We start from the raw sequence: 72,089 nt of genomic DNA, 5'->3' as shown, positions 1-72,089 counted from the left end.
ACTGCAAAACCACAGTTCTAGCTATCTGGCCTACACCAGACTCTTTTAAACAGATATATTTGTGTTTGAACAGTCAGAGAGACACTATTACTGCTTTTTTTACGGAAAAAATGCCAAAAGCAGGATAATACAGAGATTTGTACCGTGGAACTTCAAAACCACAGTTCTAGTTATCTGGCCTACACCAGACTCTTTTAAACAGATATATTGGTGTCTGAGCAGTCACAGATACACTCAATTTTTTTTTTTTTGGGGGGTGGGGGAATACCAAAAGGTTAATAAGACGCGTATTTGTACAGTCTGACTGAGGAAAAATAAATAAATACAGGATTTAGATGAAAAAAAAAAAGATTTTTCCTGGCCCCTGAGACCAGGGGATAAGTCTAGCAATTTGACCAACAGGAGCACACAGGACTGTAATGCAGCGTTTGCTGGTATAACCACTGTGTCTCCTATACAGCCTGCCTGATATCTGGGATGGATATTAGTCCTGAGAAGGACTGTGTTAGTCGCTGGGCGCTTGCTGGATCAGAAATGGGTTCTGAGTCTTTGGTGGTCTCCCGTTCTGGTCCAGCTGGGGCTGATGCTGCACAGCATTGCCGTCGGTCCCAACACCTAGCCAATGCACGAGAGGTACAAGTGGTATCTTGTGTATTTGTGCCTAGCAACATGAAGCACAGGTTGCGGAGAGAGACTAGGCTACTGCAGCCTAAGTCCAAGATGCATCGCACTGAGCATGCCCGTGACATGGCGGACCGTGATTGGTCGTTCAGGAACCAGCTGATCCGGTGACCTGGCACCGCCTGATTGGTCACAGGTGACGTCACCAATGGTGCGGCAGTGGGGCAGGGCTTAGTTTTTAAAAGGCCCGCCTACAAACATGGTGGCGCGCTCAGATCATTTGAGCTGGTTGTTTGTGGTGTGCACGCTGTCCTCTTGAGCTCCTCTAAGAGCCATATTGAGCGGGTCGGCTCAGTCCGGTAGCACGCCGGCTGAGTGCACGAATACCCGGCGGGAATCACACCCGCACACTAGCGCCAACTCCTATAGCGTAGCGCCTGTATCGAAGACAGGGCTACTGCTTCTTCCCCGGTCACACGTCTCCCTGCGGTTCTTGGAGATTGTGTGAACCGTTATACCCGGTCCGTGTGCAGTAACACGAAGGGCTTAGGTAGTTTGTAGGTGCGTCGCCGGACGCTCATCTTCCGTGCTGTTAACGGAGATAGAGCATACCGCTATACCCGGTTCCGTGTGTAGTTAACACGGAAGGGTTATCATTTTAGTTGGTTACTTCCCTTTCCACCCGGGAGGTTTTCGGCAGCAGTCCACCAGGCTGCATCGCGGACCTCGGGGTCGGTTGCGTTCCTATTTGATAAAATTGTTTGCAACCGCCCCCTTAACAGTATCTGAGCGCCAGGGTCTTGCCGAACATGGCCGACAATTAGCAGCTGCAGCGCTATATACAGCAACTAGAGACCAGACTTAGATCTCTGGAACAAGCTGCCCCGGTTGCTGATACCACTGCAGTGGTTACCCAGGCGGCTTCTCTAGCAGCCAATATGATTAACTCGGCTGCGACCACTGCAAGTGCTCCATTACCCCGCTTTGCCCTTCTGGAAAAAATTTCTGGGGACAGTAAATCCTGCAGAGGTTTTATTAATTTATGCTCCATACACTAGGAGATGTTGGAGGCTCGGTTCCCCTCCGAAAGAGCCAAAGTGGGATATGTCATCTCATTACTCTCCCACCGGACTCTGGAGTGGGCTACTCCTCTGTGGGAGCGAAATGACCCGGTAGTGGCTAATGCGGGTCTTTTCCTTAAAACCCTAAAGGGTGTATTCCTTGGGCCTCAGGTTACGCATGATACGGCTCTCAAGCTTCTTGCGTTGAGCCAGGGTTCGGGCACCGCCAGTCACTATGCCATCCAGTTCAGAACCTTTGCGGCTGAGCTGGATTGGGCTGAGTGGGCGCTAATCCCGGTGTTTTGGAGGGGGTTGGCTGGGCATATTAAAGATGCCCTAGCTACCAGGGAGATTCCAACCTCTCTGGAAGAGTTAATTACACTTGCTAACCGAATAGATCTGCGTCATGCAGAGCGCAAGTTAGAGCTGGAGGTTTCCAGACCTCGGTTTCGGTTGGCACCCGCTTTCTCTAGGCCTATCTCCAAACCCGCGGTTCCCAACCCGGAGCCTGAGGCTATGGACATATCCCGGACTAAGTCTAAGCCCCCCCGTTCCCGACCTGCACATCCCTTGGAGTACCTCATTAATAAGGTTTCCAAGCAGTCGGGAAACGAGGGTGTCTAACCACCGTTGGAGGGGGTGTGTTAGATTCAGGGGTTTCGTCCTCCAAATTACTTTATGAGGTGACGTTGTCCTTCGGAACAACCATGGTTACTGCCAAGGCGTGGGTGGATTCTGGAGCTGATGGCAATTTTTTGTCTTCAACATTTGCCCAGAGGCACGCCATTCCTATGGAGTTACTGTCTAGGTCAATGAACATCAGGGTGGTCAATGGTTCTCTGCTGGATACACAAATCACTCACCAGTCTGTTCCCCTCACCATGTCGTTTCCTCAGGGTCACCGGGAGGTTATCTCCTTCCTTATTATCCCCGGGGGATTAGATGAGGTGTTATTGGGCCTTCCTTGGCTACACCGTCACTCTCCACACATTGACTGGAGTACAGGGAGAATTTCTTCCTGGGGTAAAGATTGCATGCTCCAGTGTATGGTTACAGCCGCCCGAGGGGCAGTCTCAGAGTCTTCCCCCGACTTGTCCGCTCTGCCTTTGCAATATCGGAGCTTTGCGGATGTCTTTTCTAAAAAGGCTGCTGAGACTTTACCTCCCCACCGACCGTATGGCTGCCCTATTGACCTGGTTCACGGTACTGAGCCCCCTCGCTGTAGGGTCTACCCGCTGTCTGTACCCGAAACCCAGGCCATGTCTGACTATATCAAGGAGAATCTGGCTCGGGGATTTATCAGAAAATCGGTCTCTCCTGCGGGAGCGGGGTTTTTCTTCGTCCAGAAGAAAGGGAGTGATTTGCGTCCCTGCATTGATTACAGAGGATTAAATGCCATCACCATCAAGAATAAATACCCTCTGCCCCTTATTTCTGAGCTATTCGACAGGTTGCGAGGGGCTCATATTTTCACTAAGCTGGACTTGCGAGGGGCATATAATCTAGTGCGATTCCGTGAGGGCGACGAGTGGAAAACAGCCTTTAACACTCGTGATGGCCATTACGAGTATCTCGTCATGCCTTTCGGATTATGCAATGCCCCTGCGGTTTTTCAAGATTTTGTCAACGATATCTTTCGGGATTTGCTGCTATCTTCCGTTGTAGTCTATCTTGATGATATTCTTAATTTTTCCCCTGAACTCTCCACACACCAAGAGGATGTTCGCAGGGTTTTCGAGCGATTGCGAGCAAATTCTTTGTACTGTAAACTGGAGAAGTGTCAATTTGAACGAGAGTCGTTACCGTTCCTGGGCTACATCATATCCAGTATGGGATTGGCTATGGATCCACAAAAGTTGGTGGCAGTACAGAACTGGCAGGAGCCCCATTCTCTTAAAGCGGTACAACGCTTCATGGGCTTTATTAACTACTACCGGCAGTTCATACCAAATTTTTCCACCCTGGTGGCTCCCTTGGCTGCTTTAACCCGGAAGGGTGCCAATCCCAAGGACTGGTCTCAGGAGACATCCGAGGTGTTCCGGGAGATTAAATCCTACTTTGCTAGAGCTCCCATTCTCCATCGCCCGGATATGGACAAGCCATTCTTCCTGGAGGTCGATGCCTCCTCTGTCGGAGCAGGAGCGGTTCTCTCCCAAAAGAATGAACAGGGTCGGACAAGACCATGTTTATTCTTCTCCAAGACCTTCTCTCCAGCAGAGAAGAATTATACGATTGGCGACAAAGAATTGCTGGCCATTAAGATGGCTTTTTCGGAATGGAGGTACCTCTTGGAGGGAGCTAAGCATCCTTTCGTGGTATATTCCGATCATAAAAACCTTTTATACCTACAGACGGCGCAGCGTCTTAACCCGAGGCAGGCCAGGTGGTCTCTTTTCTTTTCTCGATTCAGTTTTTCCATTCATTTTTTAAAAGGAGAAAAGAACCCTCGGGTGGACGCTTTGTCCCGGTCTATGGATACGGCTGAGGATGAGGACGAGCCAAGGCTCATTGTTCCGCCAGAGTGTATGCGGACGCAGGCTCCAGTGTCTCTAAACCAGGTTCCTCCCGGGAGGACGTTTGTTCCTTCAAATTTACAGAATGAGGTACTGTCCTGGGCACATGCCTCTAAGATCGGAGGTCATTTTGGGGTCAAGCGTACCACAGAGCTTCTCCAACGGTCGTATTGGTAGCCTCGGTTATCCCAGGACGTTAAGGAGTATGTCCAAGCATGTGTCTCATGTGCGAGAAATAAATCGTCCCGTCAGAGGCCAGCTGGTCTTCTTCACAATAAAATTGTTTGCAACCGCCCCCTTAACAGACTGTTTGTTTGATTTGGCAGGCTTTAGAGACCCTACACTAACTATTTTGCAGTATAAATCTCTCCCTAGCTCTGCAGCGCTGTCCCTACACTGGCTGATCCGGAGCGACTGTGTCCAAGATGGCGGCGCCTGGTTTTAAATACTCGAGGTGACGCTGTGCGGCCAGCCAATCACTGTAATGCCCACAAACAACATGGCTGCGGCATTACAGTGACTGGCTGGCAATCCCTGCATGTTCATTGGCTCTGTAAAGAGCGCCAAACATGCAGGGCGGAGACCCGAGCTCCCGCCTGAGTAACCCGGAAATGCTCGGTGCTCGCCGAACATCCCGAGTAGCGTGATGCTCGGGCGAGTACCGAGAAGTGTCGAGCATGCTCGCTCAACACTAGTCTGAACACATATAATCGGGGAGAACCTGACAACTCAGTGACTCAACTCGTGCCATTTGGCTTTTTAAGTGTTTTTATTTCTTCTTCTTACATGCGTTACTATAAAGAGTTGATTATTTTAAGATGATCCCTTTGTGCGGCATAGGCCTTTGTATTTAGTGGCACAGGATTCTCTGGGGGTCTGGATTTAAGCTGTTCTACATTACTACCCTGTGAGCACCGCCCCCCTGGTAATGACTATAAAAATTATTAGCAAATAAAAAGGTCCATATCTCTGGAAATTGAAATTTAAAATTATACAGGAATAAAATAAGTACATTAACCCCTTAACGACCTTGCGTTTTTCCCTTTTTGCATTTTAATTTTTTGCTCCCCTTCTTCCCAGAGCCATAGCCTTTTTATTTTTCTGTCCATATGGCCGTGTGAGGGCTTATTTTTTGCAGGACGAGTTGTACTTTTAAACGTCATCACTGGTTTTACCATATCTTGTACTGGAATACGGTAAAAAAAATCCAAGTGCGGTGAAATCGCCAAAAAAATGCAATTCCACAGTTATTTTTTTATTTATTTTTTTACCACGTTCACTGGATGCTATAACTGAGCTGCCATTATTATTTTTCAGGTCATTATGAGTTCGTAGACACCAAAAATGTAGAGGTTCTTTTTTATTTAAATGGTGAAAAAAAAATCCAAAGTTTGCTAAAAAAAAAAAAAAAAGCGCCATTTTCCGAGACCCGTAGCATCTCCATTTTTCGGGATCTTGGGCTGGGTGAGGGCTTAATTTTTGCACGTCGAGCTGATGTTTTTATTGATACTATTTTGGGCTTGATGTGATGTTTTGATCGCCCGTTATTGCATTTTATTTCAATGTTGCAGCGATGCCGTTTACTGATCGGATTAATTATTTTTATATATTGATAGATCGGGCGATTCTGAGCGCGGCGATACCAAATATGTGTATGTGTTTTTTTTTTTTATTATTTTATTTTGAATGGGGTGTAAGGAGGGTGATTTAAACTTCTATATTTTTTAATTTTTTTTATGTTTTTAAAAACATTTTTTTCCACTCTCTGCATGCTTCAATGGCCTAGGAGCTGCAGTTATCTGATCGGCTCTATTACACAGAGGCGATGAGCAGATCGCCTCTGTGTAGCAGAAATGCTCACTTGCTATGAGCGCCGCACTTCCGGTGCTAATGCCGCACTTCCGGTGCGGCGCTGTTAAATGCCGCTGTCAGAGATTGACAGCTGCATTTAACTGGTTAACAGCCACAGGTGGATCGCAATTCCACCTGCGACTGTTGCGGGCACATGTCAGCTGTAAGAATCAGCTGACGTGCCCGGTTCAGTGCGGGCTCATCGCCCGAGCCCCCGCTGAACCGGGGATGATGGCCTACTATTAATACGCCCTAGGCCATTAAGGGGTTAACTGATCATTTTTTGATCTTATGATATGTCCTTTTTGAGGACCATTATATATATATCTTGGATCAGCCTTATATATAAGAATAAATTAACGCCCTACTGATGTTGGAAATACTGGTACACAGCCGCAATTTCCCTGTTATAGAAACCACTAAAGAGAAGGTGGTCTCAATGCTGAGCTGTATGTGAGTATCCTACAAGATGAAATACTTTGTATACTCGAGTACCATGGGTATGAAAAGGACGACATGGTGTTCCAGCAGGACAACGACCCGAAGAATACGTCGAAATTGGCAAAGAAATGGTTCAATGACAATGAAGCAGAGGTGCTGGATCGGCCCTCACAGTCCCCAGACCTCAACCCAATCCAACACTTGTGGGTAGAGGTAAAGAAATAGCTGTATACAGACCCAAGTGAAGCGACCGGTATGGATCAAATATGGGAGAAGAGACCTGGGATCAGATGTCGGAGGAGACGTGCTTGAGTCTGATCAAAAGCAAGAAGTATTCAGGCAGTGATGAAAGCCAAACAAAATAATACAAATTACAATTTAGATTTTTAGGAGCAAAACCATAACAATGCAGCGACATGACGAGAATCTATATAACTAATCAGATGCTAAATAGCTGCAAGTCAAATTTATGTATCAGGTAGCCAAGATGATTGTCTATAAAGTGATGGGCGTCTCACATTCGTAGCAGTAGTGGATAGTGAGATATGGAGCCGGTAAGTCAAAAGCTCCAACCATTGTTACACTTTAGCTCGTCAGTCTACACCCGTCCATAGGTGAGTAATTCTACTAGTTTATAAAAAAATAGGGAGGTGAAAGTAGAATTGTTTGCAGTAAAAACTGTGATGTAACAAATGTAATGTGTACATTTATTAATTCATGTCCATGTCCAGGAGCTCTCCCCCACTACACTGCCACCAATAAGAGACTAAGCTACACCCCATAACAAAGCCGCACCCCATAACAAAGCCGCACCCCATAACAAAGCCGCACCCAATAACAAAGCCGCACCCCATAACAAAGCCGCACCCAATAACAAAGCCGCACCCCATAACAAAGCCACACCCCATAGCAAAGCCGCACCCAATAACAAAGCCGCACCCAATAACAAAGCCGCAACCCCATAACAAAGCCGCACACCATAACAAAGCCGCACCCAATAACAAAGCCGCACCCCATAACAAAGCCGCACCCCATAACAAAGCCGCACCCCATAACAAAGCCGCAGCCAATAACAAAGCCGCACCCCATAACAAAGCCGCACCCCATAACAAAGCCGCACCCAATAACAAAGCCGCAACCCCATAACAAAGCCGCACACCATAACAAAGCCGCACCCAATAACAAAGCCACACCCCATAACAAAGCTGCACCCCATAACAAAGCCGCACCCCATAACAAAGCCGCACCCAATAACAAAGCCGCACCCCATAACAAAGCCACACCGCATAACAAAGCCGCACACCATAACAAAGCCGCACCCAATAACAAAGCCGCACCGTATAACAAAGCCGCACCCCATAACAAAGCCGCAGCCAATAACAAAGCCGCACCCCATAACAAAGCTGCACCCCATAACAAAGCCGCACCCAATAACAAAGCCGCAACCCCATAACAAAGCCGCACCCAATAACAAAGCTACACCCCATAACAAAGACGCACCCAATAACAAAGCCGCACCCCATAACAAAGCCACACCCCATAACAAAGCCGCACCCAATAACAAAGCCGCACCCCATAACAAAGCTACACCCCATAACAAAGCCGCACCCCATAACAAAGCCGCACCCCATAACAAAGCCGCACCCAATAACAAAGCCGCACCCCATAACAAAGCCACACCCAATAACAAAGCCGCACCCCATAACAAAGCCGCACCCAATAACAAAGCCGCACCCCATAACAAAGCCACACCCCATAGCAAAGCCGCACACCATAACAAAGCCGCACCCAATAACAAAGCCGCACCCCATAACAAAGCCGCACCCCATAACAAAGCCGCACCCCATAACAAAGCCGCAGCCAATAACAAAGCCGCACCCCATAACAAAGCCGCACCCCATAACAAAGCCGCACCCAATAACAAAGCCGCAACCCCATAACAAAGCCGCACACCATAACAAAGCCGCACCCAATAACAAAGCCACACCCCATAACAAAGCTGCACCCCATAACAAAGCCGCAGCCCATAACAAAGCCGCACCCAATAACAAAGCCGCACCCCATAACAAAGCCACACCGCATAACAAAGCCGCACACCATAACAAAGCCGCACCCAATAACAAAGCCGCACCGTATAACAAAGCCGCACCCCATAACAAAGCCGCAGCCAATAACAAAGCCGCACCCCATAACAAAGCTGCACCCCATAACAAAGCCGCACCCAATAACAAAGCCGCAACCCCATAACAAAGCCGCACCCAATAACAAAGCTACACCCCATAACAAAGCCGCACCCAATAACAAAGCCGCACCCCATAACAAAGCCACACCCCATAACAAAGTCGCACCCCATAACAAAGCCGCAGCCAATAACAAAGCCGCACCCCATAACAAAGCTGCACCCCATAACAAAGCCGCACCCAATAACAAAGCCGCAACCCCATAACAAAGCCGCACCCAATAACAGAGCTACACCCCATAACAAAGCCGCACCCAATAACAAAGCTACACCCCATAACAAAGCCGCACCCAATAACAAAGCCGCGCCCCATAACAAAGCCGCACCCCATAGCAAAGTCGCACCCAATAACAAAGCCGCACCCCACAACAAAACCACACCCCTTAACCAAGCCACACCCCTTAACAAAGCCGCACCCCATACCTAAGCTCCCCTCATTCAACTGCTTGTTACATTGTAGGTATTATTATCTCCTGTTTACTTTCATCATTTATGTTAACATTTACTTCCTTAGTCAAATTTTACTATTGGCATAATGAAGACATATATATATATATATATATATATATATATATATATATATACACACACACGTGGTCAAAATTGTTGGTACCCCTCGTTTAACAAAAGAAAAACCCACAATGGTCACAGAAATAACTTGAATCTGACAAAAGAAATAATAAATTAAAAATCTATGGAAATGAAGAAATGAAGGTCAGACATTGCTTTTCTGCTTCCACGGAATTTTTAAAGAAATTAACCTCCTGAAATCGGCCCGGACAGAAATGATGGTTCTTCTTCTTCTTAACTTAATATTTTGTTAAACAACCTTTTGAGGCGATCACTGCAATCAAACGATTCCTGTAACTGTCAATGAGACTTCTGCGCCTCTCGACAGGGATTTTGGCTGATTCCTCATGAGCAAACTGCTCCAGTTGTCTCATGGTTGAAGGTTGCCTTTTCCAGACTGTTTCATCTCTTTCCAAAGATGCTCAATAGGATTTAGGTCAGGGCTCATAGAAGCCACTTCAGAATAGTCCAATGTTTTCCTCTTAGCCATTCTTGGGTGTTTTTAGCTGTGTGTTTTGGGTCATTATCCTGTTGCAAGACCCATGACCTGCGACTGAGACCAAGCTTTCTGACACTGGGCAGCACATTTCTCTCTAGAATCTCTTGATAGTCTTGAGATTTCATTGTACCCTGCACAAATTCAAGACACTCAGAACATAACAGAGCCACCTCCATGTTTCACAGTAGGGACAGTGTTCTTTTCTTGATATGCTTCATTTTTCCATCTGTGAACATACAGCTGATGTGCCTTGCCAAAAACTTCCATTTTGTCTCATCTGTCCATAGGACATTCTCTCAGAAGCTTTGTGGCTTGTCAACATGTAGTTTGGCAAATTCCAGTCTGGCTTTTTTATGATTTTTTTTCAACAATGGTGTTCTCCTTGGTCGTCTCCCATGACGGATCAAACAACGACAGATGGTGCGATCTGACACTGATGTTCCTTGAGCTTGAAGTTCACCTTTAATCTCTTTAGAAGTTATCCTGCACTCTTTTGTTACCATTCATATTATCCGTCTCTTTGATTTGTCATCAATTTTCCTCCTGCGGCCACGTCCAGGGAGGTTGGCTACAGTCCCATGGATCTTAAATATGTGCAACTGTAGTCACAGGAACATCAAGCTGCTTGGAGATGGTCTTATAACCTTTACCTTTAACATGCTTGTCTATAATTTTCTTTCTAATCTCCTGAGACAACTTTTTCCTTTGCTTCCTCTGGTCCATGTTGAGTGTGGTACACACCATGTCACCAAACAGCACAGTGAGTATCTGTAGTCCTATATACAGGCACAGTGAGTATCTGTAGCCCTATATACAGGCCACTGACTGATTACAAGATTGTAGACACCTGTGATGCTAATTAGTGGACACAACCTGATTTACCATGTCCCTTTTGTCACATTATTTTCAGGGGTACCATCATTTCTGTCCAGGCCGATTTCATGAGTTTAATTTTTTTTTAAATTCTGTGGAAGCAGAAAAGCAATGTCTGACCTTCATTTGTTCATTTTCATAGATTTTTAATTTATTATTACTTTTGTCAGATTCGAGTTATTTCTGTGACCATTGTGGGTTTTTCTTTCATTAAATGAGGGGTACCAACAATTTTATCCACGTGTGTATATATATTGTGACAGAGTCACTAGTCTGATATACGAGGGGAGGTATGTGTCCCTCAGGTTGCTCTCCGGTGTGAACTGAAACCTACTACATTTCTGCCAGCATGTTATATGTGGGGGGTTAACTCTCTTAAAGGGCGTAGTTTCATGGGAATGACAAAGATGGTGGGAGGCCATTCCCCTACCTCCCCTCAGGGTGTGGCTGAGCAGGGTTAAATACTCAGTCAGTAGTTTGTTCTGTGTAATGTGTGGTCTGGAGAGGGAAGTCTCCAGGCTGTGTTAGGCTGAAGCCAGAGAGTAACACCGGAGGAATGGTGTTGCTGAGACTCCACTGTGCTACCTGGAGCAGGCCAAGCCTTGCTTGCTAATAGACTCTGTTATACTTTCTCTTTTGTCTTCCCGTTAATCTCGAGAGGGCCTGTTTATTTTTATGGGACGCTGCTGGAGTTTATGCCACAAATAAACCCGCAGGAAGTTTACCCAAACCGCGTGTCCTGTGTCTGCCTCCGGAGAGCCGAACAAGTCGCTTTACCACAATATCTATAATATAATGGGGGATGTGTCCCTCTGTCTGAAGCCTTTATAGACTGCGCATGCACGTCTGCGCAGTCTGGCTCCAGACAGAAGAACGCATGGAGCAGTTACAGGTAAGAGGAGTGTATGGCGCCGGAGATCGCGGTATGTGTAGACACTGAACGCATACCGCGATCTCCGGCGCCATACTTACATACTTACCTGACTGGGAGGAGCGTTGCCGCGGCGCCTCTCTTCTGGCCGGAGACCGGGGCAGGAGTGAAGGCGTCAGGATCGGCGCATGCGCATAGCGCTATCCGGCGCCATTTTACTGAAGACACATTTACAGTGTGTCTTTAGCAAAATGGCGCCGGACAGCGCAGTATGGTGCCACACTCCTTCCCCGGCCTCTGGTAGAAAAAGGCACCGCAGCGCTGGAGCACAGGGAAGAAAGGTGAGTGTAAGTGTTTTTTTTTTGTATGTGTGCAGCGTGAAAGGGATGAGGGGGCCACACATACCAGGATTGGGCGCCACACATACCAGGATTGGGGATGAGGGGGCCACACATACCAGGATTGGGGGATGAGGGGGCCACACATACCAGGATTGGGGAATGAGGGAGCCACACATACCAGGATTGGGGGATGAGGGGGCCACACATACCAGGGTTGGGGATGAGGGGGCCACACATACCAGGATTGAGGGATGAAGGGGCCACACATACCAGGATTGGGGGATGAAAGGGCCACACATACCAGGATTGGGGGATGAGGGGGCCACACATACCAGGATTGGAGGATGAGGGGGCCACACATACCAGGATTGGGGGATGAGAGGGACTATGCATACCAGGATTGAGGGGTGAGGGGGAAATGCATACCAGGATTGGGGGGTGAAGGGACCATGCATACCAGGATTAAGGGATGAGGGGTACCATGCATACCAGGATTGGGGGATGAGGATTACCATGCATGCCAGGATTGGGGGATGAGGGGTACCATGCATACCAGGATTGGGGGGTGAGGGGTACCATGCATACCAGGATGGGGGCATGAGGGGAACCATGCATACCAGGATTGGGAGGTGAGGGGGGCCTTGCATACCAGGATTGGGGGTGAGAGGTGCCATGCATACTAGTATTGGGGGTGAGGGGTGTCATGCATACAGGATTGGGGGTGAGGGGTGCCATACATACCAGGATTGGGGGTGAGGGGTGCCATGCATACCAGGATAGGGATGAGGGTAGCACATAACAGGATGGAGGAACAGGATTGGGAAGCACAAATAGCAGGACGGGGGCAGCACAAATACCAGGATGGGGGCAGCACATACCAGCATGGGAGACCATATACCAATAAAAATGCTCACCACCCGGGCGTAGAACGGGCTCAATAGCTAGTATATATATACATATATATATATACAGTACAGACCAAAAGTTTGGACACACCTTCTCATGTAAAGATTTTTCTGTATTTTCGTGACTATGAAAATTGTACATTCACACTGAAGGCATCAAAACTATGAATTACCACATGTGGAATTATATACTTAACAAAAAAGTGTGAAACAACTGAAAATATGTCTTATATTCTAGGTTCTTCAAAGTAGCCACCTTTTGCTTTGATGACTGCTTTGCACACTCTTGGCATTCTCTTGATGAACTTCAAGGGGTAGTCACCGGAAATGGTCTTCCAACAATCTTGAAGGAGTTCCCAGAGATGCTTAGCACTTGTTGGCCCTTTTGCCTTCACTCTGCGGTCCAGCTCACCCCAAACCATCTCGATTGGGTTCAGGTCTGGTGACTGTGGAGGCCAGGTCATCTGGCGTAGGACCCCATCACTCTCCTTCTTGGTCAAATAGCCCGTACACAGCCTGGAGGTGTGTTTGGGGTCATTGTCCTGTTGAAAAATAAATGATGGTCCAACTAAACGCAAACCGGATGGAATAGCATGCGGCTGCAAGATGCTGTGGTAGCCATGCTGGTTCAGTATGCCTTCAATTTTGAATAAATCCCCAACAGTGTCACCAGCAAAGCACCCCCACACCATCACACCTCCTTCTCCATGCTTCACGGTGGGAACCAGGCATGTAGAGTCCATCCGTTCACCTTTTCTGTGTCGCACAAAGACACGGTGGTTGGAACCAAAGATCTCAAATTTGGACTCATCAGACCAAAGCACAGATTTCCACTGGCCTAATGTCCATTCCTTGTGTTCTTTAGCCCAAAAAGTCTCTTCTGCTTGTTGCCTGTCCTTAGCAGTGGTTTCCTAGCAGCTATTTTACCATGAAGGCCTGCTGCACAAAGTCTCCTCTTAACAGTTGTTGTAGAGATGTGTCTGCTGCTAGAACTCTGTGTGGCATTGCATTGAACTGGTCTCTAATCTGAGCTGCTGTTAACCTGTGATTTCTGAGGCTGGTGACTCGGATAAACTTATCCTCAGAAACAGAGGTGACTCTTGGTCTTCCTTTCCTGGGGCGGTCCTCATGTCAGTCAGTTTCTTTGTAACGCTTGATGGTTTTTGCAACTGCACTTGGGGACACATTCAAAGTTTGCCCAATTTTTCGGACTGACTGACCTTCATTTCTTAAAGTAATGATGGCCACTCGTTTTTCTTTACTTAGCAGCTTTTTTCTTGCCATAATAGAAATTCTAGCAGTCTATTCAGTAGGACTATCAGCTGTGTATCCACCAGACTTCTGCACAACACAACTGATGGTCCCAACCCCATTTATTAGGCAAGAAATTCCACTTATTAAACCTGACAGGGCACACCTGTGAAGTGAAAACCATTTCCGGTAAGTACCTCGTGAAGCTCATCAAGAGAATGCCAAGAGTGTACAAAGCAGTCATCAAAGCAAAAGGTGGCTACTGTGAAGAACCTAGAATATAAGACATATTTTCAGTTGTTTCACACTTTTTTGTTAAGTATATAATTCCACATGTGGTAATTCATAGTTTTGATGCCTTCAGTGTGAATGTACAATTTTCATAGTCATGAAAATACAGAAAAATCTTTAAATGAGAAGGTGTGTCCAAACTTTTGGTCTGGACTGTATATATATATATATATATATATATATATATATATATATATATATATATACAGCTCAAAAAAATAAAGGGACCCCTGAAATAACACATCCTAGATCTGAATGAATGAAATCTTCTCATTGAATACTTTGTTCTGTAGAAAGGTGAATGTGCTGACAACAAAATCACACAAAAATCATCAATGGAAATCACATTTATTAACCAATGGAGGCCTGGATTTGGAGTCACCCCCAAAATTAAAGTGGAAAAACACACTACAGGTTGATCCAACTTTGATTTAATGTCCTTAAAACAAGTCAAAATGAGTCTCAGTATTGTGTGTGGCCTCCACGTGCCTGTATGACCTCCCTACAACGCCTGGGCATGCTCCTGATGAGGCTGAGTATTGTGTGTGGCCTCCACGTGCCTGTATGACCTCCCTACAACGCCTGGGCATGCTCCTGATGAGGCTGAGTATTGTGTGTGGCCTCCACGTGCCTGTATGACCTCCCTTCAACGCCTGGGCATGCTCCTGATGAGGCTGAGTATTGTGTGTGGCCTCCACGTGCCTGTATGACCTCCCTACAACGCCTGGGCATGCTCCTGATGAGGCTGAGTATTGTGTGTGGCCTCCATGTGCCTGTATGACCTCCCTACAACGCCTGGGCATGCTCCTGATGAGGCTGAGTATTGTATGCGGCCTCCACGTGCCTGTATGACCTCTCTACAACTCCTGGGCATGCTCCTGATGAGGCTGAGTATTGTGTGTGGCCTCCACGTGCCTGTATGACCTCCATACAACGCCTGGGCACGCTCCTGATGAGGCTCAGTATTGTATGTGGCCTCCACGTGCCTGTATGACCTCCCTACAACGCCTGGGCATGCTCCTGATGAGGCTGAGTATTGTATGTGGCCTCCACGTGCCTGTATGACCTCCCTACAACGCCTGGGCATGCTCCTGATGAGGCTGAGTATTGTGTGTGGCCTCCACGTGCCTGTATGACCTCCCTACAACGCCTGGGCATGCTCCTGATGAGGCTGAGTATTGTATGCGGCCTCCACGTGCCTGTATGATCTCCCTACAACGCCTGGGCATGCTCCTGATGAGGCTGAGTATTGTGTGCAGCCTCCACGTGCCTGTATGACCTCCCTACAACGCCTGGGCATGCTCCTGATGAGGCTGAGTATTGTGTGTGGCCTCCACGTGCCTGTATGACCTCCCTACAACGCCTGGGCATGCTCCTGATGAGGTTGCGGATGGCCTCCTGTGGGATCTCCTCCCAGACCTGGACTAAAGCATCCGCCAACTCCTGGACAGTCTGTGATGCAACGTGACGTTGGAGGATGGAGCGAGACATGATGTCCTAGATGTGCTCAATCGGATTCAGGTCTGGGGAACGGGCGGCCAGTCCATAGCTTCAATGCCTTCATCTTGCAGGAACTGCTGACACACTCCAGCCACATGAGGTCTGGCATTGTCCTGCATTAGGAGGAACCCAGGGCCAACCGCGCCAGCATATGGTCTCACAAGGGGTCTGAGGATCTCATCTCTGTACCTAATGGCAGTCAGGTTACCTCTGGCGAGCACATGGAGGGCTGTGCAGCCCTACAAAGAAATGCCACCCCACACCATTACTGACCCACTGCCAAACCGGTCATGCTGAAGGATGTTGCAGGCAGCAGATCGCTCTCCACGGCGTCTCCAGACTCTGTCACGTCTGTCACATCTGCTCAGTGTGAACCTGCTTTCATCTGTGAAGAGCACAGGGCGCCAGTGGCTACTTTCCCAATCCTGGTGTTCTGTGGCAAATGCCAAGCGTCCTGCATGGTGTTGGGCTGTGAGCACAACCCCCATCTGTGGACGTCGGGCACTCATACCACCCTCATGGAGTCGGTTTCTAACCGTTTGTGCAGACACATGCACATTTGTGGACTGCTGGAGGTGATTTTGCAGCGCTCTGGCAGTGCCCCTCCTGTTCCTCCTTGCACAAAGGAGGAGGTAGCGGTCCTGCTGCTGGGTTGTTGCCCTCCTATGGCTCCCTCCACATCTCCTGGTATCTGCTCCATGTTCTGGACACTGTGCTGACAGACACAGCTACTCTTCTTGCCACAGCTCGCACTGATGTGCCATCCTGGATGAGCTGCACTACCTGAGCAACTTCTGTGGGTTGTACTGTAGACACCGCCTCATGCTACTGTACCTATAGGGGTGAGAGCAATGGAAAAATGAAAAAGTAACCAAAACAACAGCCAAAGAGGATGAGAACAGAGAAATGGTCTGTGGTCACCACCTGCAGAATTACTCCTTTATAGGGGGTATCTTGCTAATTGCCGATCATTTCTACCAGTTGTCTGTTCCATTTGCACAACAGCAGGAGACATTGATTCACAATCAGTGTCGCTTCATAACTGGACAGGAAGATTTCACAGAAGTGTGATTGACTTGGAGTTACATTGTGTTGTTTAAGTGTTCCCTTTATTTTATTTTTTTTGCTTTAAATTTGACACTGGGCTCAATTTCCCTGATGTGTTTCCTGTGCTTTGTCGTAGAACTGCACTAACTTTACATCTCTTGATAAACTGAATTGCAAAAGAATAAGTTTTGCTCAAGTTCAGCTCTGCTACATCTGTTTTGCTGGCATTCTTCAGTGCTTTAATATATACTTTGTATAAAAGTACGGCGACGCCCGCGACTGCATTGACGCCTATTGTCCCCATCCATCAATGGTAAGTACATTGGTTACAAGACAGAACTGCTCTCATCATTTCCAAGAGGTATCAAAAAGCCTTGAGGAAATGAGGAGATTTGTCAGTGCTTTTCCTGAGGCAGCATTTTATTGTGAGCCAACAAGTCTGTCCCACGAATCTGGCTGCAAATCTTCCGGGTGAATGATGGGATTCCTGACCTGAGAGTGTCATCTTATCAATCAATCATCCTGGAGAGTACAGAAAAGCCAAGGATTGTCCTGTGCATCATTGTGTTTGCTTTATCTTGTCGTCCGGCTCCTAATAGAGGAATTTTCACAGTTTTTATAAATGTTCAGAGATAAGCTAGTACTAGCTGGGCACAGCCATGAATCAGAATCTGAAAAATAATACTGATATTAAGTTATCAAAAAAAAACATTGTTTTGTGACATAAGATTTCAGAATATTTGCAATAAGTAGGTAGAAGTAATCATAGTAGTATTCTGCCTTTAATATAGGTTAAATGGATAAATATTACACGTAACAAATGTTGTCCTGCTAAAAAGTTTCTTTCTTCATGTGCTTTCCTTCCTATCTACAGCTTGATTTCTCTACCCTCCCTGGGACTGTACTTACTTTCTCCCCTCTCCACTCTTTAGATATCTGTACACAATTCCCCGTTGTTATTTTTAACATTGAGTAAAGGGGGGGGGGGGGAGAGATTGTGACTATCTGTATCCAATTCGTCAGAACTGAGTAGGATCTCTGATGGGTTTGTATATTTTATTGCAGATCACTCAGCTATATACAGTGGTGGCCAAAAGTATTGGCACCCCTGCAATTCTGTCAGATAATACTCAGTTTCTTCCTGAAAATGATTGCAATCACAAATTCTTTGGCATTATTATCTTCATTTAATTTGTCTTCAATGAAAAAACACACAAAGAATTGTCCTAAAGCCAAATTGGATATAATTCCACACCAAGCCTAAAAAAGGGGGTGGACAAAAGTATTGGCACTGTTTGAAAAATCATTTGATGCTTCTGTAATTGGTGTAATTAACAGCACCTGTAACTTACCTGTGGCACCTAGCAGGTGTTGGCAATAACTAAATCACACTTGCAGCCAGTTAACATGGATTAAAGTTGCCTCAACCTCTGTCCTGTGTCCTTGTCTGCACCACATTGAGCATGGAGAAAAGAAAGAGGACCAAAGAACTGTCTGAGCACTTGAGAAACCAAATTGTGAGGAAGCATGAGCAATCTCAAGGCTACAAGTCCATCTCCAAAGACCTGAATGTTCCTGTGTCTTCCGTGCGCAGTGTCATCAAGAAGTGTAAAGCCCATGGCACTGTGGCTAACCTCCCTACATGTGGACGGAAAAGAAAAATTGATGAGAGATTTCAACGCAAGATTGTGCGGATGGTGGATAAAGAACCTTGACTAACATCCAAACAAGTTCAAGCTGCCCTGCAGTCCGAGGGTACAACAGTGTCAACCCGTCCTATCCGTCGGCGTCTGAATGAAAAGGGACTGTATGGTAGGATACCCAGGAAGACCCCACTTCTTACCCCGAGACATAAAAAAGCCAGGCTGGAGTTTGCCAAAACTTACCTGAGAAAGCCTAAAACGTTTTGGAAGAATGTTCTCTGGTCAGATGAGACAAAAGTAGAGGTTTTTGGGAAAAAGCATCAACATAGAGTGTACAGGAAAAAAAAAGAGGCATTCAAAGAAAAGAACACGGTCCCTACAGTCAAACATGGCGGAGGTTCCCTGATGTTTTGGGGTTGCTTTGCTGCCTCTGGCACTGGACTGCTTGACCGTGTGCATGGCATTATGAAGTCTGAAGACTACCAACAAATTTTGCAGCATAATGTAGGGCCCAGTGTGAGAAAGCTGGGTCTCCCTCAGAGGTCATGGGTCTTCCAGCAGGACAATGACCCAAAACACACTTCCAAAAGCACTATAAAATGGTTTGAGAAAAAGCACTGGAGACTTCTAAGGTGGCCAGCAATGAGTCCAGACCTGAATTCCATAGAACACCTGTGGAGAGATCTCACAATGGCAGTTTGGAGAAGGCACCCTTCAAATATCAGGGACCTGGAGCAGTTTGCCAAAGAAGAATGGTCTACAATTCCAGCAGAGCATTGTAAGAAACTCATTGATGGTTACCGGAAGCAGTTGTTCGCAGTTATTTTGGCTAAAGGTTGTGCAACCAAGTATTAGGCTGAGGGTGCCAATACTTTTGTCCGGCCCTTTTTTGGAGTTTTGTGTGAAATGATCAATGATTTGATTTTTGCTTCATTCTCTTTTGTGTTTTTTCCTTGCAAGCAAATTAAATGAAGAGAATAAGACCAAAGAATTCGTGAATGCAATCATTTTCAGGAAGAAACTGAGTAGTATCTGACAGAATTGCAGGGGTGCCAATACTTTTCGCCACCACTGTATAAGACATATATTCAGTTGTTTCACACTTTTTTGTTAAGTATATAATTCCACATGTGGTAATTCATAGTTTTGACGCCTTCAGTGTGAATGTACAATTTTCATAGTCAAGAAAATACAGAAAAATCTTTAAATGAGAAGGTGTGTCCAAACTTTTGGTCTGGACTGTATATATATATATATATATATATATATATATATATATACACATACAGCTCTGCAGCCTGTGTTCTTTGCTCCTTTTTCCAGGGATACATTTGACAGCTCCGTGTACTTACACCTTTTAGGATTGACATTTCTAATCGTCGGTACATGAGATCGGAGGGATTCATAGGGAGATTTTCTATTACTGATAAAGACACCTTTCAGACGCTGCAAATTCCAGAAAAGTGAATGGCAAAATGTGCACCAGTCAAACGGTAAATGACATGTTTCCCCGTAATTACGCCTCAAGCCTTCAATCTGATCACTTTGATCTCGCTAAGAGTCGCACGTAACAGCCGAGGTTACTCACAAATGAAAAGAGGAAGATGGAGGAGATTTATAACAACAAAAAAAACCTGCCGGAACTGCAGGAAAGAAAAGAACCTGAACCAGTTTTATATAAAACTCTGCAATGTAAATCATGAGTATCTTACCTTATAGTATTTAGTTAGTACAGTCCCAATCACAACACTTCTACTATGGCAGATTAGTGTTGTCATAGGGACATTGGATCCCCTCTCAAACAATAAATTCCACATAGTGCCAATTTATGAGGGCTTAAACAAGGTGCACAATGCCCCCTGCAGAAAAAAAACGAGCATTGCCCAGGTACCAACCCTGATATGAAATGGCTGTTACTTACCGCTGCTTGGTTGCAGAAAGCCATTTGATCCTGGCAAACTATTTAAAGGATAATATTGGTTTTGGGGAGAAAACATGACAGCAGATATAATTATAACACTTTTCTTAAATATACAATATTGTGTAAAAGTTTTAGGCAAGTGTGGAAAAAATGCGGCAATATAACAATGCATTAAAAACTAGAAGTGTTGTGATGAGCAAGCGTGCTCGTTTAACCCTTTAAACGAGCATGCTCGGCATCTACAGTAGGTTTGATCCGCTGTGGCTGCATGTGTCACGGCTGTTAGACAGCTGCGACACATGCAGGGATTGGCTAACAAACAGGCAATCCCTGCATGTGTCACGGCTGTCTTAACAGCCGCGACAAATGCAGTCGCTGCGGATCAACCTAGATTTTGAGCATGCCGCAAATACTGGGTGAGCACCCGAGCGTGCTCATTTAAAGGGTTAAACGAGCAAGCTCTCTCATCACTAGTTAATAGTCAAATGTTACAATTTAACTTAAATCTTATCAATATTTGATGATCACACTTTACCCTCATCAATTCTTTTAGGTGCACTTGCATAAAGTCAATGATTTTGTAGAATGATAATCAGGTGTATAAGTAACAAATTCTACCAAACAGATGATAATAATCATCATTTTTATTTGGAGGTTGCAACCCAGTCATTACCTGAAACAGAAACAGCTGTGTAGGAGGTACACAGATAGCCACATAAAGAACACACTGAGCAGAAGGCTGTGACAGGTTTTAACTCAGCTGCTGTTTCTTGCTTCCTTCTTCTGCATAACACACAGGAATCCATCTTGCATTGCTTTATATATAGCTACATCCAGCATGAATTATGGCAGGAGCACAGATCTTCATCGTGCTTCCATGCTGCTGACTAGCCCAGGGGGATGGGGACGACTCGGTACCCGGGCCTTTTGCCTGACCTTGGGGATGTCGCGGTGGTCGGCTCCCGGGCCCGTACCCTGGGGTCAGCTTTTAAAAGGGTGGTTTGGTTTACTAATTTTATGGAAGTTCGTGACGCCACCTGTGGTTTCTGGTGAGAATCACCAGCGCTGCGGCAGTCCACTGAGGCCGGTGATAATGCAGCTCGATTGTATAGCTCCCCACAGGTGGAGCTAGGCCTCAGGGCAGTATATGGAGAGGGGGATGCAGGACAGGCGAGACCCAGCCGGGTCAGAGCAAGAACAGGGACAGACACGACAGTCACTTCAGTACCTTTTACTGGTGGTAATTCAGGCACATCCCGGAGCACTGTAGGGTGAAGGGCGCATATCAGGATCCTCCCCAATGAGTGGGTGTAGGGCCTCCTGTTTCTTGCCTCTGCGTAGTAAGTTTCTGACCCGCCTGAAGCTAGACCTAACTTTATCTCTGTCCTGCACCGGCTGACGTTGTGGTAGGGCCTTCTCTTGGAGTGCACGCTCCCAGCTTACGGGGCCTATGTGTCTCCTGGCTATGTTACGTATCAGCTCTCTGGTGATCCTGGGACCTATAGTTCTCCAGGGATTCCGGTTATGCCTTACTGGGTCGTAGAGATCCCTGTAAGCTCGGACCCGTGTCCGGTATATGTTTCGGGGTGAGCCGGGTAAGCTCCTCTGCCCCCACTGCTACTCACTTTCCACTCGCCTTCGGCCGCGCTCGGGCCCTCACTAGGCTTCTCACACTAACGCAGCTTGCCGCTCTTCACTGCTCTTACAGGCGTCGGCACACCTTAAGCTCACTTACTTGAGCTCCTGAGTCTAGACTGGGTTTCAGGACCGCTGGAGGCCTAGCTTGCCTTCACAGCTACGCGCGTGCTTCTCCGCACACACAGCTCTTCACTCTCCATGCACTCCAGACTGTCTGCTTAGACTCTAGACTCTGACTAACTGCCTAGCTCCACCTTCCCTATTTATATTCCTAACGGGCTCCCTCTGGTGGTCTGAGGTGGTAGGTGGAGGTGTGTGAATGCTTATGGGGGCCTCTTGTGGAGGATTCCATTAATGCACCCCTCTAGGATCTGTGGTACCAAGCGCCACATTCCCCCCTAGCAAAGCTCAGCACTCCCGGGCTGAAGTACATTTTAAAACAACAATAATAAACATGAACAATAACAATAACTCTTCCCTTTATGGGAGGCACTTTTCTTAAACGTTGCATAATAACATAAACAAGTACAAAGCATCCTCAGAATTCAAGTCTCTTGTGGTGAGGTTCCCAGACAGGATGTCCATCTCACAGGGTAGAGTACTTGGTAGTTTGAGGGACCTGTCCCAAACCCTCAACGTAGGCCCTGGGGTGGCTGCAGGGCATGGAGATCCTGCGTTGGACCTCCGGTAGAGCCACTCCAGACAGGTTTTCCTTCTGAGGTCACCTAAAGGGGCACTTCAGGGAGCGCAATTATATACAATAAATAGTTTTTGGGCTGCACACAGTCCTCAGCCACGGAGTTCTTAGATAAATAAGGAAGTCCTTAGGCAAAGTGTCCATATCACTTGAACTGTTCAGTAGTAAAGCAAAGCACAAAATAATATACTTATGCATGACACATACAGTACAATAACATACAATACCCCAGGGGTAACTATCTGCACTGTTAGAGTTTTACCTATTTCACTCAGTGTATTTGACAGGGGGTTGACCTCGCGTGCTACGTGTTGATCTGCGTAGGCCTGGGCTGCGAGAAGCGCTAATAGGTGCTCTACCTCCCAATGTGTGAAGACTAGGTGTGGAGTGGCTACAAGACTGCATTGACCTCTCTACTGGACTAGCAAGCATACCATTGGCTTGGCCTTCTTGCTCTGCTCCAACAGGGGATCCTTCTTCCGGGGACTCTTCTTGAGCAGGCTCTTCTGCAGCACTTATAGGGTCTTCTTGCTGTGGTAGAAGGTGAGTACAGGGATGATTACTGCTCCTCCTAGTTGGGGCCAATCTGCCGGGAAATCTCCTAAGTCAGTGTGTATCACTGCTTCTTTAGGCTCCTCCGGTACTGTGAGAGGCACTCCTTCTTGGGGCTTCAGTAAATTTGGACACAACTTTAGATGGTCACTGGATAATGTCGCGGACGTTCTTCCTCCATTCCTACTGATTAAGCAGGTCTTCTTATTATCAAATCTTGACTTCAGAAAAGTGTAGGGTTCTTTCTCCCACTGGTCATCAAGTTTGTGGTTCCTTCTCTTCCTTTTCAATACTATTTCACCAGATGTGAAAGGCTCTGCGGTCGCACTTTTGTTGTAGTGGGCCTCCTGCTTATCCCTCACCCGAGTGAGACTGTCCTCGACACAGGCTTGTACCCTTCTGTACTGCTCTTGTCTGGTCGTGTCCCAGTCCTCAGTGGTCACATCCGCTTCTAGTTCTACTACACCAAGCTCCAGATCCATGGGTAACTTCCCAGGTCTTGCATAAGGTATGCCGGAGTACAATTGTGGAACTCACGGGTATGTGGTTGTACAGATCCACTAGGTCAGGTAGCAGGTCTGGCCACTGATTTCTCTCCTCAAGTGGTATGGTCTTCAGCAGGTCGATGATGATGTTGTTCATCTTTTCGCAGAGACCGTTGGTTTGTGGGTGGTACAGTGTAGTTCTTATCTTTTTACACCCGTACAGATGGCAGAACTCCTTAAACAATTCAGCCTCAAAGGCCGGGCCTTGGTCCGTCAGCACCTGCTCAGGGTATCCATGGGGTCTGCAGAAACATGCCTGGAAGGTTTTTGCTGCTGTCTCCGCCGTCAGGTCCTTGACAGGGGCGACCACCAGGAACCTAGAGTAGTGATCCACCATGGTCAGGGCGTAAAAGTACCCTGACCTGCTGGGTGACAACTTGACATGATCCAGGGCCACGATCTCCAGGGGTCGAGTCGTCTTGATGGGTTGCAGGGGTACCTTCTGGCTGCTGTAGTATTTTCTTCTGAGGCTACAGGGTCCACAGTCTCGGCACCACCTCTCAATGGAGCTGCGCATTCCTACCCAGTAGAATCGACACTTCAGCAGGGTGTCTAGCTTTTTCCAGCCAAAGTGCCCCGCCTGATCGTGGTAGGCCTCCAACACCATTTGGATGTTTGTCTTCGGGACCACTATCTGCCATACCATCTCAGGGGTTTTTGGATTGACGTACCTCCGGCACAGCTTCTCACGATAGATAAACAGCCGGCTTCTCTCGTTCCACAGCTGCTTTGCTTGGAGAGACGCTTCCTTCTCCAGGGAGGAACCTTCTTGGGTTATCAGCTCTTTAATACGGCTGACAACCGGGTCACTGTCCTGGGTCTCTTTCCAGCTGTGGTGTGGCAGAGGGTTTAACGTCTTCCCACGCTGCCTCCTGGAGGTTCGTTGCTCGTGGATCATCCCATTCCGGTGAAAGGCAGGTAGCTCAATCTCCTCCATGTCATCCACTTCCTCTTCCGTGTCTGACTGGTGAGGCATCCTGGACAGGGCATCGGTGTTCTTGCGGCCCGCCCGATATTTAATTGTGAATTGATAGTTTGACAGCCGAGCCATCCATCGTTGTTCCAGTGCTCCTAGCTTGGCAGTTTCAAGATGGGTCAAGGGGTTATTGTCAGTGTAGGCAGTGAACTTGCTGGAGGCTAGGTAGTGCTTGAACCTCTCAGTGATGGCCCAGACCAAGGCCAGGAACTCCAACTTAAAGCTGCTGTAGTTCTCTGGGTTCCTCTCGGTCGGGCGGAGTTTCCTGCTTGCGTATGCGATCACCTTCTCTTGGCCATTCTGCTTCTGACTCAGGACAGCACCCAGCCCTTCATTGCTGGCATCTGTATACAGCAGGAACGGTTGGCTTTAGTCAGGGTAGGCCAGGATCTCATTGCCTGTCAGGATCTCCTTCATCTCCTGAAACGACTCGGCTTGCTCCTTACCCCAGTGGAATGGAGGGTTTCTGCCTTTGGGGGACTGCCCTACCAAGAGGTCTTGCAGAGGGGCTGCTTTCTTAGTATAGTCTTTTACAAACCTCCAGTAGTATCCTACTAGTCCCAGGAACTGACGCACCTCCTTGAGGTTCTTCGGCTCCGGCCACTTCTGGATGGCAGTAACCTTCTCCGGGTCTGGTGCTACCCCTTCCGGACCTACTAATGTGCCCCAGGTACTGTACCTTTCTCTTGAGCAGGTGGCACTTTGAGGGCTTCAGCTTCATCCCGTACCGGGACAGTGACTCAAATACCTCCGCCAGGTGCTTCAAGTGGTCCTCGTACGTCTTGGAGTACACTATCACATCATCCAGGTAAAGTAACACAGTATCAAAGTTGTGATGTCCCAGGCAGCACTCCATCAATCTCTGGAACGTCCCGGGGGCATTGCAGAGTCCAAACGGCATACTGTTGAACTCGCAGAGTCCCATCGGGGTTGTAAAGGCCGTCTTCTCCCGATCCTCCTCAGCCACAGCTACTTGCCAGTACCCACTAGTGAGGTCAAGGGTGGAAAAGTAATTTGTAGACTTTAAGGCAGCCAGGGACTCCTCTATGCGTGGTAAAGGGTATGCATCTTGATGTGTAATGCGATTTACTTGTCGGTAATCTACACACATTCTCATGCTCCCATCCTTTTTCCTGACTAACACTAGGGGAGCTGCCCAGGGATTACAGCTATCCCTTACCACCCCCGCCTTTCTCATATTGTGCAGCATCTCCTTCGCCTTCTGGTAGTGAGCTGGTGGTACAGGCCTGTACCGTTCTTTGATGGGTGGATGGTCACCTGTGGGGATATGGTGTTGAACCCCCTTAATCCTCCCAAAGTCAAGTGGGTGCTTACTGAACACCTGCGCGTATTCTTGAACCACCCGGTGTACACCCTTTTTCTGATGGGCAGGAGTGGTGTCTGTCCCAACATGGAGATGTTGACACCAATCCTCCACCTGGGTTGCAGGGTCATTATCCTCCACTTCGTCTGGTGTGGTTAAGGACTCCGCCTTGTGAATGGAGTTATTATTTACAGCATGTAATTTGGCAACAGTGGCATAACGTGGCAATCTGACCTCATCTTCCCCACAATTGAGAAGACGGATGGGCACCCTCCCATTGCATACATCCACCACTCCTCTGGCGGTTAAGAGCGTGGGTCTGTGCTCGGAGCAAAGGGGTTCTACTACCGCCTGGTAGCTCTGTCCTCTAAGACCTATGGCTGCTCTACACCAGATAAGCATTTCACTCATAGGGGGGATCACAATGGGTATGGGGTCTGTCACCCGCACATTACCGATTTCACCATCTGTTAACCTTACTTGCTGTTGGTACATCAGGACTCGGATCTCCTTCTGCAATGCCCTTCTCTGTCCTGGTCTGGCAGTGTCACCTACCTGTTGGAGCAAGAACACAACTTGTCCCAAACAGTTACCAACAATGTTAGTGCCTAGTACCATATACGGATTGGTATCATCAGGATTAGTCTCTACTACAATTAGCCCCTGGTCCTTCAGTTCCACTCTCCCCACCTTTACTGTCACATTCTTAACCCCGATTAGGTTAAGGGGGAGTCCATTTGAGGCCAGCAGCCACCGGGGAAAAGGTGGGTGTAGCAGGTACTGGGGTGGCTCCACCCTGGTAACATTGGATGGAATTTGTTTCCAGAGGCTGCAGTCCTTTTATAGCCATGTCCTTAAGATTGTCAAAGGTGGCATCTGGATGATCCAGGGACCACCAACGCACAGTCCTGCTCTCCTCAGGAGACTTCAGTCTCTGGACAAACTGTTCCTTCAGCATTTTGTTTTCATTGTCGATGCTGGTTGGACTAACCTGCTTCAGAGCTCGCAGGGCCCCCTGTAGACGCCAGGCATAGTCACGAACATTGTCCTCCGGCTGTTGAGAACAGTTGTAGAACCTCATCCGGAGGTCCGCCTCAGTATGATCCTCAAAAACAGTCTGTAGCTTTTAAAAGATTGCGGACACTGACTCCTGGTCTGCGGCCGACCAGGTTTCTACTTCTCGCTCCGCAGCATTAGTCAATTGTCCCAATACGACAGCGGCCCTCTGCTTGCCTGTCATAGAATACATGTCCAGGATACCGCATATCTTCCGTTTGAACCCAGACAGGGTATCTGGTTTGCCGCTGTACTGGGGGAGCCACTTTGCTCCAGGAATATACGGTAGAGCTATGGGCATGACAGGAGTAACAGGGCTCTGTGCGGCTTCGGGTGCGGGTTCATTGTCAGGGACGTTAACCGGGGCTCCGGCTAGTTGCTGTACCTCGGACATTCTGGCATCCCCCTAGCGAACCGTGGCCTACCTTCTTTTCTTTTTCTTCCGGAAGGCCGCAGCTCCGCAGGTGACGGTCTTCTTCAGGACCTTGCGTCCTACGTCAGAGCGCTCACTGCGGCTCCTTCCAGGACCTGGCGCTTCCTGGTTTGACGTCAAGGCGTAGGGCGTGTCCGGGGCTTCGCACGCTTTTGCAGGTACGCCCCTCGGTTTCCCGCGGTTACGCCCTTCTTCTTCCCGCACTACTGCGCGACAATGGCGTCCATCTTCAGCACAGTTTAATACACAGTTTTTTTTATTAATGGCGCACAATACCCGGTGGCAACGGGCATGACACTCCGTCGTTGCAGCGGGCACGGAATCCTGTTCGTGACACCAGGAAAGGATGATTCGCCCAGGGGAATGGGGACGACTCGGTACCCAGGCCTTTTGCCTGACCTTGGGGATGTCGCGGTGGTCGGCTCCCGGGCCCGTACCCTGGGGTCAGATTTTAAAAGGGTGGTTTGGTTTACTAATTTTATGGAAGTTCGTGACGCCACCTGTGGTTTCTGGTGAGAATCACCAGCGCTGCGGCAGTCCACTGAGGCCGGTGATAATGCAGCTCGATTGTATAGCTCCCCACAGGTGGAGCTAGGCCTCAGGGCAGTATATGGAGAGGGGGATGCAGGACAGGCGAGACCCAGCCGGGTCAGAGCAAGAACAGGGACAGACACGACAGTCACTTCAGTACCTTTTACTGGTGGTAATTCAGGCACATCCTGGAGCACTGTAGGGTGAAGGGTGCATATCAGGATCCTCCCCAATGAGTGGGTGTAGGGCCTCCTGTTTCTTGCCTCTGTGTAGTAAGTTTCTGACCCGCCTGAAGCTAAGCCTAACTTTATCTCTGTCCTGCACCGGCTGACGTTGTGGTACGGCCTTCTCTTGGAGTGCACGCTCCCAGCTTACGGGGCCTATGTGTCTCCTGGCTCTGTTACGTATCAGCTCTCTGGTGATCCTGGGACCTACAGTTCTCCTGGGATCTCGGTTATGCCTTACTGGGTCATAGAGATCCCGGTAAGCTCGGACACAGTGTCTGGTATATGTTTCGGGGTGAGCCGGGTAAGCTCCTCTGCCCCCACTGCTATTCACTTTCCACTCGCCTTCGGCCGCGCTCGGGCCCTCACTAGGCTTCTCACACTAACTGCAGCTTGCCGCTCTTCACCGATCTTACAGGCGTCGGCACACCTTAAGCTCACTTACTTGAGCTCCTGAGTCTAGACTGGGTTTCAGGACCACTGGAGGCCTAGCTTGCCTTCACAGTTACGCGTGTGCTTCTCCGCACACACAGCTCTTGACTCTCCGTGCACTCCAGACTTTCTGCTTAGACTCTAGACTCTGACTAACTGCCTAGCTCCATCTTCCCTATTTATATCCCTAACGGGCTCCCTCTGGTGGTCTGAGGTGGTAGGTGGAGGTGTGTGAATGCTTATGGGGGCCTCTTGTGGAGGATTCCATTAATGCACCCCTCTAGGATCTGTGGTACCAAGCGCAGCTGGGCACCACACTGCACCCTCTCAGTCTCACAGATGCCATTAAGATCTGCAATAGATATTTAGCCTCACTGGCGGACACAGAAAGAAAAGGGCCCCTGTGTAAGAACAATATATGGTCCTTTTGAAGCTCAAATTGCAAAATTGCACCTGCTTTGGAAGTAGAAATAGGCCCCCTGACCTCTTGGGCCCCTATACCAGAATGGGGTCCCGGATTTGGGTCATTATACCATAATGGGGTCCAGCATAGGGGTTATTATACCAGGAAGGGGCCCAGGATGGTGGACATTATTATAGAATTGGGGTAATTATACTAGGAAGGGGCCCAAGAAGGGGGATTTATTATACAAGAATTGGGTTCAGGATGGGGTTATTATACCAGGAAAGTGCACAGGATGGCGGACAATATTATATGATGGGGGACATTATACCGGGGAGGGGCCCATGAGGAGGGACATTATACCAGGAAGGGGCCCAGGACAGGGGATATTATAACAGGAAGGGGGCTATGATGAGTGACCAGGATGGGTGCCACAGAAAGAGGGACACTATTATATGTATATCTTTATAAGATCTAGAATGCTACAAAGGTCCTTACATCTCACCAACATGAAGGTCAAAATTTTGCTTCGGAGCCCCTGAGACTCTGGTTACACCATTGGTCCCACCCAATGTTGCTTGACATGTAACGTGCGAGGGAATAATACACCTACAGAACACCCCACACCTGCAAAAATAAAAAAGCATCGAAAACTGCAGCCCCGGCGGCGTGTGATCTGAATGCCGAGCTGCTCGGTAATTACCGTTCTTATTGATGCACATCACATGTCAGGATTTGAGCAGTAACGGCAGACATTGATTAATCCCATTATATCCTCACCGTCTAATCATATTTTCTGCTCGGCATAGCCAACAACAAAAATGAAAGCTAAAAATCAGCAGCAGCGAGAAGTGACGTAAGGAGCGTTCAGAGGTCTGGACGGCATGGGGGTGTGAAATGTAACAAGAGTCACCAGAAACTTATCAGGAATAATTCCAGAAGCTTCATTGACCCCGAAGTGACTGCGTTATCGGGAACAAACTGTAAAATGCTCCTTTTTTAGTGTTTATTCGTGGCGCGGGGATTTTTTTGGTATTTTTGGTTCAGTGACTGAGATTTATGGGGTTTTACTGAGATAATCACACAATGACTATTGCAGCTTTATACTGACTTTTATTTTCCGGAATATAGACGGCGTAACTGAGATACATGACAAGGTGGCGAATAAGACAGGATTGTAAAAGTCTAGTAGAGAAGAAACAAGTAGCCATGAGCGAGTAAGTTCTGTTAACCCTTTCGGCAAGCATGCTCGGGTGCTCGCCGAGTATCATCAGCGTGCTCGGGTGTTATGTTTCAGTCACTCCGTGCTCTCGACTTTTTGACAGCTTTAATACATGTGAGGAGGAATGCCTAAGAAACAGGCATTCTTCACATGTATTAAAGCTGTCTAACAGTGTAAAATCATGAGCACGGAGTGACTGAAACAAAACACTCGAGCACGTTGAAGATATTCGGCGAGCACCCGAGCATGCTCGTAAATCTCGAGTAAGGAGCATGCTCGCTCATCACTAGAGATGAGCGGTGTTCGACTAGAACTGTTCGCCAATCTCAAATTCGAGCTGTTTTGGGCGGTGTTCGAGTTGTTCGACGAACCCGAACGATTTGCAAAAAATTCGGCTGTTCGAGGTTATGTTCGATAACTGTTCGTGCACCAAAAGCGTGTCCTGCATGTCTGGTGCTATTTAGAGCACCAATTATGCAGGGATTGTCTGCCACTCACTGTAATGCCACAGCCATGGTGGTTGTGGCATTACAGTGATTGCCCAAATCGATGGGAACAGTGCCAACAGTGAAACATGAAAAGCCGGCAATTCAGCAGCGGCATACACCGGTACCCGACAATTTAGAACCGAAAGAATAGAGCTTCACACATAGATTAGATAGATAGAAACATGTCAGCCACATATATATGAAGTACAGTGATAGTGTTGATTACTGTACTTGTCATTTAGTGTAAAGGATTTATCAAAAAAAAATAATAGTGTTTTCATGCACCGTCTCTTTAAAAAAGCCGGCCGGCAATTCAGCAGCGGTACCCGACAATTTAGAATAGAAAGAATAGAGAATCACACATAGGTTAGATAGATAGAAACATGTCAGTCACATATATATGAAGTACAGTGATAGTGTTGCTTACTGTACTTGTCATTTAGTGTAAAGGATTTATTAAAAAAAATAATAGTGTTTTCATGCACTGTCTCTTTAAAAAAGCCGGCCGGCATTTCAGCATCTGTACCCGACAATTTAGAACAGAAGGAATAGAGCATCAAACATAGATTAGATAGATAGAAACATGTCAGTCACATATATATGAAGTACAGTGATAGTGTTGATTACTGTACTTGTCATTTAGTGTTAAAATAAAGGATTTATTTTAAAAAAAATTGGCGTGGGGTTCCCCTTAATTTTAGTCTCTAGAGGAGGTTAAGCAGACAGCTGGGGCAGATGTTTGAAGCCTGGGAAGGGGGTAATATCCCCGGAGCTTCCCAGGCTACTAATATCAGCCCCCAGCGGAATACCTAGCCTTTACTAGCTATTAAAATGGGGGACCCCCCCCAAAAAAATGACGTGGGGTCCCCCCTATTTTAATAGCTAGCAAAGGCTAGGCAGACAGCTGGGGGCTGATATTAATAGCCCAGGAAGGGTGCCATGAATATTGGCCCCCTCCCAGGCTAGAAACACCAGCCGTCAGCCGCCCCAGAAATGGCGCATCCATAGGATGCGCCAATTCTGGCACTTAGCCTCGCTCTTCCCACTGCCCTGTAGCGGTGGCAGTGGGGTAATAGGGCTGGGGTTGATGTCAGCTTATAATGCCAGCTGACATCAAGCCCAGGTTAGTAATGGAGAGGCGTCTATAAGACACCCCCATTACTAACCCCATAGTCAAAGTTAAAAGAAAACACAAACACCCAGAATAAAGTCCTTTAATTGAAATAAAGACACAATCCTTTATTGTTCTAAATTAAACCATACTTACCGTCACGCCCATTCCAGCTGAAGCCAACGATCTCCTGCAATAAAAGTAAAATAATAAAGCAACCTCATCCTTACCTTTCCATGGTTCCCAGGACAGCTTCAGCTCTGCTATATTGAGATGACAGGCTGGACCGCAGCAGAACGCTGCCATCCAGCCTGTCATCCCGCAGACACTGAGAAGTGCAGGCATGCTTGCGCTCCTCAGTGTCTCGCTGTGACGGCATAAAGATGAGCCGACAATGAACTCTGCTCACCTCATGCACGTCACTGACAGCGTGGGAGAATTCTCCTGCACTCAGCGCTTCAGCGTGAGAATTTTCCCACGCTGTCAGTGACGTGCATGAGGTGAGCCGAGTTCATTGGACATGAATGAGCTCACCTCATGCACGTCACTGACAGCGTGGGAAAATTCTCACGCTGAAGCGCTGAGTGCAGGAGAATTTTCCCACGCTGTCAGTGACGTGCATGAGGTGAGCTCATTCATGTCCATTGAACTCAGCTGACCTCATGTACGTCACTGACAGCGTGGGAGAATTCTCACGCTGAAGCGCTGAGTGCAGGAGAATTTTCCCACGCTGTCAGTGACGTGCATGAGGTGAGCTGAGTTCATTGGACATGACCTCGGCTCATCTGGATGCCGTCACAGCCTGACACTGAGGAGCACAAGCATGCCTACTCTTCTCAGTGTCTGCGGGATGACAGGCTGGATGGCAGCGTTCTGCTGCGGTCCAGCCTGTCATCTCGATGTAGCAGAGCTGAAGCTGTCTGGGAACCATGGAAAGGTAAGGATGAGGTTGCTTTATTATTTTACTTTTATTGCAGGAGATCGTTGGCTTCAGCTGGAATGGGCGTGACGGTAAGTATGGTTTAATTTAGAACAATAAAGAATTGTGTGTTTATTTCAATTAAAGGACTTTTTTCTGGGTGTTGTGTTTTTTTTAAATACTTTACTAGAAATTCATAGTGGTCATGTCTAATATTGGCGTGACCCCATGAATTTCGGGCTTAGGGCCAGCTGATAATGCCAAGCTGGCCCTAACCCCTTTATTACCCAGTGAGCCACCGCACCAGGGCCCTGGATGAGTTGGGTACAGCGCCAGAAGATGGCGCTTCTATGAACGCGCCATTTTCCGGGGTGGCTGCGGACTGCAATTTGCAGCTGGGGGGACCCAGAAAGCTTGGGCCTCCCTGCGCTGCAGATTCCAGCCCCCAGCTGCCTAGTTGTACCTGGCTGGACACAAAAATAGGGCGAAGCCCCACGTATTTTTTTTTTTAATTATTTCATGAAATTCATGAAATAATTAAGAAAAAAAGGGCTTCCCTATATTGTTGTGTCCGGCCAGGTACAAATAGGCAGCTGGTGGTTGGGGGCAGCCTGTTCCTGCCTGCTGTACCTGGCTGGACACAAATATAGGGCGAAGCCCCACGTCAATTTTTTTTTAAATTATTTCATGAAACTAGATGGTGGCCCGATTCTAACGCATCGGGTATTCTAGAATATGTATGCGGCAGACCCGGCGCAATCAGCAGAGCGGTGTTTAAATTTGGCGCCAAAATCGCTGACTGGTCGCGGCCAGCAACCGCGACCAATCAACAAAGCGGTGTTGAAATTTGGCGACTATATCACTGATTGGTCACGGCCGGCGGTCGCGACTAATCAGCAGAGCGGGGTTTAAATTTTGCGCCAATAATGCTGATAGGTTGTGGTCACGACCAATCAGCAAAGCGGTGTTTAAATTTGGCGCCAATAATGGTGATTGGTCACGACCTCGACCATTCAGCAGAGCGGTGTTTAAATTTGGCGGCAACAATGTTGATTAGTCGCGGCCGGCGGTCACGACCAATCAGCAGAGCGTGGTTTAAATTTGGCGCCAATAATGCTGATTGGTCGCAATCGCCGGCCGCGACCAATCAGCAGAGCGGTGTTTAAATTTGGCGTCAAAATCGCTGATTGGTCGCGGAAGGCAACTGTGACCAATCAGCAGAGCGGGGTTTAAATTTGGCGCCAATACTGCTGATTGGTCGCGGCCGGCAACCGTGACCAATCAGCCGAGCAGGGTTTAAATTTGGCGCCAATACTACTGATTGGTCGCAGACGGCGACCGCGATCAATCAGCAGAGCGGTGTTTAAATTTGGCGCCAATAATGCTGATTAGTCGCGGCCGGCATCCGCGACCAATTAGCAGAGCGGGATTTAAATTTGGCGCCAATCTCGCTGATTGGTCGCGGCTGGAGTCCGCGACCAATCAGCAGAGCGTTGTTTAAATTTGGCGCCAATCTCACTGATTGGACGCGTCTGGCGTCCGCGACCAATCAGCAGAGCGTTGTTTAAATTTGGCGCCAAGCTCGCTGATTGGTCGCGGCCGCTATTTAAATCGGGCAGCGCCAGCGACCAATCAGCGATTTTTAACACAAATGTCCGGATCTTTGTAACACCATGCGGATACTGTGGGGACATCAGCGGCTAGGGTGTCAAGGGAGTACCGGGGAGCGGAGCTGCGGGTCGGGATACATCTGCTGCGAGCAGTCGCTCATCTCCCTGCTTCTCGCAACGGAAGTATCCGACCAGGCAGCGGCGCTCCCCGGTCCTCACCAATACGATTAGTGATCTTGGCGCTAAAGTTAAACACCGCTCTGCTGATTGGTCGCGGACGCTGCCCGCGACCAATCACCGATTTGTGCGCCAAATTTAAATATCAGCCTCATGCACGTCACTGACAGCGTGGGAAAATTCTCCTGCACTCAGCGCTTCAGCGTGAGAATTCTCCCACGCTGTCAGTGACGTACATGAGGTGAGCTGAGTTCAGTGGACATGAGCTCACCTCATGCACGTCACTGACAGCGTGGGAAAATTCTCACGCTGAAGCGCTGAGTGCAGGAGAATTTTCCCACGCTGTCAGTGACGTGCATGAGGTGAGCTGAGTTCATTGGACATGACCTCGGCTCATTTTTATGCCGTCACAGAGAGACACTGAGGAGCGCAAGCATGCCTGCGCTTCTCAGTGTCTGCGGGATGACAGGCTGGATGGCAGCGTTCTGCTGCGGTCCAGCCTGTCATCTCGATGTAGCAGAGCTGAAGCTGTCGTGGGAACCATGGAAAGGTAAGGATGAGGTTGCTTTATTATTTTACTTTTATTGCAGAAGACATTGGCTTCAGCTGGAATGAGCGTGATGGTAAGTATGGTTTCATTTAGAACATTAAAGAATTGTGTGTTTATTTCAATTAAAGGACTTTATTCTGGGTGTTTGTGTTTTTTTTTTTAACTTTGACTATGGGGTTAGTAATGGGGGTGTCTTATAGACACCTCTCCATTACTAACCTGGGCTTGATGTCAGCTGGCATTATAAGCTGACATCAACCCCAGCCCTATTACCCCACTGCCACCGCACCAGGGCAGCGTGGAAGAGCGAGGCTAAGTGCCAGAATTGGCGCATCCTATGGATGCGCCATTTCTGGGGCGGCTGACGGCTGGTGTTTCTAGCCTGGGAGGGGGCCAATATTCATGGTACCCTTCCTGGGCTATTAATATCAGCCCCCAGCTGTCTGCCTAGCCTTTGCTAGCTATTAAAATAGGGGGGACCCCACGTCATTTTTTTGGGGGGTCCCCCATTTTAATAGCTAGTAAAGGCTAGGTATTCAGCTGGGGGCTGATATTAGTAGCCTGGGAAGCTCCGTGGGTATTACCCCCTTCCCAGGCTTCAAACATCTGCCCCAGCCGTCTGCTTAACCTCCGCTAGAGACTAAAATTAAGGGGAACCCCACGCCAATTTTTTTTTTAATAAATCCTTTATTTTAACACTAAATGACAAGTACAGTAATCAACACTATCACTGTACTTCATATATATGTGACTGACATGTTTCTATCTAATCTATGTGTGATTCTCTATTCTTTCTGTTCTAAATTGTCGGGTACAGATGCTGAATTGCCGGCCGGCTTTTTTAAAGAGACTGTGCATGAAAACACTATTATTTTTTTAAATCAATCCTTTACACTAAATGACAAGTACAGTAACCAACACTGTCACTGTGCTTCTTATATGTGTGACTGACATGTTTCTATCTATCTAATCTATGTGTGATGCTCTATTCCTTCTTGTCTAAATTGTCGGGTACCGGTGTATGCCGCTGCTGAATTGCCGGCCGGCTTTTTTAAAGAGAGTGTCTTCTGAGCAGTTTGTCAGCTTTTGGACACCTTTGAAGGTGTTTTCTATGTGTTCCTATGTGTTTTTGTTTGCCTGCCATTGGTTTTAACGATGTTCGACGGTGTTCTAAGGTGTTCGACGAACAGTTCGACGAACAGTTCCTCGAACATCCCGGTGTTCGACGAACCGCACCGAACCCGAACACTACGGGGGTGGCTCAACACTACTCATCACTTGTAACAAGTGAATTGAATGGAGCTTAGCTGCAATACCACTCAGAACCTGTCGACTGGCGTGGCACTGTTTTATAGGAAGGCAGTCATGTTTATCTAATCCTGGACAACCCCATTCACTAAAGCCATTGTATATGGCATAGGGGCGGATATACATTTGGGGTAACCTGTGCAGCCGCAGCAGCAGGTTTTATCATTGGTTCCACGCTTGAGTTCCTCAGTGAAATCATTTTCCCAAGATACTGTACCATGTACGGCCAATTAAAACCACAAACCAGGCCTTTACGGACTATTTGTTTCCATTGCACGCCATCAAGGTGACTCTATCGCAGTGCCGTGACAGTAGCCCACATAACGACAGCCGGCAGATGACTCCCAAATAGAGTAGAGACCTCAATATAAACAGGATAAGTAGACTGCTTCTCATATCTCCAGCAGAGCGCCACCTAATAAAAAGGCGCTAGTAATGTCCTGCCTGTAGGCATAGAAGTACCAGATAAAGCCCTGACTGCCTATAGTCACCAGAAGGGGGAGCTCTCTGTAGAAGTATTGATACAGGGGCCATTACAGCTATCAACGTATATATACAGTGTAGCATCGGCGTCTCTGCCCCTTGCTAGGCAGAGACGCCGTCCCTCTCACCTCCCCGCTCCTGGCGCGGCGTCCTCCAGCGCTTCTCTCCCCGCTGCTTCCGGCACGCGCTCCTTCCCCGGCAGTGTGCTTAGGGCGCGCGCGCGCTCCCCCTCTCTTAAAGGGACCGCGCTCGCCATCCTAAGGAGTACCTGGCCAATTGCCGGAGGACCTCCCATATATAAGGCACCTCCTCCAAAATGGAGGTGCCGAAGCAAAGTTGTTTGCACTGTGTCTGATCTTTGCTTCAGCCCTCAGGTCCCGCTGCTAGCCTGACTCCTCGTCTTGCCTGCCAGCCTGTTATCTGCCCGTTACCTGCCGAGCCTGCCAGCCTGCTCACCTGGAGCGCTCACCTGTTACCTGCCTGTTACCTGCTTCGGCTATCAGTCCGCTCACCTAGGAGCATCCGCCTGCCTTGTCTGTCAGACCGCTCACCTAGGAGCATCCGCCTGTTATCTGCTGTGTTCGTCAGACCGCTCACATGGGAGCGCCCACCAGTTACCTGCCAGTTACCTGCCTCGTCTGTCTGCCCGCTCATCTGGGAGCACCCGCCTGTTTCCTGCCAGCCTGCCTGAAGACCCTGTCGTCACTTGCTGTGACCACCTTCCTGGTAAACCTAAAGACTGCTACTGGCCCTGCTATCACGAACTGTGACCACCTGTCAGCTACCAGAGACTTCCGCCTGCTTGCCGTGTCCACCCATCATACTGGTCAGTTCCAGCCACCTGACCCGTGGGAGCCACCTGCTCTCCTACAAGTTCGTCCCCAGAGTAGCACCTGGTCCCTATGCCCGGATCCTCCCTGGTCACGGAGTCGTTAGCCGCCGTCTGACCAGGGTCGGTTCGGGTTGATACTTAGTCACACCCCTCTGGGTCCCTCCTTGCACCTCGGCACAGAGGTTCCACCAACCGGACCCGTAACAGCTTGCTCGGGCCATGGAACCCGGTGGCACCCAAGCTCCCTCGCTCTCTGACCTATATCATGAAGTCTCCCGTCAGAGATCCGAGCAGGAGTCCATCCTGAACCACCTGCGGAATGTCAACTCCCGCCTGGACACACTGACTGCTCCACCAGCAACCACCGCTAGTGTCACGACTCGCACCCCGGCAGCGCCGCTGCCCACCAATACCATGGCATCCTGTCCCGGACCCCGGCTTTCTGCACCTCCTCGTTTCGGAGGTGACCCCGCTCAAGCTCGGGGCTTCATAAACCAGTGCACCCTGCACTTTGAAATCTTGGCTCACCAGTTTATCTACGACCGGGCCAAAGTGGCATTCATCATGTCCCATCTCACTGGGGAGGCACTGGCATGGCTTAACCCCCTGTGGGAGAGAGGGGACCCCCTGGTGTCCGACCTGTCGTCTTTCCTCACTGCCTTCCGGAGAGTCTTCGATGAACCGGGACGAAAGACCTCATCTGCCTACTCTCAGCTACGTCTCCGCCAAGGGAGTCTCACCGTGGGCCAATATGCCATACGGTTCCGCACCCTCGCTTCTGAGCTTGCCTGGGATAACGAGGCCCTCCTTTTCCGTCTTCTGGGAGGGTCTTTCCGGTCGGATTAAAGATGAGCTCGCCGGACGGGACATTCCTACCACCCTGGATGACCTGGTGTCGCTGGCTACCCGGATTGACATCCGGTTTCAAGAATGCACCAAAAAGACCACCTGTGAGAGGTTTCCCCGCCTAGCTCCTACTTTCCAGAGACCTGTCTCCTCTTCTGTCACTCCCCAGGTGCACTCACCCGAGCCCATGCAGATTGACCAGATCAAGATGGTCAAATCTCGCCAAGAGCCACGCCGAGCCGAGGGGAGCTGTTTCTATTGTGGCAGTAAGGAGCACCTGATCCGTTCCTGCCCGGAGAGGCCGGGAAACTCCAGTGTCTAGGACCGCTCGGAGAGGTCGCCCTAGACAAAAGTAAGTCCTCTCCAACCCTGACTTTGTCTGTATCTATCTCCTGGGGAGAGAACCGTCACTTTGAACTCGACCACCTGGATTCTGGATCCGCTGGAAACCTCATCTCCCAGTCCCTGGTTGAGAAATACCATATTCCCACCAAGTCTCTGGCTGAACCTTTGTCAGTCACCTCCGTGGATGGAAGACTCCTTCGGTGACCATCCTGTTCATCACGGAACCCATAACCCTGCAGGTGGGAATGCTGCACTCTGAGGTAATCTCCTTCCATGTGTTGCCAGGACTCTCCCACTCCCTATTGATAGGTCTACCATGGCTCCAGACACATGAACCCGTGTTGAACTGGCATTCCGGTGAAATACTCCGGTGGGGGCCGGTCTGCCATAAGACCTGCCTGGTTCCGGTTCGTCCGGTTCGTCCTCCACCTACCCCAGCTAATTTACCCGGTCTTCCGGCTCTTTACTGGCCCTATGCTGACGTCTTCGGTAAAAAGGAAGCAGAGACATTGCCACCTCATAGGCCATGTGATTGGCGTATTTATCCGTTGTCTGCGGCTGAAACCCGGGCCATGTCTGAGTACATAGAGGAGAATCTGGCCAGTGGATTCATCCGGAAGTCTACTTCCCCGGCTGGAGCCGGATTCTTCTTTGTCAAAATAAAGGATGGCTCGCTACGCCCCTCTATTGACTATAGAGGACTCAATCAGATCACGGTTAAAAATAAATACCCCCTTCCGCTCATCTCTGAGTTATTTGATCGCCTTAAAGGCGCCAGGATCTTTTCCAAGCTGGATCTACGTGGAGCGTATAACCTGGTCCGTATCCGTCAGGGAGACGAGTGGAAAACGGCATTTAATACCCGGGACGGACACTATGAGTACCGTGTGATGCCCTTCGGCCTCTGCAATGCTCCCGCCGTCTTCCAAGAACTGGTCAACGACATCTTCCGTGACCTTCTTTACTCCTGTGTGGTGGTATACCTGGACGACATCTTGGTCTTCTCTCCGGATCTTCCCACACACCGGAGGGATGTTCGTCAGGTCCTGCTTAGGCTCAGGCAGAACCACCTCTATGCTAAATATGAGAAGTGCCTTTTTGAGCTGACCTCTCTTCCATTCCTGGGCTATGTTATCTCCCAGACAGGCTTGCGAATGGATCCCGAGAAGCTCTCTGCTGTCCTAAAGTGGCCCCGTCCGGAGGGCTTGAAGGCGATACAGCGATTCCTGGGCTTCGCTAATTACCATCGCCTCTTCATTCCTCACTTCTCATCTCGGACTGCTCCCATATCTGTGCTCACCCGTAAGGGAGCAAATCCCAAGGTATGGCCACCCGAAACTGAGGAGGCCTTCCTTTCCCTGAAGCAAGCCTTCTCCTCTGCCCCTGTGCTGCACCGTCCGGACTGCAACAAACAGTTCTACCTGGAGGTTGATGCTTCCTCCTCTGGAGCCGGAGCGCTGCTCACCCAAAAGTCTTCATCTGGGAGAATGGTAACCTGCGGCTTTTTCTCCAAAATCTTCCCCTCCTCTGAGCGCAATTACTCCATAGGAGACCGAGAACTGCTGGCCGTCAAATTGGCACTGGAAGAGTGGCGCTATCTGCTTGAAGGGGCTCTATACCCGGTGATCATCTACACGGATCACAAAAACCTGGCATATCTCCAAAATGCCCAGAGACTTAATCCACGTCAGGCCCGGTGGTCTTTGTTTTTTGCCCGCTTCGATTTCATCCTTCATTTCCGCCCAGCGGACAAGAATGTCAAAGCTGATGCCTTGTCCCGATCCTTTCTGTCCTCCGACCAAGAGGAGGAGCCTATGCACATTATCGACCCCTCCAAGGTGATGAATGTGGCCCCCTTGGATTTGACTTGTCTTCCACCCGGCAAGACGTTCGTGGCGGCTCCTGACCGTGAGAAGGTTCTTCGCTGGGGTCATTCTTCTAAACTAGCTGGCCATGCCAGCTAAAAGAAGACCTTCCTACTCATTTCCCGGCATTACTGGTGGTCTACCCTGCGTAAGGATGTGGTAGACTTCGTCTCAGCCTGTTCTTCCTGTGGCTGCAACAAAGTTCCCAGACACTTACCAGCTGGTCATCTCCTGCCGCTTCCCATACCTGTTGCCCCGTGGCAACACATCGCTATTGACTTCATTACCGATCTTTCTGTTTCTGCCGGGTGTACTGTCATTTAGGTGGTCGCGGACCGCTTTTCTAAAATGGCCCACTTCATTCCCCTGCCTGGTCTCCCATCTGCACCTTAGCTGGCTAAGGACTTTATCTGCCATATCTTCCGTCTCCATGGCCTACCCCTCCACATCGTGTCAGATCGAGGGGTTCAGTTCACCTCACGCTTCTGGAGAGCCACATGTAAACTGCTGGACGTCACCCTGGATTTCTCCTCCGCTTACCACCCTCAGTCCAATGGTCAAGTGGAGCGGATCAATCAGATCCTTACCAGCTATCTCCGGCACTTTGTTAATGCCCACCATTCTGATTGGGTGGACCTCCTTCCTTGGGCCGAATTCTCTTATAATAACCACGAGAGCGAATCCTCTTCCAAGTCACCGTTCTTTATTATCTATGGCCAGCACCCCCGGATTCCGTTTCCCGTCTCCGCCTCTGTGGACAACCCTGCCGTGCAGTCTCTTGTCGGTGAGTTTTCTACCATTTGGGAGAGTACTAGGTCCGCACTTCTTCAGTCCTCCGAGCAGATGAAGAGATATGCTGATAAGAGACGTCTGGATTCGCCTCAATTCCATCCAGGAGACAAGGTTTGGCTCTCCTCCAAACATGTATGGCTCAAGCTACCCTCCTACAAGTTAGGTCCTTGCTTCATCGGCCCTTTCGAAATCCTCAGGCAAATTAATCCAGTGGCCTACAAATTAAAACTCCCGGCCACCTTACGGATTCCCAACTCCTTCCACGTATCTCTCCTCAAACCTGTTGTCTTTAACTCTTTTTCCAACAATCCAGGTACTCCCCCTTCTCCAGTTTCCGCTGAAGACGTCTTTGAGGTAGAGAGTATTCTGGCCACCAAGAGGGTAAGAGGAAAGACCTTTTTTCTGGTAGATTGGAAGGGGTTTGGTCCTGAGGAGAGAACTTGGGAACCCAGGGAGAACATCAACGCCCCGCTTCTCCTTGAAAAATTTCTTTCTGGCCTAAAAAAGAGGGGGCCTAAAGGGGGGGGTACTGTAGCATCGGCGTCTCTGCCCCTTGCTAGGCAGAGACGCCGTCCCTCTCACCTCCCCGCTCCTGGCGCGGCGTCCTCCAGCGCTTCTCTCCCTGCTGCTTCCGGCACGCGCTCCTTCCCCGGCAGTGTGCTTAGGGCGCGCCTCTCTTAAAGGGACCGCGCGCGCCATCCTAAGGAGTCCCCGGCCAATTGCCGGAGGACTTCCCATATATAAGGCACCTCCTCCAAAATGGAGGTGCCCGAGCAAAGTTGTTTGCACTGTGTCTGATCTTTGCTTCAGCCCTCAGGTCCCGCTGCTAGCCTGACTCCTCGTCCTGCCTTCCAGCCTGTTATCTGCCTGTTACCTGCCGAGCCTGCCAGCCTGCTCACCTGGAGCGCTCACCTGTTACCTGCCTGTTACCTGCTTTGGCTATCTGTCCGTTCACCTAGGAGCATCCGCCTGCCTTGTCTGTCAGACCGCTCACCTGGGAGCATCCGCCTGTTATCTGCTGTGTTCGTCAGATCGCTCACCAGGGAGCACCCGCCTGTTACCTGCTGTGTCCGTCAGCCCGCTCACCTGGGAGCGCCCACCAGTTACCTGCCAGTTACCTGCCTCGTCTGTCTGCCCGCTCATCTGGGAGAACCCGCCTGTTTCCTGCCAGCCCGCCTGGAGACCCTGCCGTCACTTGCTGTGACCACCTTCCTGGTAAACCTAAAGACTGCTACTGGCCCTGCTATCACGAACTGTGACCTCCTGTCAGCTACCAGAGACTTCCGCCTGCTTGCCGTGTCCATCCGCCATACCGGTCAGTTCCAGCCACCTGACCCGTGGGAGCCACCTGCTCTCTTACAAGGTCGTCCCCAGAGTAGCACCTGGTCCCTCAGCCTGGATCCTCCCTGGTCACGGAGTCGTTAGTCGCCGTCTGTCCAGGGTCGGTTCAGGTGGATACTTAGTCACGCCCCTCTGGGTCCCTCCTTGCACCTCGGCACAGAGGTTCCACCACCCGGACCCGTAACATACAGTATATATACACATATGTATGTGTGTGTATTGTATATATACAGTGCCTTTGAAAAGTATTCATTCCCCGTGACTTTTTCCACATTTCTTCATGCAACACTCACAAAATTAGATGTATTTTACTGGGATTTTATGTGATGCCAACACTAAGTAGCAAGTATTTGTAACGTGTAAAGGAAAGATGATACATGGTTTTCTATTTCTTGTAAAAATATAAATCTGATAATTGTGCCGTGCATTTGTATTCAGCCACATGTAGTCTGATACCCCTAAATATAATCCTGAGTGGCCAATCTCCTTCAGAAGTCACATAATTAGTTCATTGTGTACACCTGTGTGTAATTTCTTCTCAGTATAACTACAGCTGCTCTGTGAAGGCCTCACAGATTTGTGTGAGTACATTAGGGATCAAATGACATCATGAAAACCAAGGAGCTCACCAGACAGGTCAGGGATAAAGTTGTTGAGAAGAGTAAAGCAGGGTTAGGGTTTAAAAAAGATAGCCCGAGCTCTGAACATCTTACAGAGCACTGTTCAATCCATCATCCAAAAATGTAACTGCAAACTTACCAAGACATGGCTGTCCACTAGTGTTGAGCGAGCACTAAAATGCTTGGGTGCTCGAAGCTCGGGCCAAGCTGGCCGTGATACTCGGGTGCTCGACCCGAGCAACGAGCCCAATGTTAGTCTATGGGAGACCCGAGCATTTTTGCGGCGGCACCCCCGGCAGTCTGTAGAAAGCCTAAGAAGTGCCCAAAACGATAGTGACAGTTCTCAAATGACATGGGGACAGCATGGGCATCGCCCCAGGAAGCATTTCTGACCCCCAAGTCACTGCTGTCCACAACCTGGTCAGAGGTATTAAGCCACTTTTACGGGCTCACAATAAAACGTTCAAAAACTAAACTGAAACTGTTTTCCTGTGAAATATGTTAAGGAACTTCCTTTCCAGGGTAAAGACTTGTGTATAAGGTAAAATAAATAAGCAAAAACAAAAATACTCCTCCACACCTTGGGCTATGTTCACAAGTAGCATTTTTTATGCGTTTTTGCACTTTTGCATTGCTTTCAACCGAGACAAATGCATTCACCGGGAAATGTCATTTTAAAATTTTACAACCTTATCTGGCCATGTGCTGTGTGACACATGCATACAGTGCTGAAAAGACATGGGAATAGCATGGGGAAGACCCCTGGAAGCATCTCTGACACCCAGGTCACTGCCTAAAAGTGTGCCCATCAGAAGTGATCCTTGCCGCATCAGAAGATGTGGACTTGCAACTATCCCTGTACAAGTCCTTGTCCCAGGACAGTGTTCAATTGTACCTCCCCCATTCCTTGCAATGCAAGTGCAAGTATGCAGCCTGCCACCCACCCACCCTCAGGCTGCAATACTATAATGCTAGCTTGCACTTGAAATGGGGCCTTTTAGTTTGGAGGAGACAAAAGCTGGCCACTACCTTATGGCTGCATCGGCAGCGAGGTCTCCATACTCAGTCCACAGCTGCCACTATTTGTCCCAGGAACCTTCCCCACACTTTTCTTAGCCTGGCCTGCTTTAGGGCAGCATTGGACAAGCCCACCAGACAACCAGAGACTCCTCCGGTGGGCCCTGGCTTCTCCATCAGGGGAGTTGAGAGTGCCAAGGTGAGGAGCATGATGATGATGATAGAAATTAGCATCTGCTTTGTTTTCTTTGAATGGAAGTTAATGCGCCCCCAGGGCCGTGGGGTACTCGGCAGCCGGGCCTTCAGATGCTTGGGGGAAATCACGGTGGCTGGCCCAGTCCGTGGACCAGGGCGGTCAACAAAATGGGGAATGATTATATTTATAGGGGTTTTAGAATAATTCGTGACACCGCCTGTGGATTCTGATAAGAGGTTACCATCGCTGCGACAGTCCACTGAGGCTGATGTTAGGGGCAGCTATGATGGAACGGCTCCCCACAGGTGGAGCAAGCCTCAGGGCAGTGTAGAGATGTAAAAAGATGGTGGAAGCAGGAGAGGGATGGCAGGATGGTCCCAGAGGAAGTACAGGCACACACACAAGGGCAAACTTCAATACCATTACTGGTGGTGGTGCAGGTACGGTCCAGGGCACTCAGGGCGAAGGGTACATTTCTGGACTCTCCCCAGTGAGCGGGTGTAAGGCCTCCTGATCTGTGTCTTTTACTCTCTAAGCTTCGGGCCTGCCTGGAGCTAGGCCTGGCTTGCTTACTGCTTCCTTCTTGTACCTACTGACCTGGCGGTAGGGTTTTCTCCTGGTTCCCACTATTCCTGGTTGAGCTGGAGCCTTAGTAGTACCTAACCCTGTTGCTATGGTCAGCGGTTAGTTAACCTGGGACTTGTAGTTCTCCAGGGATTCCGGTTGTTTCTGCTGGTCCTAGAGATCCTTGCAGACTCGGACCCGGTCTCCGGTATATAAACTGGGGTGAGCTGGTTAAGCTCCTCTGCCCCCTTAGCTCCACTTGCCTTCGGCCGCTCAGGGCCCTCACTAGGCTTCAGGGCTGCTGGAGGCCTAGCTTGCCTTACACAGCAGCCTGCGTGCAGCTATATCCTGTCTCTCTGCAGACTGAACACTGACTGAGCTGCCTGGCTCCACCTTCCCTTTATATATCCCTATCAGAGCTCCCTCTGCTGGTATGAGGTGGAAGGTGGAGGTGTTTGCATGTAGTGAGGGCCTCTTGTGGAGAAATCCATCTATGCACCCTTCTATGTTCTGTGACACCAATGTGCAGCAGGGGTGCCACACAAGCGTAAGCGTGCAGCCTGCCACCCACCCACCCCCAGGCTGCAATGCCATACTGCTAGCTTGCACTTGAAATGGGGCCTTTTAGGCATGTGGAGGCAGACGCCGGCCACCATGTCATGGCTGCGTCGGCGGCCTGGTATCCATACTCAGTCCCCAGCCACCCCTATTTGTCCCGGTGCGCCTTATACACAAGCGCGCATACCAAAACATTACCTGTGCCCTCCCCAGTGCATTTAGTGGGAAGGACAGCCTAACCGCAAACACGTGGACAAGTGAATGTGGCCAGGGATGGTTCATCTCACTGACGCCTTCACACTGGGTTAATATTGTGGAAGCCGGGACACAGTTGGACACTGGGATGCAACACGTCCTCCAGACATAGAGGATTGCGGGTCCTGGGTCAATCAGGCTTCAACACAAAGTTCAGAAGGTAGACAGCAGCAGTCGTCGGCCTCATACACAACGAGTAAATTATTCATGATCATGAAGCCATCCATCTCCTTAGCTTTCTGTTCCTTGGAATGCAAGCGCATGTATGTAGTAGCGGCTAGGCCTGAGGTGGTCAGCGTTTTGGCGCATATCCAACCTCATCCGAGGATTGCTGGATGTTTTCCTGCTACTATCCCAGTTCTATGACTTCCATTAAAACAAAGCCTCAGGTGATGAATGATGGATGAGGTGGTGGCAAAGGAGAAAGAGCCGGAGGAACAGGGACCATTCACATCAATATCAGGCCAGTCAACAACACATGTCTTGTAGGATATGTTTCTGTACCAAAGGAGCAGTTCAGCTACACAGTTATAGGGCATACAGTGAGTGCAATGCCTACCAAAAATTTCGAGGCACTCCAATGCCCCTTGGAAATGACATGGAGGTCAGAGGGCCTTAACTTAACCGTTTTTTCCAGTTATAGCAACTGGGTCTCCTCTACACTGTTGGCGTAAGCAGTGAATGGAAGGCTTTCCAAAAATTATGAGGACCTACAATGCCCCTTGAAACAGACGTGGATTACAGCATGCTAAAAACCTTCTACCCATTATTGGGGAGTGGGTCTCCCTTAGTGTTCGCCTATGCATTGAAAAGCAAAGGCTGACTAAAATTAGGAGGAAATGCAATGCCCGTTGGAAGAATGGTGGATGTCGCAGTGGAATAAAAAGACAATATCAATGCCCCTTGGAAGAGCTGTGGAGTTCAGAGTGGTTTAACAAGACGGTTTTAATGCCCCTTGGAAGAGACGTGGAGGTCCCAGTGGAATAAAAAGACAATATCAATGCCCCTTGGAAGAGTGGTGGAGGTCCCAGTGGAATAAAAAGACAATATCAATGCCCCTTGGAAGAGTGGTGGAGGTCGCAGTGGAATAAAAAGACAATATCAATGCCCCTTGGAAGAGTGGTGAAGGTTACAGTGGAATAAAAAGACAATATCAATGACCCTTGGAAGAGACGTGGAGGTCACAGTAGCTTAACAAGATGATTTTAATGCCCCTTGGAAGAGACGTGGAGGTCACAGTGGAATAAAAAGACAATATCAATGACCCTTGGAAGAGACGTGGAGGTCGCAGTAGCTTAACAAGACGATTTTAATGCCCTTTACAGGAGCCATGCAGTACAGCATATTAAAAACATTATTCCCATTATTGGGGAGTGGGTCTCCCATAGTCTTTGCCTATGCCTTCCAAGCAAAAGCTGCCAAAAATTAGGACGGAGGAACTTGCAATGCCCGTTACAAGAGCCATGCAGTACAGCATATTAAAAACATTATTCCCATTATTGGGGAGTGGGTCTCCCATAGTCTTTGCCTATGCCTTCCAAGTAAAAGCTGCCAAAAATTAGGACGGAGGAACTTGCAATGCCCCTTACAAGAGCCATGCAGTACAGCATATGAAAAACATTATTCCCATTATTGGGTAGTGGGTCTCCCATAGTCTTTGCCTATGCCTTCCAAGCAAAAGCTGCCAAAAATTAGGACAGAGGAACTTGCAATACCCCTTACAAGAGCCATGCAGTACAGCATATTAAAAACATTATTCCCATTATTGGGGAGTGGGTCTCCCATAATCTTTGCCTATGCCTTCCAAGCAAAAGCTGCCAAAAATTAGGACGGAGGAACTTGCAATGCCCCTTACAAGAGCCATGCAGTACAGCATATTAAAAACTTTATTCCCATTATTGGGGAGTGGGTCTCCCATAGTCTTTGCCTATGCCTTCCAAGCAAAAGCTGGCAAAAATTAGGACGGAGGAACTTGCAATGCTGGCAACATGGACCCCAGTCACCCTGGTGGTATAGTGGTAGTGGAGGCTGAGGATAAGGAGAAGAGCAAAAAATAGCCGAAATCAGGAAGCGTATACCCATGTGTGGGTGTGAAGTGGTGCATGGGAATACACCTCCCGAAATAACACAGTGGATTTGACTTTATGTTACTCTGCTGTCATTTGGTGGTGATGAGAAGTCTGGCCCAATCCAGCCCTTGTTCATTTTGATAAGGGTCAGCTTGTCAGCATTGTCAGTTGACAGGTGAGTGCGCTTATCAGTTATAATTCCCCCAGCGGCACTAAAAACACGCCCCGATAACACGCTAGCGGCAGGGTAGGCCAGGACCTCCAAGGCGTAGAGAGCGAGTTCATTCCAAGTGTCCAGCTTGGATACCCAATAATTAAAAGGCACAGAGGAATCACGGAGGACGCTGGTACGGTCGGCAAGGTACTCCCTCACCATCTTTTGAAACTTTCCACTCCTTGTGAGAGTACCCCGCGCTTCAGGGCCTGTAAGCTGGGTGGGTCTCAGAAAACTGTCCCAGAACGTTGACAGAGTTCCCCTGCCTCTGCTGGATTGGAGTTGCATCTCTCTCGCATGTACGCCTTGGTTGGGCAACGAACTGTGACCTCTGCCGCTAGCGTGTTCAGATGGGAATTTTTTTAACAGTTCTGCAGCAAGGGCCTTCTGGTACTGCCACATTTTTGTAGACCTCTCAACCTCAGGAATAAGAGAGTGAAAGTTCTCCTTGTAGCGGGGGTCTAAAAGTGTCACCAACCAGTAATGACTGTCACCCAACATTTTGACAACGCGAGGGTCACGGTTAAGGCAGCGTAACATAAAGTCAGCCATGCGTGCCAGACTGGTAACGGGCAAGACTTCTGTGTTCTCACCAAGATGACGACTGACCATGCTCTCCTCCTCCTCCTCCCCCCTGTCCTCAGGCCACCCATGCTGAACCGACGGTATGACAGTTGTACAGGTACTACTGTCTACAGCGCATGGTACCAGCACCAGTTCTTCCTCCTCCTCCTCCTCCTCTCCCTCATTGTCCCCCCCCAATGCACGTTGGGATGAGATGAGGCTGGGCTGTGTGTAAATGTAGCACCCCGAGGGCTCGGTTGCTACAGGGGTATTGCACCTCAACCAGAGGTGTGATATTCCACTCCCAGGTAAGGATGGAGTGTGGACCAGGGCTAAGTTAGCTGCATACACATACACTCACCCCATTTCCGGGGGATAGCTCGACGGTGCTCCCAGATGCGGGCACAACTGACCATGTCCCTGCTGGAGTGGGGAGGGGGGAGAGAACCCAGCGGTGTAGGAGCAGAAAGGGGACGGTTTCTGGAGCCTAGGAAGGAGCTCATTGGGTGCAGGTCACCTGAGCTCAGACAAACACACAGAAGCAGATAAGAGGTGGGAGCCATCTTAAGTCAGAGCAGAGCAGAGTTCAGTCAGTCAGAGCTGACAGGAAGCCGAGGCTCAGCCTGAGCTCAGCTCCACGAGGCAGGCCTAGAGAAAAGGCTGGGGCCAGAGAGGAGAAGAGGAGAAGGAGAAGGAAGGAAGGAGAAGAGACAGAGGAGTGGAAGGGCTCCAGAAACAAGAAGGCAGAAGGGACCCTAAGAGAGCAGAACGGACAGCAACCGTTGCAAAACAGCGTGATATCGGGTGAAAGGGTCAGGCTGTGGAAGGGTACTGGATTCCCAAGTTGGTGGAGGTAAATCATCCCTCAGCCAAGAACCGGAGGTCGTGATCATTTAATGGTGCGACCCCCCACTAAACCTGCTAGGAAGGCACCATATAGGATAGCGGGAAGTGAAGGCCAACGCTTACCCGACACGGTCCGCGGTAGCTGGACAGAAGTCAGGACACTGGTGGGGCACGAAAGGCCAGAGAAAGGACTGAAGGGGGTACTGAACTGCCTGGGGTTTGACCGAGCCCCTCACCTGGTGGACACAGCATGGCATGGGCAGTTATTGCTGACAGAAGTGACTTGGATAACAACTGTGAGTAAAAACCCTGGACTGCATCATTGGACTCTGTGTGATTTCTGCTGCGCCAGCACCATCACTCTCATCCTCCCTATACACTGCCCTGAGGCTACACTCTTCCCGTGGGGAGTTATCCTACCCCTGTGCTGCACACTAACACCAGCCTCAGCGGTCTGCCTTGCAGCGGCGGTTATCCCTGACCGCTATCCACGGGTGGCGTAGTCAGACATTCAAAACACTGATAAATAGACTGCCACAACATTGGTCTGACCGCCCTGAGCCACGGGACCGGGTTGCCACTACTACCCCCATCAGCACCGAGACTCACGGCTACTAACACTTGACCGTGTGGAAGACAGACCGGAGGTGGTGGTGCCCAGGTGACTGGAAGTATTATCTGCTATCCAATTAATAACATGTTCACACTGATCAGTTCGAAATAGTGGTGTTGTTGTGTGCTTCCCTAGTAATTCGGTAAAGAACTGGGAGCGAGAAGATGTGGCTGTTGGTTGTGGCACATTTTCACCTTGGCCACGGCCCCGTCCTCTGCACGCACTATCACCAGAACGTCCAGTTCCACGTCCCTTGCCACGCGCCTTGCCCATTGTAAATGAAGTAAAATAGCTTACACTCGCACTATCAATGGCAAAAGGGTAATAAAAAGGAGATTAGAACAGTGGAAGAGGAAAACCCCAGTTCTAGTTCTCTGGTCTACAACAGAATCTTTTAAACAGATATATTTGTGTCTGAACAGTCAGCAAGACACTCAAACTTTTTTTTCTTATGTAAAAAAGACAAAAAGGTGGATAACACCCAGATTTGAACCGTGGAAGAGGAAAACCACAGTTCTAATTTCCTGGTGTATACCAGACTTTTTTAAATAGATATATTTGTGTCTGAACAGTCAGCAAGACACTCAAACTGTTTTTTTATGGATAATACAGAGATTTGAACCATGGAACTGCAAAACCACAGTTCTAGTTATCTGTCCAAAACCAGACTCTTTTAAACAGATATATTTGTGTCTGAACACTCACAGACACACTCAATTTTTTTTTTTTGGGGGGGGGAATACCAAAAGGTTAATAAGACAGGTATTTGTACAGTCTGACTGAGGAAAAAAAAAAAAAAGAGGATTTAGTTGAGCAAAAAGGGATTTTTCCTGGCCCCTGAGACCTGGGCTAAGTCTAGCAATTTGATCAGCAGCAGCACAGGACTGTAATGCAGCGTTTGCTGGTATAACCACTGTGTCTCCTATACAGCCTGCCTGCCGGCCTGATATCTGGGATGGATATTAGTCCTGAGAAGGACTGATTGTTTGATTTTGCAGGCTTTAGAGACTCTACACTACCTATTTCGCAGTATAAATCTCTCCCTAGCTCAGCAGCACTCTCCCTACACTGTCTGATCCGGAGCAACTGTGTACAAGATGGCGGCGCCCGGTTTTAAATACTCGAGGTGACGCTGTGCGGCCAGCCAATCACTGTAATGCCCACAACCAACATGGCTGCGGCATTACAGTGACTGGCTGGCAATCCCTGCATGTTCATTGGCTCTGTAAAGAGCGCCAAACATGCAGGGCGGAGACCCGAGCTCCCGCCCGAGTAACCCGAAAATGCTCGGTGCTCGCCGAACATCCCGAGTAGTGAGATGCTCTGGCGAGTACCGAGCAGTGTCGAGCATGCTCGCTCAACACTACTGTCCACCTAAACTGACATCCAAAGCAAGGAGAACACTAATTATAGAAGCAGCCAAGAGGCCCATGGTCACTCTGGAGGAGCTGCAGAGATCCACAGCTCAGGGGGGAGAGTCTGTCCACAGTACAACTATTAGTCATGTATTCCACAAATCTGTCCTTTATGGAAGAGTGTCAGGAAGAAAGCCATTTTTGAAAGCCATAAGAAGTTCCATTTACAGTTTGCAAAAAGCCATGTAGGGGACACAGCAAGCATGTGGAGGAAGGTGCTCTGGTTAGATGAGACCAAAGGAGAACTTTTTGGGTTAAATGCAAAATGCTGTGTGTGGCGGAAAACTAACACTACACATCACCTTAAAAACACCATCCCCACAGACATACATGGTGGTGACAACATCCTGCTGTGGGGAGGCTTTTCTTCAGCAGGGGTAGGGAAGCTGGTCAGAGTTGACGTGAAGATGAATGGAGCTAAATACAGGGCAATCATGAAGGAAAATCCTGCTAGATGCTGCAAAAGTCTTGAGACAGGGGTGTAGGTTCACCTTCCAGCAGGAAAACGACCATAAATCTCCTGCCGGAGCCACAGTGGAGGGTTAAGATCAGAGCATATTCCTGTGTGTGAACGGCGCAGTCACAGTCCAGACCCAAATCCCAGAGAATCTGTGACAAGATGTGAAAATTACTGATCACAGATGTCTCCATCCGATCTCACTGAGCGAGAGCGAGTGTACAAAGAAGAAGGGGCAAAATGTCACCTCTAGATGTGCAAAGCTGGAGAGACCCCAAAAGACTACAGCGAGAGGTGGGAGAGACAGACCCCCAAAGACTGCAGCAGAGAAAGGTGGGAGAGACAGACTGCAGCAGTAACTGCAGAGACAGGTGGTCCTACAAAGTACTGACTCAGGGGGCTGAATACAAATGCACAGAACAATTCTCAGATTTATAGTTTTAAAACAATTAGAAAACCTTGTATCATTTCCTTTACACTTCACAAATACTTACTACTTTGTGTTGGTATCACATATAATCCCAGAAAAATATATTTAAGTTTATTGGTGTAATGTGAAAAAAATGCGGAAAAGATCACAGGGTTTACAGGGTATGAATACTTTTTCAAGGCACTGTATATATATGCATATATATATGTAAGGTGCCCCAGCGAGGTAGTCGTGGGCGAGCTGTAGCCCCCTCTCGCTCTGGCACCCTACAGACAATACGTGTCCTCCCTCTGAAGTGTGGCTGTGTATGTAGTGCTCTTCACTTACATCAAGCCATCCGATCGCGGCTGTCTCCAGGCAATTTTCTTCTGGGACCAGGGCAGCAATAATTTCAGAGGACACGAGGTTCTTAACCAGAACTTGGACTTTACTTGGGGAAGAGGAATATATACAATATTTACAGTCAGATATAATGGATAAGGCCCGACAGGCAATCATCTCTCTCACAGGCGCTGTTAACTGCTTCAGCCCTGGTTCCCTCTTTAAGCGGAGCATCTCTGTGGCTATAATCCCTGGCCCAAGAGACTCCTCTGTATTGACAGTGACCTGGATCCGATATCTCTCCCCCACGTCTTAGCCTGGAGTCCTATTTAGCTTCCTCTGCTTTCTTCAGACTAGAAGTGCCCCGTGTCCTCACTACGCTTTGATGAGTTTCTCCGGCGGGCTGACAGGACTCGTGCTCTTGTGTGGGGAGACTTGCACACTGGGATCCCACTGTCTGAGGGTACGGAGCTCCCGTCTACCCTAGCAGCCACTATAATCAGGCTGTCTGAACAACTTGAGGTCTCAACTCGTACTGAAGAATCACTTCCTGATTCTGAAAACTAAACAGAGACTTTCCTAATATGCCCACCCTCAGTGAGCTGTCATCACAGAACTTTAACCCATCACTGTCTATAACACTGCTGGCAGACTCAACCTGACATCTGCACCCAGAACAGTGGCATCTTGTGGCTGTTTTCAGGTACTACAGCCCAGAAGGAATTATACCAGGAACAAGCTTTATATCCCTCTTGGCTTGATAAGGGCACTAAGTTCCCCCTCTACTCTACAAACTGGACCAGTACAGCTAACCCCCTTAGCTTGGTCTACCACAGAGATGGAGGTCTGACCTCAGGGACACTTCCTTTAACTATCTCAGTACCAAAGGAAGGCTACGCCCTTCCCCACTATTACATATATATATATATGTATATATATATATATATATATATATATATATATATATATACACTTCTCCTTGTATAGGTGGCTGCAGGAAGAGTTTACGCTACAGCAATGATACAATGTATCGATTCCTTAATTCTCATAATCACATTTATCACATACAAAGTACTGACCCCTCTGGTGACACAGACCACCGACCTATGCACCATTGCAGGCCCCCATACATCAGACGTCACCACACACACAGACACATGTCTACGATTATATAGAAGCGAATCCTCCAGACTCAATCATTAATCTAATTCCAGAAAAGGATATGAAGATGCTGCGGAGCGGCCGGGTGATGCAGCAACCGGATCATCACAGATTTACCCTGCAGCTACAGAAAAACAGAAAGAAGTAAAATCATAGAACTGGGTTATATTCTGTCATCGTAAGGAATGGAGAAAAAATAATGAAATCATACAGTCTGCTGGGAGTCATTTTTTCTATTATTTATCCATCCATCGTTCTTGTTTCTAGAGGTCAGCAAACAATGCAAACTCATGTAGCGCTGGTGCTTTAACACAAGAGCCATCGCTGGAGCCGGGGAGGTGAGAGGTGACGCTCAGTGCTCTGACGTTACTTTTGTGCCAGTATATGGTGATAGTAATTAGGTGCTGCATAGTGAGAATATTCAGACTCCGTATGGTAAAAATAAATTGGTTTATAGAGGACCTGTCACCAGGACAAAGGTGTCCTGCTTTTGCTTTTATTTCATTCCCACTTGTTCCCCTGAGAAATCCATTATTTTCTTGTTTTTCTTATATCGCCAAACGGTTTCAGAAATATAGGTCTATGGTCTATGGTCAGATTCTCTTGGGCGTGTGTTTAGGCTTCTCTTTATAATTACTCTAGGAGCCACGCCCCTTTGTCATCATCCTGTTGAATGGGTAAAATGGCAAAATGCTTGTGAAAATGAATAACTTTGCAATTTACTTCTTAATAAAAATGAATCTTTGTTCTTAAAAAAAAAACTCTCATCAAAGTTTTTTCCCTCTTATCATATTGCGGTCTTCATATTATACAGCGCTGTGCACTTACAATTGCTCATTTTGCCTTTCTACCAGATAATTCTTCTCTGTTCTCTGATTTATGTAGAAACAGGAAGTCTCTTGTCCCTGCAGAAATTATTCCTCTCTTCAACTCCTGACTCAGCTGTTCCCTCCTCCTCCCCCCAAGGGACTTTTGCAGTGACTAATGAGTCATGCAGGGAAAATTGACCTCCTGTTTCTACATAGAGTTTAGAGGCATTCAGCTCATCAGTTTTTAATCACGTGATGTCATAGACCTAATGGAAAAGAGATGAAGTATCTGGTAGAAAGGCAGAATGAGCAATTGTAAGTACACAGCGCTGTATAATATGATGACTGCAATATATTCAAAGGATGAACATTTTGATGGGAGGAGGAGGAGGAGGGCTTCTTTAAGTATGGAGAGATTTATAATCTTTTAGTTTACTGCTTTTTTCCTAGGTTATCTTCTGTAATGACTCAGTGTCAATGAGGAAAATCTGGCCACTTGTGCGGGGGTGAACTATTCTTAATTGTGCCAGACGTATTATTCCTTTATTCATTAAGTCAAGGGACATGAGCCATTGTTTCATGTGAGATTGTCCGTTAACCCTTTTTGTATGGTAATTTGTGGAAGGCCTGCTGGTTTGCATCAGCCCCCTGCAGTGTACTAGTCTGCATAATTTGGAGGACAATTATGCAGTCTAACTGAATAAGTAAACAATGAAGGAAGAGCCATGAGCATCTCCCCCCAATCCTGTGGGGTTATATCATGAAATGGGAGCTGAGGGATATAAAAAGGGCCTGCTCCTGTCCCTGGTGTGATTCTATCGGACTTCACCCTAGCGACGATGATTCCAGCTGGTGGATTACAGAACTGCTCCCCTGCCCAACACTGAGCCTACAAACTTGTTTGGAGAACCCAGGTTGGGACAATCAGATCACCTGGCCACAAACCTCGCTGTACTCGGTCAGCTTCCTAAGCTTGCCGTTATCTCCTCTCACTTGGTGCCCGCCAATAGCGGGTTTCTGCTGACTGGAGTAATTGGCCTTAAATGCCCCAAAGTCACGGAGGTTCTAATTCCTGGCGAGCCAGCGGAAGGGTGAGACTCTGTCATTTGCACCATCTTATGTCCTTGCTGGGAATGTAATATAAGCTGATGACTGTCGTTGATCCAATAAAGTCTTACCGGAGTGTGTTACCCTCACCCTGTGGTGTTTGAATAGCGTTCTGCCCAAGCGGAAGGAGAACAGGCGTTCAGTAGGGTGAGCCCCGGCCTGTGTGGTCTTTTTAAAGACAGCCAGGCCAGCGGACGAGAGCACCCACTGACCCCTGTGTCTCCACACCAGCCACTACTGCAGTCTATCAGAAGGGGCCGATTTTCTAGGGAAAGAACATAGCGCTCTTTCCTATATTGCCTGCTGCTCTGAAGCTTCTCGGACCCTGGATTCCATCTCCAGTCTCCCTACGCTCTTCTGTTGCTGCAGAGACAAACTTGCCTCAAGAGAGACTAGGACCAGTGGCTCAGCAATGCCACTAATCCAAAATGTCAATCCTCAGGAGCGCACCGCTCCCCCGGCAAGCAGGATGGCAGGAGGCAGAGGAGCGGTACGCTCTTGAAGAACAAAGATGCAACAACTAGAGATGAGAAGATCAATTCATGGAGGATTCTCTCTCTCCTTCACTCTCTTTTTCGCTCTCTCAAGATGTAAATTCTCCATCTGCATCTTTGCCTATTTTCCCTTTTTTTATAATAGTATTTCCCCATCTTTCCACCTTCTCATTTTTTTGCGGTACCAAATAATTATCTGCAATTTATTTACCGCCATAGCATCATAGCGTGAACGTTAACTAGTGCGATCGACTCCCAGCGAGCGGCGTTGATCTCAGTGACTACAATGGAGCTCGAAAGCCGTCGCTGTCGCCCGTTGCCCCTTGTCATCCGTGTCACTGCTGTCACTGGATTTCACCCGCACTCAGTTATTGCAGCCGGTCGTGGCGTCTGTTGTATTAGTATGAAGTCATGAATGAATTTGCCTGAAGGCTATGGTGTAATGTCCGAATAAATTCACCTGCAACGTCCTTCAATCTGGTGAAATGGAGCCATAATGTCCCCCGCAGAGCGGGCGATGTGACCATATGCCGTCAGGACTGTAAGCAATGCACAATCTCTAAGCAGAAAATATGATTATTTTATATTATTATATTTATTTACAAATAATATTATTGTTATAATTACACTGGTATACAGGGGATGTATATATAACACTGGTATACAGGGATTTTGATGCCAACGATGTCTGAATGGTTTTATATTCTGGTTATGGTGCTAATTAAGAATATGACTTCGGTTTTGCCAGATTGGCCCCAGTTCTCTAGTTCCTGCAACATTTAATAGTTAATTAATTACTGTAGAATTCTGGCTTCAAAAAGTCACTTCTATAGTATTGTAAGCTACAAACTGAAAAAAAGAATAATTATCAGGGATATTTCATTACTAGTGATGAGCGAGCATGCTCGCTACTGCTCGGTGCTCGCCCGAGCATCACACTGCTCGCCAAGTATTTCCGGGTTGCTCGACGGGAGCTCGGGTCCCCTCCCTGCATGTTTGGGGCTCTTTACAGAGCCAATGAACATGCAGGGATTGCCTGCCACTCACTGTAATGCCGTGGCCATGTTGGTTGTGGCATTACAGTGATTGGCTGGCCGCACAGCATCATCAGGTCTATATCAGACCTGGCGCCGCCATGCTCGTCATAGTCACTCCGGAATCAGGCAGTGTAGAGAGAGCTGCTGCTGAGCTAGGGAGAGACTTGCTTGTTTCTAGTTAGTGTAGGTATACAGACGTATATTAGAGACACATATCCATCTCAACAAACAGTCCTTCTGAGGACTAATCTAGCTACAGGCAGGCGGTGTATGTAGGCAGCCAGGCAGTGTATATAGCAGACTGCAGTGCATATAGCACAAGAGGCTCCATTCCAGTTCTGCCTTCTGCTGCTGTTCGATATTTCTAGACAAAGGCCCAGGTCTCAGGGGCCAGGAATACTTTTTTTTTGGATCTTAATCCTCATTATTTGCTTAAATAGCAATCCAGAGAACACAGTTTTTCTGCGCCATTTGCTTGTTGGCACTGCAGAATACAGCCAGGTCTTCTCCATATTACAGCGCTAGAAATCCAGCTATTTAAAACTGTGGTTTGTCCGTCATATGGATCACATATAATTGCGCTGAAAATGCTGCAAATTCTGGGTTCCATTAAAAAAATTTTCAGCGTGTCAGTGAAGCAATTGGCACCAGTTTGCTGTTCAAAATAGTTACCTAGAGGCCAGGTATTTAAAACTGTGGTATCTTCGTCACACGGATCACATATAAGTTTGCTCTAAATACAGTCATTTGTAGTGAGCGTGGAAGATATTGTCCTCCATTTAAAATGGGCAAGGCACGTGGCAAGGGACGGGGAACTGGACGTGATGATGATGGTGCATGCAGAGGCCGAGGCCGTGGGCAAGCTGAAATTGTGCCACAACAAACACCCACATCTTCTCGCCTGACCTTCCTGTCCCAATTAATAGAGGACCGCAGAACACCACTATTGAACCCAGAGCAGTGTCAAAAGGTTGTTGGTTTGATAGCGGATAATGCTTCTAGTCACTTAGCCACCACCACCACCACCTTGTCTTCCACACGGTCAAATCTCAGTAGCCATGAGTCTGGACCGCATATTCATCACCCTGATCCTTCCTCCCACCATGCCGAGTGCCCAGAGACAACTGATCCCACACTTGGACACTCTGAAGAGCTGTTCACTTTACCATTTATAGATTTGGGCCTCTCTCCCGGTCCACTTGAAGTGGGGCAAGAGGAGATTGCATGTAGCAATGCCCAAATATTTGAGCAGCCACGGTCACACAAAGGCGGGAAAGTTTCACAAGAGGTGGACGATGATGAGACACCATTGCCAGAAAGTCAGGAGGAGGACCAGAGTGCGGAAGTGGAAGACGAGGTGGTGGATGATATAGTAACGGAACCAACCTGGCAGGAGGACATGTGGAGCGAGGAAAGCAGCACACAGGGGAAGGGAGGCAGAGCACCCCAACAGGCAGGAAGAAGCAGTGTGGTGGCCGCAGAAAGAAGGCAGGCAACCATTCCTGTAACACAAACACAAAGGAAGTTGCCAGTACAACTGTTAGGTCTTCCCGAGTCTGGTTGTTTTTTAAAGACTCTGCCGATAACCCCAAAAAGGCCATTTGCACCACCTGCCAGGCCAGCATCAGCAGGGGTGGCAAAACTACCAGCCTGACCACCACCAGCATGATCAGGCCCATGTCAACAAAGCACCTGGCTTTGTGGGCCGAACCCCAGGGTCCAGGAACAGTGTCTGTGGGTGGAACCATTGCTTCTTCCGCTGTTGTGCATGCAAGCCAATCCCCTGTCCATGCTGCATGCGAAGATGCATACTGCCCTGCACCTGTCGTTGCACACTCTCAAGTAGCAGCATCAGGAAGCACGTCCACGTCCTTGTCCCAGCGCAGCGTTCAGTTGTCCTTATCCCAGTCCTTGGAACGCAAGCGCAAATACGCAGCCAACGCCCCACAGGCCACACTACTAAATTCCCACATTTGACGACTGCTTGCGCTCGAAATGTTTCCTTTTAGGCTTGTGGAGACAGAAGCATTCAGCAACCTGATGGCGGCGGCCGTCCCTCGGTACTCGGACCCCAGCCGCCACTATTTCTCCCGGTGTGCCGTCCCCGCATTACACAAGCCCATGTCCCAAAACATTAACTGTGCCCTCAACAATGCAGTTACCGGGAAAGTCCACCTAACCACCGACACGTGGACAAGTGCTTGTGGGCAGGGACGGTGCATCTCGCTGACGGCACACTGGGTTAACATAGTGGAAGCCGGGACCAAGTCGGACCTTGGGACGGAACACGTCCTCCCGACGCTGAGGATTGCGGGCCCTCAGTCAATCAGGATTGCCCCCACAGTCTACTGCTCTGACACCTCATCATCCTCAGCCTCCTCCTTCTCTTCAGCCTCCATCTCCGAAATGACCACATCAATCACAAGCTGGAAGCACTGCAGTACTGCCTCGGCCAAGCGGCAACAGGCTGTGCTGAAGCTAATATGCTTAGGTGACAAACCGCACAATGCTGAAGAGTTGTGGACAGCTCTGAAAGAGCAGGTGTTATGTTCTGCTACCAGAGCTAAGGAAAGAGAGGAGATCTGTCCCTACGATAGAACTCAGCTGAATCCCTACGATGTAACAGGGAACCTGATCCTGCGATCAGACCTGCTAAAGTCCTAAGCTAGTCTGTACGGAGACCTATAGATGTGGGGAAGGAATCCCTACAAGTACTAAGGACTGGGAGGAAAATGGGACACCTCCTAACAGAAATAGTAGCAGACAGACGAACAAACAAAATATATAGAACATAGAGGTCCGTAGACCAAGCAAACTAACAGAGTTAGATACAGAGCACAGGCTAGCTAGAAAGTAGTTATACAATGAAGTCCAGCAAGGCCAGAAGGGCGGAGCAGGCTTAAATAGGCCAACAAGGTCATGTGACCAGCAAAGGAAAAAAAACCTAAGAGCAAGGTTCTAACAGCAGGCAGATCTGTAGCTCACACCACTGTACCTACAGCCAGGCGTGGTTGTGTGTGGCAATGGCCGGAACCTGGTGGCGGCTCTGAGGCAAGGCGAGCTCACACACGTACCATGCCTGGCCCATGTGCTTAACCTCGTGGTTCAGTGGTTTCTCAAATCCTACCCGGAGCTGCCGGATCTGCTTGCTAAAGTACGCCGCCTGTGTGCCCATTTTAGAAAGTCACCTACAGCTTCCGCCGCCCTTGCCGTGTTTCAGCAGCATTTGCAGCTTCCGGCTCACAGACTGGTATGTGATGTCCCCACGCATTGGAACTGTACACTGCAGATGTTAGGAAGGATTTATGAGCAGAAGAGGGCAGTTGTTGAGTACCAGCATCAACAAGGCCATCGATATTCAGTTCAGACTTCACACATAAGACCTCAGGAGTGGACATGGATGTCAGACATATGTACCATCCTCAAAAACTTTGAGGACTCCACCAAGATGGTGAGCGGCAATGACGCCATAATTAGCATCACCATCCCGTTTCTCTGTCTTCTAAAATGCTCTGTGCTCACAATCAAAGAGGATGCATTGCAGGCGGAGCACAATGAGATGGAGCAAGGAACCATACAGGGTGATTACACACAGCCCAGCCTCATCTCATCCCAACGTGGATTGGGTGACAATGAGGAAGAGGAGGAGGAAGAACAGGAGCTAGTTTCATGCACTATAGACGGTACTACCTGCACAGCTGTCATACCATCTGTTCAGCGTGGATGGACAGAGGACAGAGAGGAGGAGGAGAGCATGGTCAGTCACCCTCTTAGTGAGGACACGGAAGTCTTACCTGTTAGAAGTCTGGCACGCATGGCTGAGTTTATGTTATGCTGCCTTTCCCATGAACCTCATGTTCTCAAAATTTTGGGTGACAGTAATTACTGATTGGTGACACTTCTAGACCCACACAACAAGGAGAAGTTTATATCTCTTATTTCTGAGGTGGACAGCTCTACAAAAATGGGGCAGTACCAGAAGGCCCTTGTTGTGGAACTATTAAAAAAAAATTCCCATCTGAAAACACTGGTGGCAAAGGGCACACTTCGTGGACAACCAAGGAGTAAAGGCGAGAGAGACACAACTTCAATCCAGCATAGGCAGGGGACACCATAAAAGTTCTGGGAGACTTTTCTCAGCCCCTCCCATCGCACAGTCCCTGAGGCGCGGGGCTCTCTCACAAGGAGTGCAAAGTTTCAGAAGATGCTGAGGGAGTACCTTGCCGACCGTACCAACATCCTCCGTGATTCCTCTGTGCCTTATAATTATTGGGTATCCAAGCTGGATACGTGGAATGAACTGACTCTCTATGCCTTGAAGGTCCTGGCTTGCCCTGACGCCAGCGTTTTATCAGAGCTGGTTTTTAGTGCCGCTGGTGGAATTATAACTGATAAGCGCATCCGCCTGTCAACTGAAAATGCTGACAGGTTGACTCTTAGAAAAAATGAACAAGGGCTGGATTGGGACAGACTTCTCAACACCACCTAACGATAGCAGCGTAACATAAACTCAAATCCAGTGTCTTATTTTGGGAGGTGTATTCCCATGCACCTCTTCACACCCACACATGGGTATACGCTTCCTGATTTTGGCTATTTGCTCTTGTCCTCCTCCTTCTCCTCATCCTCCACCACCACATCACCAGGGTGACCGTGGTCCATGATCCAACACCCACATAATTTTTTTAAAGGGTGTTTATGATGCCCGTAAAAAAATGTTTTATACAGTATGTTCATGTATACCCCCCAGGGGTAAATGTTTGTCAGCCCTTACACTTAGTGCATGGGCATTACAAGTATAGGAGGCCCGCTCCTTTCTAATGGGAACATTTTTGTATGAAGCCCTCTAAGTCTCTTCCAAGGAGCATTGGAGTGCCTCCCAATTTTTGGCTGCCCTTGCATTCACTGCATAGGCCAACACTATGGCAGACCCTCTCCTTTCTAATCGGAATTTGTCGTTACTGTGGCCCTGCTCTATGTGTCTTTAAATTCTTAGTGGGGTTTTTCCTATATTTGGTTAGCCATTGGACTCACTGCATACCCTATAACTGTATAGCAGACCCTCTCGTTTCTAATGGGAATTTGTCGTAATTGTTACTGTGGCCCTGCTCTATGTGTCTTTAAATTCCTAGTGGGGTTTTTCCTAAAATTGGTCAGCCGTTGGACTCACTGCATACCCTATAACTGTATAGCAGACCCTCTCCTTTCTAATGGGAACATGTCGTACCTTGTTACTGTGGCCCTGCTCTATGTGTCTTTAAATTGTTAGTGGGGTTTTTCCCAAATTTTGGCAGCCCTTGCAGTCACAGCATGGGCATTACCACTATAGGAGACCCGCTCATTTATAATGGGAACATTTTTTTACTGAGACCCTCCAGTATGTCTCTTCAAAGGGGTATTGGGTTGCGTCCGAATTTTTGGCAGCCCTTGCTGTCACTGCATATGCAATAACAGTATAGGAGACCCACTTATTAATAATGGGAACAACAAAGCATTGCCGGCTGATGGCTCTCTAACAATAGCGATGGCCCTAAAAAATAGGCTTTCTGACATTCAGAGTCCCTCCATCATAAATGAAACAGAATATGTCTGATGATGTGTCACACACCACATGGCCCGATAAGGTTGTAAAATGTTAACATGACATTTCCCGGTTAATGCATTTGTCTTAAAAAATAACGTAAAAAAAAAAAAAAAAAGTAGGATCTTTCTTTAGTATAAAAAACAGAGACGCCAATGTAACCTCAAAATAATCACATTGTTCAGCTCCTGCACATCCTCCTCCATCTCCGAAATGACCACATCAGTCACAAGCTGACAGCACTGCAGCACTGCCTTGGCCAAGCGGCAACAGGCTGTGCTGACGATAACATGCTTAATGCTTAGGTGACAAACCGCACAATGCTGCAGAGTTTTTCAAAGCTGTAACACAGCAGCCTGATCTGTGGTTCTCACCGCTGAACATACAGCCAGGCATGGTCGTGTGTGACAATGGGCGGAACCTGATGAAATGACAGCCGGAGTAGATACGGTTTCCCTCTATGCCAGTCCTTTCACTGAGCTAAAGAATATGGCTGTGGTGAAATTCAACTCCCACTGAGAAGCTGTTTCAGATTGAAAAACATTGTGCCCACCAGGATTTGATTCTGTGGGCTCCCCTTTCTACCCCGCTCAAGAGCCCCATAGCAGCTGCAAAGTTAGCGCTATCATGAACTCTCCTGAGGTAGAAGCCAGGGCACACCAGACGATTCTCTGGTGGGACCGTCCAACCCTGCCGAGAAGCAGTCCTGGCTAATAAAAGTGTGTGGAAAGGTTCCCGGACACTCTATGGTTGCTTTTTTACTGAGGTGGAAACCCACACAAACACGGGGAGAACATACAAAGTCCTTGCAAATGTTGTCTTTGCTGGGATTTGAACCCAGGATCCCAGCGCTGCAAGGCTTCAGTGCTAACCACTGATCCAATGTGCTGCCATTCACCCTCTAATATCTAACAGGCTGGAGAAACTTGCACCTACTGCCACTCTATCTTCAGCGCCTTTGTGAGAAACTAATGCATTTGGCTGCCACTCAGTCTACCAAATAAATTCCTGAGAAGGAAATTGGGGATGGCTTCGCTACTGGTACTGGGGGCAGTGCTAATACCATGGCGTCATACCATAGTTTACTGGAAATATTCCAGGCGGGTAGGAGGCAAGCAAATTCCCACAGAAAAGTACCAGCAGTAATGTTCAGGGACCCGCGCTTGTAGAAGGCGGAGACAACAGCGGGAGAAATAGTGATGGCTGGGGACCGAGTATGGACACGAGGAATGAAGTTGTGAAAAGCTTCCGCCGCCATGAGCCTAAAAGACCACATTTCAAGTGCAAGAAGTTGCCCAGAAATCTGGCAGCTTAGTATTGCGGCCTGTTTGGCTGGCTGCATACTTGCGCTTGCATTCCAAGTAACAGAAAACTAAGCAGATGGTGGCCTCTATCATCATCATGGCCTCACCTCGGCTCTATGAACTCTCCTGAAGGAGAAGCCAGGGCCCACCAGAGGAGTCTCCGGTTTTCTGGTGGGTCCGTCCAACCCTGCCGAGAAGCAGCCCTGGCTAAGAAAAGTGTGGGGGAAGGTTCCCGGACACTCTATGGCTGCTTTTTTTAATGTGGATCGGACGTGCTTATCCATGTTATTTCTCAAGCCGCATTGCAGATAAGGCCATTGCACAACTCTGTAGTCATGAAATTAAATGCGCAAAGAAAGATGTGTGTGTGTCAAAGCACCACCGACAAGTGCGAGTTGATGTTGGACGTGCTGCCATTGCTTCTGCAACAAGCTGCATTAGAGGACTTCCTGTGAGAAATAACACCCAGGGTAGATACGGTTTCCCTCTATGCCAGTCCTTTCACCGAGCTAAAGAATATGGCTGTGGTGAAATAGAACTCTCCACAAAAAAAGCTGTGGACTGGCTCTGTACCATCCCTGGCCACATTCACCTGTCCACGTGTTTGTGGTTAGGCGGTCCTTCCCAGTAAATGCACTGGGAAGGGCACGGGTAATGTTGTGGGACCCGTGCTTGTAGAAGGCGGAGACGATACCGGGAGAAATAGTGGCAGCTGGGGACCGAGTATGGACACCCGGCCGCCGCCGGCATGAGGTTACGAAATGCTTCCGCCTCCACGAGCCTAAAAGGCCACATTTCAAGTGAAAGCAGCTTTAGAGGACTTTCTGGGAGAAATGACAGCTGGGTAGATATGGTGTCCCTAAATCCTTTCACCAAGCTATAGAATATGGCTGTGGTGAAATACAACTCAGCAAATAAAAAGCTGTGGACTGTCTCCGTACTGTCCTTGGCCACATTCACCTGTCCACGTGTTTGTGCTTTTTTAGTTTTCCAAGTCTGCAACGACAGGTGCATGGCGGGAGGCATCTTTGCATGCGCCAAGGATCACTTATGATGGGCACACTTTTAGGCAGTGACCTGGCAGTCAGAGATGCTTTCAGAGGTCATCCCCATGCTGTTCCCATGTCTTTTCAGCACTGTATGCATGTGTCTGATGATGTGTCACACACCACATGGCCAGATAAGGTTGTAAAATGTTAAAATGACATTTCCCAGTGAATGCATTTGTCTTGGTTGAAAGCAATGCAAAAGTGCAAAAATGCATCAAAAACGCAACGTGTGAACCTAGCCCAAGATGTGGAGGAGTATTTTTGTTTTTTTTTATTTATTTTGCCTTATATACAAGTCATTACCCTGGAAAGGATGTTCCTTAAAATATTTCCCAGGAAAATCCATTTTGGTTTCCTTTTTGTATGTTTTATTGTGAGTCCGTAAAAGTGGCGTAATACTCTGACCACGTTGTTGACAGCAGTGATCTGGGAGTCAGAAATGCTTCCAGGGGTCTTCCCCATGCTGTTCCTATGTCATTTGAGCACTGTTCCCATCGACTTGGGCAATTTTTAGGCCCTCTGCAGACCGCCGGGGGGAGCCGCCTGAAAAATGCTCGAGTTTCCCATAGACTTACATTGGGCTCGTTGCTCGGGTCATCGGGTATGTGCTCGATCCAAGCAACGAGTACCCAAGCATTTTAGTGCTCGCTCATCACTATTCATTACCTAAGACACTAAAGAGTCAAAAGACCAAAAGTTATTGTGTCTGTTATCACACATAAGTCGCATTGGGGGAATGCATTCATTATTTTCATGGATGAATTATCTTAAAAACTAGAACCAATTCAGCAAAATACCCTAAATCTATTCAAAAAACCTTAGAACCTGAATTTTTTTTTTGTAGATCTGTAAATTATTATTAATTTGTATTTATTATTATAATTAGTAGTAGTAGTTTTATTAATATGATTTTACATTGTTATTTTTATTACGAATATTTCTACTTTTTATCATTGTTTTACATTTTTATTATTATTATTAGGATTTTTATCAAGAGCACTATTTTTACATTATTATTATTATTATTATTATTTACATTATTATTTATATTTTTTTTATTAATACTTTTTTATTACTACTATTTTAAATTGTGAATATTACTATGATTATTACTTTTATTATTTTTTGTTATTATTATTATTATTACTTTATTATTATTACTAGCAGTAGTAGTGTTAATAAATTAATGAATATTGATTGTTTATTCTTTATAACGGTTCATTAATGATTATTACTAATGTACTAAGGTATCATTATGTTTCTTGACTTTACAACTTACCTTTGTCATATCTGTTTACATTATTGTTTCCTCCTTTATTTCCCTCCTCCCTTTTTCCCATCAGTTCCCCCTACCATTCTCCCATTCTCCCACCCCTCCCTCCACTCCCTTATCTTTTCCTCGTATTAAATTTCCCCCTCCCTTCAAATTATTGAAAAAGGAAGTTATAAGGGTTAAAAGTTGACCTGCGATTTCTCATTTTTACAACAAAATTTACAAAACCATTTTTTTAGGGACCACATCACATTTGAAGTGATTTTGAGGGGTCTATATGATAGAAAATACCCAAAAGTGACACCATTCTAAAAACTTCACCCCTCAAGGTGCTCAAAACCACATTCAAGAAGTTTATTAACCCTTCAGCTGCTTCACAGGAATTAAGGGAATGTGGAAGGAAAAAAATGAACATTTAACTTTTTTTCACAAACATTTTACTTCAGACCCAATTTTTTTACTTTCCCAAGGGTAACAGGAGAAAATGGACCCCCGAATTTGTTTTGCAATTTGTCCTGAGTACACCAGTACCCTATATGTGGGGGAAAACTACTGTTTGGGCACACGGCAGGGCTCTGAAGGGAAAGAGTTCCATTTGACTTTTTGAATGTAAAATTTGTTGGAATAATTAGCGAATGCCTTGTCGCATTTGCAGAGCCCCTGATGTGCCTAAACAGTGGAAACCCCCACAAGTTATCCCATTTTGTAAACTAGACCCCTCAGGGAACTTATCTAGATGTGTGGTGAGTACCTTTAAGCCCAAGGTGCTTCACAGAAGTTTATAACGTTCAGCTGTAAAAAGAAAGAAATCACATTTTTCCACAAAAATTTTTTTTTTAGCCCGAAATTTTACATTTTCACTAGGGCAACAGGAAAAATTACACCATGCAGTTTATTGTGCAATTTCTTCTGAGTACGCAGATACCCAATATGTTGAAAAAAAGCTACTGTTTGGGTGCACAGCAGGGCTTGGAAGTAAAGTAGCACAATTTGACTTTTTGAATGCAAAATTTGCTGGAATAATTAGAGGACGCCATATCACATTTGGAGAGCCCCTGATGTGCCTAAACTGTGGAAACCACCCATGAGTGACCTCATTTTGAAAACTAGACCCCTCAGGGAACTTATCTAGATGTGGTGTGAGCACCTTGAACCCCTAGGTACTTCACAGAAGTTTATAACATTGAATCGTGAAAATAAAAAAAAATCTAATTTTTCCCTCAAGCATATTTTTTAGCCCCAAATTTTGCATTTTCACAAGTATAACAGGAGAAAATGGACACCAAAATTTGTTGTGCAGTTTCTCCTGAGTACGCAGATACCCCATGTGTGGTCAAAAACTACTTTTGAGGCATAGGGCAAAGCTCTGAAGGGAAGAAGCGCCATATTGGAGTTTGAGGGTGTCATGTCACATTGGTAGAGCGCCTGAGGTGTCAGATCAGCCGAACCCCCCATAAGTGACTCATTTTGCAAACTACACCTCTCAATTAATTTATCTAGGAGATTATATTGACACCAAAGGTGTGTCACAGCATTTTAGACCATTGGCAGAGAAGAAAAAATAATTAAATTTTTACCACCAAAATTTTGTTTAGCCCCAGATTTTACATTTTCACACTGGGAAATGCGTAAAAATGGCACCAAAATTTGTCCCACAATTTCTGCTGAATGTAGACATACCCAATATGTGGCTGTACAGTACTGCTTAGCCATACATCAAGACTCAGGAGGGAGGCGCTTTTTGCCTCCTGGAGTGCAGATTTTCCAAGAATAGTTTGCGGACTCCATATACAGAGCCCCTATGTGCTAGAAGAGCATAATCCTCCTCAGTTGACCCCATTTGGAAATTCTACCCCTTTGTGAATTTATCTACTGGTGTAGTGATGATTTTGACTCCATAGGTGTTTTCCAGAAACAAGCAGCAGTGGATGTTGCTAAGTGAAGATTGTGACTCGCCCCCTGGCCCGTGGGGCACTCAGATCCGGGCAATAGGGAGACGATGGGGGTAGTAGTGGCGACCCGGTTCCTTGGCTCAGGGTGGTCAGGCCAATGGTAGTCTGCTATGCTCTATTGATAATGTCCGACTACGCCACCCGTGGATTGCGGTTATTAGGAACCGCCGCTGCATGCAGACCGCTGGGGCTGATGAGGTGTGCAGCTAGGGTAGTGTGACTCCCCACGGGAAGAGTGCAGCCCCAGGGCAGTATAATGGATGTTGGGAGTGATGGTAGTGAGAGTCCCAGTGCGGATAGTGCTGGAGGAGCAAGGAGCATGCAGACAACAGGTTGCAGTCCAGGGTCTTTACTAAAACAGGTAAACTCACCCATAAACAGTCCCGGCTAGGAGGGGACCTGGATGTCTGAGAGCAACGGGGAAATTGGCCCTGGTCAGGGTGAGGGTGTAGGCCTACCGTGCTTTCTGCGCTCCTTCTGGCTATCTCCTCGTTATAGGGTAACAGCCCACATTTCCGAGCTTTCCGTGTATTCTCGCCTGTATGGCCTGCGACGTGGGTTCCTTTCTGCTCCCAGCCTTGTACGGCTTTACTGGTCCCTTCTGTTGTGGCAGGGCCTCCAGGCTTCTTAGGCCAAGGAATATACGGTCCCTTGCGAACTGGTTATCTGCTGGAGAATGTGGAATCCTCCCAGCCTCAGACACCAAAGTCTGGTAAAGTCAGTCTTTTATCTGCCAAGACAGGCTCACTTCGCCTCTTGTCTCTGGCTTGTGGCTCTCCTCCTGCCACACTTCCTCTTAGGTGCAGTGCAACTGTCTGTCCCTGCTCTGCTCTGGGACAAGTCTCAGTGCTGAGACAGGCCATCAAGTTCTCTCTAACCCTGCCCCCAGCACCAGCTTTTATAGGGGCAGCCAGCTCCCCCTACTGGCCTGAGACAGGAGGCATTGCATGCTAATGTTCCCCTGACTAGAGAACCTCCCCCTTGCTCTCAGACACAGCTTTAATTACACTTGTGGCATCCAGGCCAGGGTGACACATTTGCAAACTGCCATTGTAGTGACCAAAGCGTTGCAGTGACCAGTACATTGTAGTGACCAATATGTTATGCCCAGCTCGTGCTTCTGGAGACATGCACCCGTAAATTAGACAGGCTCTCATCGCTAGAGGAATGCCAAACATGTGGACGCTAACTGTGGTTTAGGCACCTTGTGGAGCTCAGAAGGGAGGGGGGCATTTGGATTTGAGAGTTCAGAATTTACTGGATTTCTTTTGGAGAGCAAGGAGCCATTTAGCTTTTCCAGAGCCTTTGTGCTACCAGTAACGTGGAAGCCCCTTATATTTCTGTTAACATATGACAGTCCTGAGTGGGGACTTGCTTTTTCTGTGAATGGAGTTGAAGCTTGTATTGGGAACATTTTACATAACATTTTGGATCACATTTATCCTGTGCTCTACTCTGAGCACTTATATCTGAGTTTCCATCTAATTCTCCAAGTGACGTGATTCAGATGAAACCCCCAAGGCATCCATTCAGTATAATGAGGCAGCACAGTTACTCTGGACTCCGTCTGGCCTCTGTTCAGCGTCTTCCTTCTTTTCAGATGTGCAGAAAACTGTAGCCAATGGCACTTTTATGTACGCTTAAAAAGACGGACACCGCCGGATCACAGGCCAGACGGCATCCAAGTGCACCCATCTGCCTCCTTATAGGGAATCTTCTGCCAGGGGTTCCGTCTGAATCATTTATTACAGAGATTTACACGGAAACCCAGGTGTAAGTGCTCAGCGTAGAGCACAGGATAAATGTGAGCCGAGCCTTACTGCGATCTTTTGGAGGCAGAATGAACAAATAATTAGTTTTATTTTTTACGCCATTCCTCGTACGGTATAAGTGATTAGATGACTTTATTCTTTGGATCGGTGCAACTAAAGCGATACTAGATTTATATTGGGTTTTTATGATCAGCAGCTGTCACACACTAAAAGACGCTTTTTATTGTAAAAATAAGTTTTTGCATCGCCGTATTTTGAGAGCTATAATTTTTCCATATTTCTGCCGACAGAGTCATGTAAGGGCTTGTTTTTTGCGGGATGAGTTGACGTTTTTATTGGTGCCATTTTCAGGCATGTGACATTTTTTGATCGCTTACTATTCCGTTTTTGGGAGGCAGCATGAACAAAAAACAGCAATTCAGGAATTGTTTTTTGGGGATTTTTTTATGCCGTTCCGCGTGTGGTAAAATTGATAAGGCAGATTTATTCTTTGGGTCAGTACGTTTACAGCGATATCACATTTATATCTTTTTTTTATGTTTTGGCGCTTTTACACAATAAAAACTATTTTATAGCAAAAATTATTTTGGCATCGCTTTATTCTGAGAGCTATGACTTTTTTATTTTTCGGATGATGGAGCTGTATGGCGGCTTGTTTTTTTGCGGGACAAGATGACATTTTCAGTGATACCATTTTTATTTACATTCATCTTTTTGATCGCGTTTTATTCTACTTGTTCGGTGTTTTTTTGCTTTGTTTTTTTTTATTTTTTTTACGGTGTTCACTGAAGGGGTTAACTAGTGGGACAGTGTTACAGGTCGGATCGTTCCAGACGCAGCGATACCAAATATGTGTACTTTTTTTTTTTATTTTTTTTTTTACATAGATAAATGTATTTATTAGATTAATATTTTTCCATTTTGTTTTATTCTTTATTTTGTGATATTTTTTTTTATTAACTTTTTTTTTACTGTTTTACTTATTGTCCCATTATGGGACATCAACTTTCCCTGCTCTGATCGCTGATCTAATACTCTGCATTGTATCTGCAGTGCAGAGCATCAGATCAGCGTCTGACAGGCAGACGGAAGGCGTCTTGGCTTCTCTTCTCTGAGCAGGTGCTGACAGACCACCTTCCTGCAGGACCTTGAGGGACCCCGCAGCAATCTTGGTATCAGGGGTCATAATGGAGACCATCAGCGCAATGCCATCGCATCTTGTCCTGATGGAAGCAGAGAGGGAGCCCAGTCCATCTGCGATGTCCCTGTCACT

The sequence above is a fragment of the Phyllobates terribilis genome, unplaced genomic scaffold (genome assembly GCF_046119375.1).
Source record: "Phyllobates terribilis strain yellow unplaced genomic scaffold, ASM4611937v1 Scaffold_3__8_contigs__length_932513732, whole genome shotgun sequence".
In the NCBI taxonomy this organism is placed as follows: Eukaryota; Metazoa; Chordata; class Amphibia; order Anura; family Dendrobatidae; genus Phyllobates; species Phyllobates terribilis.
This window is presented reverse-complemented; position numbering follows the sequence as displayed.